The 72089-nt window shown below is 40.4% G+C and overlaps 1 protein-coding gene across 1 annotated transcript; it reads right to left on the reverse strand.

Annotated features, from left to right (window-relative positions):
• Positions 1–4482: 4482 nt before the first annotated feature.
• LOC140906753 (desmoglein-4) lies at positions 4483–39060 on the reverse strand. Its single transcript, XM_073331328.1, has 16 exons — positions 38954–39060; positions 29675–29710; positions 29116–29244; positions 28167–28322; positions 27838–27985; positions 25521–25684; positions 25090–25224; positions 22763–22948; positions 20888–21159; positions 17571–17713; positions 15764–15985; positions 13885–14244; positions 9638–9786; positions 9244–9307; positions 7067–7284; positions 4483–5451 (listed from the first exon to the last, which is right to left on the reverse strand). Exons 1-16 carry the CDS (start codon positions 38999–39001, stop codon positions 4483–4485), a joined length of 3399 nt encoding a protein of 1132 aa, XP_073187429.1. The 5' UTR covers positions 39002–39060.
• Between the last annotated feature and the right edge of the window lie 33029 nt (positions 39061–72089).

A 72089-nucleotide genomic window follows, 5' to 3' on the forward strand; every position in this document is an offset into this window, starting at 1 on the left:
CAGAAAATGATTGATTCAGAAATGTCAGAATGTTTTGTTTCCATTTGTCGAACTGAATTGTTTTATTTTATTTTGACTTGATTCAACACTAAACTGTGTCTTTCTGAGTTGCTGCAGTGTCTCATGGGAGTTGTAGTGTAGGTGTCTGATGCCCCTATTCTTTTGTATGGGCTGGCCTACGTGGCTGGCCTATATTTCCCAAGATGCACTCCAATAGTTCCCCTAAAAGGGAGACTGTGGGATATCATAGGAAATATCATCCAGAAAGGGAGCTTGGCTCATAAAGGCAAATGAGGGCATGTGAGGCACTGTATCAACACAGACATACACAGATTAATGCTGAACTGACACAAACCAAAATGTTTTGATTCAGGTTGATCTGACCGCAAATAAAATATGTCATTTCAATTTTTCTGACTGAAAATCCAAACATTTTGGCATAATTGAAATTTTCTTGCAGAAAATTTTGCAGATACTGTGTTTTTTGTCAAAAGACATTTTGGCCAAAAATTCCTGACCAGCACGTCTTAAAAAAGCATGACATATTGTAAATAGATATTTGTCTCAATCTTATTATTTCTGTGCCATTAACTGACTATTAACAAGTAAAATTTAGTTTAAACATATAAAAGAAATTATGCTATTTGGGAATTCATTAGCAGAAAATATTTCAAGGGTATGGTTATACTATCTCAGACAAAACAGGAAGACTCTCTAATGATATGCTTCATGTTTAAACTGTAAGCATGAGTCTTCTTGAGTTACAAATAATGGGCCCGATTCTACTCCCAATATTAAAAATTCTATTTATTCCAAAAGAAGCAGGAATGAGACCAAAGAGTTAAATCCTGCAGTTCCAAGGCAGGTAGTGCTCCAGTCGAAGTAACCAGGCCAGATCCTCTGCTGGTGTAAATTTACATACCTCCAGTGACTTTAATGGCATTACATTGTTTATACCAGTTGAGGATTTAGCTCATCCTGTGTAAAATTGCAGGATCAGGCTCAAATATAAAAGCTGTGGACCTGCTTCTCCAAGCCCTTCACACTTTAGCAGGAATACTTTGTGGGAAAGGCTTGCAGCAGGATTGAAATCTACATATTCGCATTCAGTTTCGCCCTTCTAACTTGAACAGCCCTTAGGTTGCATTATAAAACAACATTATTAAACAACCGAGGCAGAAACCACACTTTTATACAATAATTGAAGGAAAGCAAAATTAAACTAAATATCTCTTAATGAGGATTAAACTATATGCCATTTCCAGCAATAATAAGTCTAGCAAAAGTGTTTGTACAGAATTTTTAATAAACTGAATAATTTCTCACATTTCCAAATACATTTTTGTTCAACAATTTGTAGTAAGCTAAAAACTTCCGTATCTTACTAACAAAACTTTTTTTAAAAGCTGAAATTACACAGCAAGAGAAATTAATATTCAGAAATGCATTGGTAGTGCAGTTTGAAAGGGAATAATGTTGTTGCTGCTTGATCCATGGGAAATCAAGTGTTAAAAAACTACACTAGCATATTCTTTCATGACACTTCACTAAACATCAAACTACTGTTCTTTAAAAAGAGTTGGCAGAAATTATTACTAACAAAGAAAGGCAACTACTGTATAATCAAACAGATCCAGGTTTTTTAACATTTTTTCCTGTTTTTAAAACCATTTCTATTCCTAGACATGCAAGAGACTATAGCTAGTTCAAACACTGATACATCATACAACATTCCTGTTCAACAGGGTAAAGAAAGAATGCAGCAAGTGTTTCTGAAGCCTAATTTTACAACTAGTGAATATCATGGGGGGAAGAATATTTTTGATTTGCATAACATGATTAGAGAAATACTTAGACAACACTGATATTTTGGAAAAAATCCTTTTTTACATCAAAGTCATTTTTGTTAATAATAGCTTTTTGGTTAGTGAAAAAGGCAACATTTGATTTTTGTACTGAACTTTATAGTTTGCAATACTCAGTCATGAAACCATAAGCCTGTGTACAGTAGCAACCTGTTTTCCTTCTTCAATGAACAATCCTGCAATCCTTACTCACACTACATAGGACTTACTGGGGAGAAAATTTTCATTTAAGTCAATAAAACCAAAGTGATACCCAACTTGAGTGAGGATTGCAGAATCAGGTCCTAAGAGACTTACACCAGCATTAATGTGTAGAATATGTAGCACAACAAGTGGCTTTATAAGAGGTTTGAAGCTGGATACAATACCATGGGAGAACCCTTTTGTGAGGCAGCCTTGGGCTTTATGATAAACTTCAGGAAGCCACTGGAATCTGTGGCTGTAATGTCACTGCAGAAGGCACTTCACACTGTCTTTGACAGTGGGCCAATTTGCATTTCAGCAAGCATAATTTAGAAAAGCCTTTAAACGACATCAGGCTCAGAAACTCTTTGTCCAGATCTTATGAGATAAATCAATCTAGGTAGGTGACTAAGTCTCCTTCTCCCTTTTAACCCATGGGAAGTGATGTCAGAGAGCAAGTGATTATCCTAATAAAACTCTCGTAAACTCCTCAATAACTTACCCATCAGCATTGAAGGAGCAAAGCAAGAGGGAAAAGAAATACAGATTTTATAGTTTAGTGACAAAACAAGCCCCATGAATAATTTTATTGTATTTACACTAAAGTATTGTTGTGTACACTAGTTACTATACTTTACATATGGTACAGAATTGAAACAAGGTAGTTACTATATTTCAGTATTTTGTTCATTCAGCTTCATGTATTCTATGATGTATATATGCAATTAGTAAGCTATCCACAGAGGCACTAAGGAATGGATAAAAGATTTCCAACTTTTTGTTAGTATCAGCTGAAATCTGAGGCCAGATTTTTACTGTTTGTATTTATTTAGTTTCAAGCAAATTGAGATTTTGGCTGAGCTGGCGTCTTGTGGAAAAATAGGAACTAAACACCCAATTTAATTTAGATGATAAAATCCATAAGGACTTCCATGTAGTTTTCCCATTTAACATATTCAAATTCACTTTCGAAATACAATGCAAAGTACAGACATGATATGAAATATCTAGTCTCTGGTACTGTGCGCTAGCAAAGCTATGTTTTCTCAAGTAGTTTTTTCTTCTCCTGAAAGACTTCTACTGCCAAAATCAGAATTATAACACTTTGACTAAACTGCAGTTGTACCCACAGAACATGAAGCTAAGATGATATTTCCTTGTGATTTGTTAGTGCAGAGAACTAGTAAGATATAATATAATACTCAGAATATACCCAGAAATTGGAGATTATCTTCTGGTTAGTAGATGGCAGCAAGCCTGACTAAGAACCTCTGAGTCACTGAGGATAGCAGTCATGGCTGATTAGCCTATGGAAGTAAGTTTAGTGGAGACACAGACATGACTAATAGTTTCATACCCTTACCAGATCAGATGGACTAGTTGTGGTGTGTTTTGCGTCAAACCCTTCAGGATGGAAGTCCTGGTATTTACTGAGAGGAGTGGTGAGTAATGAGAATATACTGTATTTATATGCTTGTAACTATTTCTATACATTCTATTAGGTTAGTGGCAAGGGAATAACTTAGGATAAGTAACTTTCTGTAAAACGTATAGTGACAACATGCAATGTAAACCCCAAGCAAATGGAAGTGATTAGTTAAACACTGTGTTGAAAAGTCACAACGATGACCCTTTCCCGAGACAGCACTGCACTACTGCCACACCACATCTGGGAGAGGGGCAGTTAATCAGTCACAGGGCCATTAATCCTAATTTAAATAAAGGCCAAAGATATCATGACAGGCCATAAATATGATAAAATATCTCAGCATGGGCGCCATATGAAATTCATGCGTGTCAGTACGATACACATACAGTGATTCCGTCTCACTGACACATTCTGATACTAAGCTCTTTCTCCTGGACCAATTTTAAGCTCATTTTAAACTTAGCTGAGTAAGTATTGGAAATGGATATCCAATATGAAATTTTTGCTCTGGATAGACTCTGCATAAATCGGTTGCTCCTGAACCAAATTAACTGTTCAAATTGGTCCTAAATATTTCAGCACAGCTCCAGTGCTGTTCCATTTTCATATTGCCTGAGAAATATGGCAGGGAAATAGAGAGCACACTGACTAATGTATATTAGGAGGGCGATGTTTTGAATGAATGATATTCTCACTCTTAACACTGACAATATGCAAAAGCCATGCTATGGAAGAGGAAGCACCATCTGTTTTTAGCACTGCATTTGTAATAATAAAAGAAAATATTTAAAGTTGCTTACCTGAACTTTCCCCCATTGACAATGTTTCTGTGTTTCACTTTGAAACTGGATAGCTTTACGAGATTCTTACTCAGACAAGAATCACAGGAATTTTAGTACTATTTGCTAGTTATAAATAATAAAAATATACTTAGGTATATTTAGTAAGAGTTAAAAATTTCAATGTAAATCATGATCTCTGCAGAAAAATATACTAATAGAAGCCTTACTGATTAGCATACTGTACCGTGCTGTATTTTGTTACCCTTCTTCGAGATGTACCAGGGGAAACGGATCCAACTGTCTGGCTAAGATGAGTGTCAGCACTAAGCATTTGACCAGTCATGCTGCTCATGCCCCCCATTCCACTGATGCCCACCATACCGCTCATGCCCCCCATGCTGCCCATGCCAGGGCCAGATACTACTCTCTCTGTAACAACCACATTATGTGCATTTGATAGCTCAGAAGGAATAGTTAAACTGCCTGGCAGACCAGAGGCAGGTCTAATCACCCGTTCTGTCACCACTACATTTGATGCATCTGCTAAATCAGGGATACTCAAAGAAGGGGGTAACCTTGAGCCAGGTGCAATTACCCTTTCTGTGACTACAACATTTGCCCCATCTGTTAGATCAGGAATATCTAGAATGCCGCGCAAATCAGAGGCGGCGGCAGGAGCAAGCACCCTTTCTGTTACAACAACATTTGATGCACGGACAGGATCGACACTAAGTGTGGGTGGTTGAAAAGTTGAGCCGGATGTGTAGGTCTCAGTCACCATTACATTACCATGGAGCGAAGGATCAGGTATAGGCCTTGCAGGCTGTAGCGTAGAACCAGATGTGTAAGTGTTTTCGGTAACAATTGTTGTACTACCAACTGTGGGAGGCATAGACGAAGATTCATTAACGATGATCGTAGTTCCAGGTGGTGGCAGCTTTAGATCACTTTCAATATTCGGAAAGGTAGCACTAACACCTGGAATGGGTTCGATGACTTTGCCTAAACAGATTTCTGCCAAGGTCTTAAATTTTGGTCCTAATGTATCTAAATAGGTGTCATCGATATCTTCTCCAATAAAACTGCAGCAGCCAATGGAACCAACAGGAGTACCTATTCCTTCGTGATCATATATTAGTAGACAATCATTTGCTGGTCGGCCTTCATCTTCATCTGCATAGGCAAATGCTTTCTGAAGGAGAAAAAGGGAAAACAGAATTAGACTGACTTTTTTCTGTAGATCAGATGAGATCAAATATTAGCAATCTTTATACTGGTGCCTTTCACAAAGAATTTAATGACTTAGGGCTTGTCTACCCTGCCAATTGAACGACAAAACTTTTGTCATTCACAGCCCCCCCCCCCCCCCCCCCCGCCCCAAAAGACAAAAGTTTTGCAGTGGCAAGTGGCAGTGTAAACGGCTCGTCAGCAGCAGCACTCTCCTGTCAACAATGTGAACTCCGCTGGTAGGGGGTGGAAGTATTTGTCTGCAAAAGTGCCAACTTTTAGCGTCATGGCCATGTGGACACGGCCATGTTGCTAAAAGCCGTGTAGTGTAGACGAAGCCTTAGTGTCAAAAACAGGAGGAAGAGATGTTGAATATCTGAGGCATAATGGGAGGGATCATTGTGATTTGCCTGTTAACAAGTAGGCCCCTGAACCTTTGTTCATGGTGCATTATCTTCCAGATATTGTGCCTCTTGCAGAAGAGCTGCAGAGCTATGCCTCTGTAATGTTTCAAGTGGGACCAGAACTGAAGCAGCTGATTTGTGCCCTGTAGGTCATCTACCAATTGTAGATTTCTGGCATGCATGAACTCCCAGGCAGAATGTGACCTACTGTAATAATACCACAGAACACAGGTGACTACAACTACAAGTGGATAAAAGCAGTGAGAAAATTTAGCCATTAATATTTGTGTGAATTTTTAATAAAATGTCTACTTCTCAGTATTTGTCACCCTTTTATGCTTGCTTTCTGACCTTTAACATTTAACCTCTCAAGCTTTTGCTAGGGCAAGTACTTATGAAGAATGAAATTTGAGTTCAAATATCCACCAGAAACAAATTTTGATAGTATATTTAGTTATAACATTTGAGACGCAAGGGTCATGTTGTTAGCTAACAACATAGTCCCATGATATTGTTTCTGTTCCACATTTAAATGACTCGTGTAACTAATCAACATTGTGCAAATTGAATTTTACATTTGAATATACAATTTGCATTTCACACCATGTTGGTTAGTTACCTTAGTCATCCATTCTGGGAACAGAGACAATAAGAAAAGAACAAGCCAGTGGGAAGTGATAATATTTACAGTTAATGAACTATGCCCTAACCAAGCATTATTTGATGAAGAAATTCATGAGCAATTTTGAATAAAAAATATATTCAAGAATTTCATGATCTAGTCATAGATAATTCACAAACAGAAAAAAGATGACATTCATCAAATACATGAGTTGCTATGAATTATCTGCCAGCTCTAATCCTAACCAAGGCAATGATAAATCATATTAATAACCAGTTTGACAATTAATGAAAATGTTCACTGTATCCCTCAACTGGGGATGCTATTGAGCATTCAGATTATTATATCAACAACACATAAAGCAATTTCATTTATCATTACCTTTTTTTCTTATCAATGTACACAATGGGCTTGATTGTCCTCTCAGTTACACCATTTACACTATGTAACTCTTTTGATTTCATTGAAGTTACTTGTCAGTTACACAGGTGTAAATCCAATTAGAATCTGACATTATCTAGACAAATATATTAAAAATCAGGTAGATAAATTACCTCCGAGAAGTAGCTGTCTAAGAAAGCCATATTCACTCCTCCTTCTCTATACTCTCTTAATGTCCCTCCAATTGACTCTTTTTTCCCCATTGTTCCATAGGCAGTTGCTGCCCCATAGCTGTTAGTTGTTCCATAAGCTACAGCTGTTCCGAGCCCTGTAGTTTCTTCAAGTCCTGAAGTTACCACTGCTCCTCCTCCATATGTATTTGTATAAATGTCTGAAAATAGAAAAAAATATTATCCTAGAATACACTGTGAGGAAAACTTTCACTGAAATTACTTGCTCACCATTTGATTACTACAAACATTAAAAAAAATCTAGTAAGCCATCAATTAAGGGCAGTTTGGGCTAGTGTCAATTACAGATTCGGACAGGCATGTGCTATAGTGCTAAATAGTGGAATTGCAATAAAAATTAAATGCATGCAAATATACACTTACAATCTTCCTGATTTTCTGTAAGATTCTGGGCCTATATTTGCATACACAATACAGAATGTGCTTGAAAAAATCCTTAATTTGCATATGCACATGATAGGTGCCTATGTAGTCATGTGTGTGCATATATCAGGGACTTGCATGAGTATGTCTGATTTTGTACTTTAATATATGGAATGCATAAGTGTGCACCTATAATCTTACTGAAAATCAGTCCCTATGTTTACTGGATGTTAAGAACAGAAAGACCCGTCTGCCTTTGCTGTGCATAATTGTTCAAAAGTAGTGTTTCTGGGGGGAAAATAAAAGGCAATAGCTAAAGTATATAAATATAGTATTCCTAATGCAGAATGAAAAATTCCTTTTTTAAAGTTCTGTATGTTGTGTGGAATTTTCTTTTCTCCAGAAGTCTTTATATGAGATCAATCAATGAATTGATTGATCGGGGGGGGGGGGGGAGGGATAGCTCAGTGGTTTGAGCATTGGCCTGCTAAACCCAGGGTTGTGAGTTCAATCCTTGAGGGGGCCATTTGGGATCTGGGGCAAAAACTGGGGGGATTGGTCCTGCTTTGAGCACAGGTGGCTGGACTAGATGACCTCCTGAGGTCCCTTCCAACCCTGGTATTCTATGATTCTATGAATTGGTCTCAAATGTCAACTTGTACTAAAACAATTAGTTGTTCGGTCACTATTGTCTTGACTATGCCGGTGGTAAGTTATACCCATAAACCAAATTTTGCTTTCATTTATACCCAGTCACCTTTGTTGATTTTAACTGATGTTAGAGTTTGGCCCATAGGCTCTTGCAAGAGGACTGAAGAGAAGGATGGGAAAGAAGTTGCAAATATCTTAATCCTGTAGTCATTATTCCGGCAAAGCTCCCCATGACATCAATGAATAAAAATTCCCATTCTCAGAACCATAAGATTTCATCTTTTGATTTATCTCGAGGGTAACACATTTTTTGTCTATAAATGGCCATCACAGAATATGATTTGTGGAAGGGAATTCCTTGCTGGCATCAACCTAGTGGAGGTGGCTGCTGTGTCCACCATCCTCACCTCATGCTTTGGCATAGGGGGCGTACTGGGGGAAGGAAGAGCCATGGTTAAACTGATTCTCCACTGGCATAAGATCTCTAAGGGACCTTATAGCAGGGGTATAAATTAGAGCATCACAAAGGCTGCTCTAGCGGATGTTGTGTCTGGGCTGACAAAGGATCAGGGAGCAGAAACTAGCTCCCTGGCAGTCCCCGCCCTCCTCTGTGCCAAACTTTGCTTAAAGTCAGGGAAGAACTGAACTCTCTAGCTATTACTGAGAATTACATTATTCCAATACTGAAAATGATTTTTGCTTATATTTCTTACACTGTATCTGAAATAGTTAATTTTGATAAGAAAAAATAATTTGCTAACTGGAATGTTAAAGCAAGATGTATTTTGGCTTGAAAGCACCAGCAAATATTTCAAAACAATTATTTCTTAAACACATAGCTAAGGCCCAAATCTACCTGTACCTAAGGCTCAAACCTTACTCACATGAGTAGCTCTTTACTCACATGACAAATCCCACTGACTTCAATGAGACTATTTGTATGAGTAAATGTTGTGGGATTGGGCCCTCGCTTGGAAAATGAAACCTTTTAAATCAGATAATGGCCTTTTATATCAAAAGGACATTCCATGCTGAAAGATGCCTCTCTGCATTACAAAATTTAGAGAAGTTCAGAGTCTACTTACCAGAGGAGTCAGCAAAGTCACCTGCAGTGGCAGCTGCTTTTGATGCACTGATGCCTTTGATATCCTGGAAAATAATATTTCAGCTGTTTAAATACGCACTAAGATCACCATTTGGTTACCTGGCTCTTTTTTAAAATTTGTGATTTACATAGAAGGAAAGGTCAGCTGTAACACTTTACAAAGTCTGAGCCTGATCCTGCACCTTTACTCAGGTATTTACTCAGGGTCTTAAAGCCTATGTAAGTCAATGAACAAACTTGCATGCATAATAGTTTGCACTATCAATTCCTTTATTTAAAAAAAGACGCAGCACCGTAATGTGTCCCAATTCTAGGCATTATGATAGAATTAATTCTATGTACAAACAACAGTGTTTTACAAACTATGAACTGACCTTGTCTTCAGGATGTGCTCCTTCAATTCCCCATGAATGAATTGCTCCTTCTGTGCATTCAGGTACTGGCTCAAATCCGGCCCCAACGCCACCTACAGGTCTAGCTCCATAACCACAACAGTCACTCATTGCCATCAAAATTGGAAACACTAATGGAGAAAGAAACACAAAAGTAAATCAATTATATTTTTAAAACGTATTTCCATCTCTGAGTATATATCTACATCTAGATCTAGTTCTTCAGATTTCTTTTTCCTCAGAGGGCTGATGATCGGCACTTTCTGAAAATCTGACTCGCTTAAGATGTTTCAAGTTGGGAACTCAAAAACTGGGACACTGAGAATCACTAGTGACTTTTTGAAAATGCACATATTATTTTGTCATCAGGAGAACTTCTGCTTCCACTTGCAATGGAGTAAATCTGGAGCAGAGTGGAGTTACTAATCCAGATTTACTCCAGTATAACTGGGAACAGATTTTGGTCCATTCAGCTATACAGGTAACACTTTAAAACCAAACAGACTCAGGTTCAGGGAAACTTGAATCTACATGTATGAGCAGACATTTTCCTCAGAAGTCATTGTCAGAGTCTAAGCAAAAAGCCCTCTTATGTATATGCATTATGAGACAATCTTTAATTACATGATCACATGCTATAGTTTCCAAAGGACCATGCCTCATTCACAGAACGGGCAGTTATCCAAAATTTGTTTTTATCCTTCTCTTTCAATATGTGGTCCAAAGTCTTATTTGCTGTACACCTGCAAACCCTGTACCAAATACCAAATAATTAATTTTCTCATGTGCGCTTCTATGGTGCTCTTACCTTATCTGTATCTGAATACACCACAAAGATTATGGAGAGGTGAAGCAGAAGTATTATCACCACTTTACAACTGGAAATACTAAGGCAGAGAGAATAAGGTCAAAATGTCCACTGTTTTTGGGTGCTCAACTTGAAGACCCCTCACGCCTGATTTTTCAGAGTACTTAAAAATTGTATATGTTCAAAGAATAGCTCCAATTGACCAGGATATAATCCACTTCTCCAGGGCAGCATTCAGCCATGAGGCCCTCTTTTCTCTTCTTGCAAGCTCCTGCGTCCTTCACTATATACCTTCCAACTTTTACAATGCAAGAGCTCTACAGATAAGAGACTCATTCATGATAGAACCCTGACAATTCTGTGCACTGAATAAGGCAGAAGTCCTGTTGATAAAATAGTATGTGAACACGTAATTAAAGATTGTATCATAATGCATATGGACAAGAGGGCCAAATTAAATGTTCACAGGCAAACTTACTTCTGGCATTTCCTAAAGTCTGAGTTTGACTTTGCAACCTTAACGTTCTTTTAAAGCAGTTTTTAAAATGTTATTGCCTACGTTTTTAAAAAAGCAAACTGAAAAATTCCATCATGTGGAACCATATGGATCCCCACATGAGATACCAATAGGGTAGAGACCTCTACCACTTTAGACCACAGCACATACCTCTACCACTTGAGATAACAAAGTCAGTGGTTGCAGTGGTAGGTTATCCTCTATGTGGACCAGCCAGTAGAAGGGGATGACACATACTTGCCAGTGGGTTTCACAGCTACTTGCTAGACACCATCTCGAGACTCAGGAATAATGGGTTCAGTTCCAGGTTCTGGAGGGGAGTGTGCTCTAGTAGTTATAAACCCTTCTGCCCCTATGGCTCCAACCTGTCCCCCCTCTTGCTCCAATTCACTTGGCACATGTCTCTGTCAATCTCTGCTCCTATATACTCCTGCCTCTCTCCTACTCTGTTCCTCTCCAGCTCCCTGGCTGCTGCCCCCTCCCTCTCTGTCATCCCTGCCTCCACGCCTCCTTCCGTCAGCCCCTTCTGAACATATCCATCTCCACCCCTCAGCTCCTACTCCCATCTACTCCAGCTCCTTCCCCTCCCACTTTTCTCTTTCCCACTGCTCCTACTCTTCTTTTCTCCCCTCCACTGCACCTCACCCCTCTACATTCCAGTCAGGTTGATTCCTCCTTTTCCTCTTTGTGGCCTGAGCACTAGCATGGGATCATTGAGAGCAGAGGAGAATTCCCGTGAAGCTGAACACAGTGGACTTCAGCTGCCAAGAAGTGCAACTGCAGGAAAAGTTCTGCTATAGCCTCTGCAGTCCTGGACTGAAACATGCCCCACAGAGATGGAATCTGAAGAATTTAGCCACCAAACTCTACTCTACAAGTCTCTACGGAGCATGTGAGAACTGTGATTTGGTCTGATTTTCATAGGGACAACAAAGCATGGAAATGCTAGAGCTTCTCAATCAAATAGTTATAAGAATATTTTAACATCTGCACAACAGTGTATTTCCCTTAACCTAATCCTCAGAAACAGCTGAATTGTTTTAGCTGAAACTTTCAATGACAACAAAAACAAATCAGCCTGAGGCAGAAACCTGGCATGGAAAATTTCAGCCTGAACAGATTAAGTTTGGCAAAATTATAAGCATGGTCTTAAAATGGAAAGTGTCAGACTACCTTAACTATAGGTGTTTCTATGGTGGTTCTTAAAATTATAAATATCCTCTTCAGTGATTTGTATGTGAAATTTAGGCATTTGGGAAGACACATGAAAATTTCAAAACCTGGGGACCAAGATACATAAGACATACTAGTCTATTTGGACCCACACTTATGACCTTCTCTTCCATTTTGGTTCCCATTGATTTGTCCTGGTGGCCTGATGTTTGAATAGGGTGGTTTTCAACGTTTTTATTGTGCTTTACTGAATTATTGTACCCCAAGAATCTTGGTGAGAGAACATTTTATAAATAAATTGATTACGCTGAAAACCACAAAAAGGAAAATACATTTCCTGGTTGGGAAATTGAATGTTTAGAGCCAAGGAACAGACAAGTTAGGGATGGGGGATTTCTTTGGCCATGACCTACAAATAAATAACCTGTCATTTCTGCTGACTTTAAGAGGAGTAGTAAAATGCAAGGGAGTGGGCTGTGGATTATACAAAGTGCCTTACAACAATGGGCCAATGCAGCAAGGTTATGCATGCATATCTGCCCACACATATCACATTACAGGATTAAGGCCATGGTTTACCCTAGCAGCTATTGATTATAGAGGTGGTTTTCAAAGGCAAAAATGGGGCATAACTTTCACTGAAAGTCAATGGGTGCCTAACAGCTACTTGTATCTTTGAAAATCTTCACCTATTTTTATTTGCCCAATTGTAATCAAAGATTTAAAAATAAAGTACTAAAATGGGAAACAAATTAGATTCCTACAGTAGATGTAACCAATATTTGTGAATCAGGTCATTTCAAAATGTTGTCAGAAGGACATTCAGAATACTAGAAAGTTTTTATGTGGTGAGAATAATTTCTTACATGACTCTGAAATACACTAGAACAAAGAGTTTTTTTATGGTTAAAGCTCTTCATTTCTGACTAGCATGTTAAGAGCGGTCATACTGCTGAAAATTGTCACCATATGTGATTCTGGCATTATGGGAGGTCATTTCTAAAGTTCATATACCATATTTGCTGCTGAAACATGACAGTGTGGATGGATTCATTCTTTTCCTCCCCAGACCACAACTTCCATTGTTTGAAAAATGAGGACATATTTAAATAAGTGATGTATTCTAATTGTTCTCACAGAAAATATTAATTTTCATCAACATAATGGTCACCAGCTCAGAAATTGACTTCAACATTAGGGCCTTCATCTTGCTACCATTGAAGTTCATGACATTTTTTGTTCTGCCTTTACTGAAACCAGGATTGGGTTCGTATTTATTATTTTTTGGTTTATTTTCAGCTTAGCATGGACCACTCTTTTTAGAAATGTTTTGAAATAAGGAGGCTCATTTATGTTACTGAGATAAATGCAAGTTGTGGTAAAGTTTGAGAGCCTGCTTTTGCCCAGATTTTACTTACTCTTGATCCTAACCTCTACACTTCTTTCCGGTCCTGCCTAAACTCCCATTGACTTCAATGGGGGCAGCATAAGATCCTTATTATGATAAGGATAGTGATCTAGGAAAAAGCGATATATAAAAGGAGAGAAATAATAATTTCTGAATAAACTACATGCAAAAATTCATATTATTTACAGGATGCTTCTTTTTGTCCACAGAGATCCTCTGTGCCTCTATATTTTAATAAAAAAATAAAAAATGATTTTGGAAGAGTAAAACAGTACTCTTTGCATCGAGAGATCATTAAATAGCATACCTTATTGAATACTTACACACAAATATTAAGCCTCCAAGAAACATCAGAGCAATAGCAGGACCACCAAGTGTAGTCGTTCCACGCACCACAGGCAGGAATGTTGTAACAGGATTAGTAACCGTAACAACAGTAGCAGATGTAACAGTACTACCAATAGTGGCCTGGCGATCATCAATCGTCACAACGTCTGTAACTTTTTCGACAACAATTCTTTTTGTAGCACCAGTAATACATACTAGGAGGGTATCACAAAGACAGGCTTGCAAAGGAATTCTCTGTGGTCGTTCACATCTTCTGCCTTGGCTGTCTATCATATGGATATAGATGTCATAAATGAAAAACTCAATATTTTGAGTTCTCAGCTCTGCAGAGTAACCTTTTGAAAAAAAAAATAAAAGAATAATTTAAATTAAGAATCCTGCTTTAAATTTACTCTTTTCTAGACCTTTTGTGGCAATTCATTATTATGGTGTTTACAGTACAGAATATAAAGATTGAGAATAAGATGATACTCTCATGCTGAACCCGCCTGTTGCTGTTGCCTAGCTCTGTTGCTGATCTGCTCTGTGATATTGGGCAAGTCACTTCACTTGTCTGTGTTTAAATGGACAAGACAGACAAAGGGTAGAAGCAAAAGTAGACTAAGTTCTTTGGGACAATGATTACTCTTACTATGTATTTGTGTAATTCCTATTACATTGAGCCCTAGATCCCAGTTGGGGTTCTGGGTGCTATTGTAATATAAATAAAATAATGTATATTCAATTCAAAATTTACACTGTGCTGTTTGGTGTAACATGGTGGCAGGTTCTCCTATGGACCCACCTTCTCGGCAGGTTTTGACTCTTTGGGAGATGCTTAGTGAACCTTCTTGACTATGTTGCGAGTGTGGTTTATTAACTCCACCCTGGATATAAAGGTGGTGGAGTTAATAACTCCACTGAATGAGAAATCTAGGGAGTTGGGGTGAGACATTCTATGAGAAGAAAAGCCAAGCCTGGAGAGTAAGCTTGGTGTGGAGATTATTTTGAAGTGACTTGTTTATAACTCCCCCCCCCAAAAAAAGGGGGTGATTTGACCCTATTCAAAATATGTGGACTTGTATTTACAGCATGGTTGGAACACCATTTGCTCACAGTCACTCTTTAAGTCATGTGATATTGTTTCCAGTCCCTGGTTGGATGTCTTACATAGCTAACTGAAAGAGTAATCTGTGACTATTACAATTTAAAATAGAATCTGAAAACCACACTATAATTTATGTAACTAATGTATTAAACTAATGTAGGGGACACTGCTTCCATTAAAGTCAGTGGCAAAAAACTTCAGGATTGTAGATTGTAATACAAATTGTATTTGCAATTCTAATATACTCACTTCATAAATCAAGTATTCTGTTGAGCAAGAAATTCATGGATAACATCATATAATTAATACATTTGGGATTTTCATGACATGTTCAGAACTCTTTGGGCAATTCACAAAACAAAATAATTACTAGATTAGCTTTAGACCCTCTTCAGCTATACACCCTATACACCATAATTGCAGTGCAGCAAAATAAAATCAAAAGCATAGCTGTCCCATGGAATCTTCATATAGGTTTATATTTTAAAGCTAATAATTTTAAATAAAATGCTAATAATGAGCCTCTTTCTCATCTTACACAGTTGAAAATCAGGAGCAACTCCAGTTAGTCAATGAACTATACCAATATAAAAACTATTCAAGTGAGTTCAGAATGAGGTCCAATAACTGTATTGTCCATCTTAATTTCTATTAGTTGCTTGATTATCATTGTCATCAATCTTACAAATAAACAAGCAAGCAAGAAAACCTTAAATGAGTTTTTATTTCTATGACTTACTATGTTATAAAAATTTAACTTTACTCACCATCTATTGGGCTAATACTCCATGAACTTCTTGCAGGCTGATTAACTATGATAAATGTAAAGGGAGGACTATATAGACCACCGTCCAGATCTTTTGCTGTGATAATAACTGTTGGAGAACTCATACATACTTTTCTCACTTCAGTATGAAGAATTGGACAGTTATAGTAGGAATCGTCAACTGTAAGCACAATGGTACCAGTGGAAGTTTTTGCAGGAACATCTGTCAACAATAATTGGTGTTAAAGAAGTATTCAAGGGGTTGTACATTTTCTTAAAATTTCTTACAGTTACAATTCAAGAATCAAATTTCTAACTGAACCCAAGCCTAACTTTATTTGTTCACACATTGATGGTGTGCTAATTAAAGTGACGGGGTTCAAATTTGCTCTCAGGTTACTCAGGTGTAAATCCAGAGTAACTCCATTGACTTCAACTGATTTAGCACCCATTAAAGTCTCTATGAAATCAATGGGGCTAGTTGCATGAATAAGTAAAGATTTGAAGGAATGGACGTCACTTTGGACTTCCATGGATGTAAGTGAAAACAGAATTTGGCTTCACAACTAAAGGTGGTTGAATAATGGAGAAAAAATTATGTGCATTTGTTTCTGATTATTTTTTTAATTATGGGAAATTTTCAAAATTTTTCCAACTCATTGTTCCCAACTGAGAAACACAGGCCACATTAATATCCCAAATCAAACTTATTTTGCAACTATTTGCTCCAGAAGCTAGAGCTTTGGACTGTTCAGTAGTATATTTGGAAGACATATCCCCATTTTTGATGGCAATGCTTTGTAATTAGAATCCTTGCTGGTTCTAAATCTTAAAATGATGGTGATTATCATTTATTATTTCAGAGCTATCAAAACACTCAAATCCTCCAGGTCTTCAAAGGTGGCAGCCATAAGAATAAATAGCACTCTAGTCTTTGGGTGCAGTACTAGCTGAGTTTAGAAGGCCTGAGCTCAGGACTACCTAAGGTTGATTGATTCATATGTGTTAGTCACACCTGATCTCAACTAACACTGGAGGGAAGGAAACTAGTTACATAATTTTTAGAACATCCTACACCTGCTAATCTTACTCATGTGTGATCCCATTGAAGATACTCCAGTGAATAATGGTTTGCAGAATCAGACCTATATTAGGGCTAGTCAAAAATTTTCCATCTAAACTGATTTTCAGTGGCTAATTTGGTTTTCATCTAAAGAGTGGCTGCTTTCTGTGCAAAAATCTCAATTTTTCATTAAATATTTCAGCCAAAAACTGAAAACTTTTGGCTGAAAATGAGAGTTGCAGTGCCTTGGGGGAGTTGTAGTTTGCTCCTCATGCCCCATTCTTCTCTATGGGAGGGAATACCGAGCTGGATGACATCTCCCACAATGCATCAGAGCCAGAGACTCCATGATGGTCAGCTTCTCATCAACAAGGAAAGTATGATGCATTTTGGGAGATGTAGTCCAGCTGGGGATCCCAGCCCATACAGGGGAATAAAGGACATAAGGAACAAACCTCAATTACCATCAAATATGAAACCTCCCATTTTTGGCTGAATTATTTTGGCTTTCCAGTTTCTGTTGAAAAATCAACATTTTTCTTGAAAATTTTTTATAAAAATTACAGTTCTTTTAATTTTTTGTTGAAGATTTCCATGTGAAAACACTTGACTTTGAGCCAGCTCCATCTTATACTTTTTGTTCAGAGAAATAGCCACTTTAATAGGATAGGAGACCAGTATTATTAGGGCCAGGACAGTTCTATAAACAAATACAAAATGACAAAGGGTAAATCTATTTTCTTACCTCTTGTAATAGCCAGCAACTCTGCTCTGTACAACCCATTGACTACATAGGATGACTCTCGATCAATAATTTTCTTCAAAGTGATTTCAGCAGTTCTGGAGTTGACGCTGAACCAGGCAGCTGGATCACGTCCCATTATATATCTGTTTTTGGTTTACAAAAACTGCTCAGGATTCTGTTTAATGTAAAGTACTACAAACATGAAAGTACCAGATACTCAGCTTGTATAAATTAGCGTAGTTTCATTGGCTTCAATGGACATACATACATCCTCAGCAATTTCCATCAGCTGAGGATGTGGCCTCAAATTTTGTTTTTATGAGAAAATTATTAATTTAACAGTTATACTGAAATAAAGTTTAATGTGTTGGAGAAATACAAATATACTAACAGGTTTTATAAACTATGATGTTGCATAAGAGTACAATGTTCATTACAGCTTTAAAATATATCTAACAGCAGCCTTCACACTACCTTTCCTTTATCCAGTATAATTAGCATGACAGAAAATCGGCCATATAATACAAGGATAATTCTATTCAGAAGATCTGGTGATATTTTAAACCTTTTAAGCAGACCTCATAAAATTTGTCACCAGAATCCCCTAGTATAAACTCATTACACTGTAATATACTGCTACGTATTTGTTAATTTTAAAATAATATTTGTCACTTTAAGATACTTCCATGTATGCTAAAGTCCGAGTTCTATAGTCCTTAATTAGGTAAATATACCATTGGCTTCAAAAGGAGATTTGCCTGAATAATACCTGGAGTATGGATTGAAGGATTTGGCCTTATATTTCCCCAGATCCATGCTGTTGTTAACATGATATCCCAGTCTAATAGTAACATAGGGCCTAATTCTGCAAACCCTTCCTAACACCAGTGAGTACCACTGAAATCATAGAATCATAGAATCATAGAATCATAGAATATCAGGGTTGGAAGGGACCCCAGAAGGTCATCTAGTCCAACCCCCTGCTCAAAGCAGGACCAATTCCCAGTTAAATCATCCCAGCCAGGGCTTTGTCAAGCCTGACCTTAAAAACCTCTAAGGAAGGAGATTCTACCACCTCCCTAGGTAACGCATTCCAGTGTTTCACCACCCTCTTAGTGAAAAAGTTTTTCCTAATATCCAATCTAAACCTCCCCCACTGCAACTTGAAATCCCATTGAACAGGCCTCTAGTAGTATGATATGACATCATATAGTTATATGACTTCGTATGTTATTTTCTGTTCTATGGAAAATTTCCAAACTCTCTCTTTCTTTCTTCCTATATATGTAATTTTCTATGTATTTAGGTAAATATATAGGCACTAGGAACTAATCCTGCTCCTATGGAAATCATCTGCAAATTATCCTGTTGATAATCTCTATGTACAGACAGACACAAAGTGAAATAAATTGCAAAATTACCACTGATTTCAACAGGAATAAATTATAGGTAGGGTGACCAGATGTCCCAATTTTAAAGGGACAGTCCTGTTTTTGAGGACTTTTCTTATATAGGCACCTATTACCCCCCATCCCCTGTCCCATTTTTTCACAGTTGCTATCTGGTCACCCTAATTATAGGATGAGCTGGTAGTGACTTCTATATTTAAGGTTTCAGAGTAGCAGCCATGTTAGTCTGTATTCGCAAAAAGGAGTACTTGTGGTACCTTAGAGACTAACAAATTTATTTGAGCATAAGCTTTCGTGAGCTACAGCTCACTTCATCGGATGCATTCCTTTCCTATATTTAAGCTACTCTTACTTTCTATTATAAAAAATGATTGTGATTTAAAAAAAATGTCGTCTTCTTACTGAGAAACGAACACCTACATTGTTTGCAGCAGACCTTTCAAATTTGGCAGGGAGAACCCCGCCCCCCCAGGCTAGATGAGAGAATTTCATTGTCTAATTAATTTCTATTCAGGTTCAGCTAAGTTATAAACTGTTAGGTGCTAGCATTTCCCCCCTCTTGCATTTAAGTCTCAGGAAAATTTGGGCAGCTTCGCAAAATAACATGTAACTAAACATGAATGTTCTAAAGAGCTGGGCCCTTGCTGCCACCAAAGCAGTGCCCTGAGAATGCCTGGCAGCCGCCAAAGAACAGGGAAGTAGGGAGAACACCTGGCATGGGCTCCCCTCCACCAAATTCCCCACGTCATGCTCCAGACCCAGCACATGTCCTAGCCGCCCTTCTCGTGGCACAGAAAGGGGAAGGTGCCCCTCACTTCTCAGGAAGTGTGAGAAAAATTTGGGCTGGGCTTCCCATTACCACTCCTCGGACCCAGGGTATATAATCAATAGTACATTCTTGGGACAAGTCTTTTCCTTCTGTAGTTTAAGTAGTAGAATTCTGTGCTGCAGAGATAAAAATCCAAGGTTCACCTGCTGATGATACTTGAGGGGATGTGGATAGTTGCAACTGTACATGGAATAGAATTTATTTTTATATTTTTCTAAAAAGGAAATTACAAAAAAGCCTCTTTTTTAAAAGAGAGTTATTTAGATTGCAAAATCAAACACTCAAAAGTTAGGAGATGCCAGATTCATGGTTGCCTGTGCAAACTTATTTGACCCCATTTGTGCATAAGTGTTATGATATAGTTTTTGAAGACATGATCTCATACTATTTTTTCCCAAAGGCTCCAGTCTCCTTCAGTGAATAGACTGGATGCACCAGGTACTAGAATTAAGGATTCCTGGGTGATCATAACACCTACATTTTCTAACTTGCGAGTGCTTGACTTCGCAGAATGTATGTTCTTTTAATGTAGTTTTTTGAATGTAATATATTATGAATCCTCAAAGGACAAACAATTGGATCAGAACAGATAATCTCATGTGACTAAAACCGATTTAGCACCATTGCTTTCCTAGCAGCTAATATTCATTAGGACCAGCCAGCTAGACATTGGCTGGGCAAGGTCCCATACTCATGAAACTATTTGAATTGTCTTTGGCAATACAGGGATGTGATGAATACTAAACTGTCTCTTTGGAATATACATTGCTGTGTAATGTCTTTTAGAAATGAAGAGACAATACTGTTGCTGACTTTCCTAAATGCTTCATTTAAAATGTATCTGTTACCATTTAGGATGAAACATTTTCAAATTATTTAAATGGTTATTTATTGCTTTATTGAGTTAGTTTTTGAAATCTTTCTTGTTTTGAAATGTGCATCCATGCCAGGCTCTGATTCTGTTCCATGGTCTGGAATAGAGGATTCCTTCCTCTCCCTGGGTATTCAGGTGCTCACATTATTATTCAGGCTGGATGCTGGGAGAGGATGTTGCTCACAGAGAGTAAAGACAGTCTTACCTGACATTTGATGCAATTTTTCCAGTTTCCTCATCAGTGGCTGTATATACTCCAACGACGTAATTAGTCATGGCAGCTGTTGATAAGCTTCTTGGCAGAAAAAAGCTCATTGAAGATGGACTAAAGCTTGGTGGTTCAATCACATTGTTTACATTTATTATTAGGGGTGTTCCACTAACTTGATACTGAGAAACAACTGAATGATGGAATGCAGCTTTGTTTCTAACACCAAAACTCAGTGGATAACTTTGCAAGTATTCATAATTCAGTGGCTAAAAATGTTAGAAACAAAGAAATAGGAACTTAGTCAAATCCATAAACACTCAGTTCATTCATTAATTTTAGATGAATGAACACCCCTCTAATCCCAGTGGATACTCTCTTACTGCCGTTAGAAAGGGATGTCCTTTGACTGGACAGCAGGGAACAAGAAATGTCCAAAACACATGCATGACAAGGATGGGGGCTGCTCCCACCTTTCGTTCTTTGCAAAGGTGGTTGGGGCCAGCTGATTCACTGCTGTGTGGCCCCTTTTGTCTATTGAAGCAAGCCCATGATTTTTGAAAGCCACTTACTCTCCAGCTGGGAAGGTATTTTGAGTCAGGGCTGTCTGGGGGAGATCTGCAAAAGGGACTACAGCTAGGAAGCCATTAAAGTTAAAGCTGAGCAGGATCCCAGGACCAGATGCCTGTCCTGCTGAACTCAAACTACACCCAGAACACAACTCCTAGTAAAGCTTAGGAATCCAACAGGGTAGACACAATCCCAGCTGCAGCACTCCAAAGATGTCAACAGCAGCCGCCAGGCTGCTTGCCTCATCGCTACCAGCTTGCCCCAGCTCCACTACAGCGGAACTCTTACACTGTGAAGGAGGGAGTTAGAGTATACCTGTCCTGTACAGATCCTAAATGTTATGAGACTGGGGGCTCTGACCCAGCAGACTTAGCAGGGGCAGGAACTCCTCTTCAAGTCTCTTTCTGCAGCTGATATTTTTCTTTGGCCTCCTTGCTATTCTAGTTCTTTCTATACTACTCCTCCAAGCCTCTGTCGGGTCTTTTATGTGCCACAGAAAAGAGATTTATGTAGCTGCCTTACAAAAGGGGAGGATTATGTGAGTATTTGCATAGTCACATAATCACATAGTACATGGGGCTTTGCTCAGAACACTGTTATTCTATGTATCACTCTAAATTTAGTTTTCTAATTCTAAAACCAAAATATTTATGCTCCTATAGAGCATAGATAAGTCATATGCTTTAAGACAAAGCACGTATAACTATTAATAGGGGGAACCTAAAGAAAAAAATCCATATGCTATGCTTAATCAAAGTTACATTAAGCTGAAAAAAGCCAAGAAATATAAAGTTAAAATTGACATCCCTTTTTTACTCTTTGTTTTTGCCACAGTGGAAGGAAAGAATGTTAGTCTTAACTTTTATTTTCTTTGCTCTTGCCAATGTGTATTGCTATATGAATAGCATACAGTGGCTATGTAAACCACAGCTCTGGTAAGGAACATGAATAGGGGCATCAAAAGCAAACTACCTGCACAGTGTAAAGACAAGGAGAATACAGTCATTGGCACTATAGGGAGTGTCCTGATGAGAGGCTCTCTCATGGAGGCATAACATGCGCATCCCTTGCCCAGGGTTGCCAGTCAGTGTGAGATAGTTGTGGGACCATAGCCCCTTCCCCAGTTAGGCTCTTTGAGGAAAATATCCAGCTCCACTCTCAGCATGGGATTCTCTTGCATCTTATACACAGGGAGTGCATGATTTGGGGTTCCCTTGCATTTATACACCCCAGCATCTGGCCCTTAATGATATAGAAATGTCATTTTAAAATCTGTGAATTATAATACTTATACATCCTTACCTTAATAACCCTCAGAATACCCTCATTAGTTGCTGGATCTGTTACGAATTCAAAGCAGTTGTCTTCATTGCCAGATATAAAGAAAAATTCTGCCAACCAGTTGTCCGAATACTGTTCATCAGCATCTATAGCTTGTATCCGTAGCAGTTCTGAACTGAGTGAATTTTCCACGATATTTGCTGAATACTAGAATGACAAATGCACACAAGCACTGAAAAGATATTTTGTAATGAAGAAGCACTATAGAGAAGCATATGTTGGTTTTACATTTCTGAAATATGTTATCTTCACAATCAATACTAGTTGTGAAAATATCATGTGCCCCACATAGGGTGTGGTTCTGATTGCTGATTCAAATGTGTGTATTGCCTCAGATGTCTCTGAAATCATCCTGGGTGAAATCAATGGGTGTTTTCCATGAGTAAGGACTGAAACAATCCTGCAGATGGACCTAATTTGTCCCCCACTTCATATGTATGAACAACCACTGTAGCTGGTTTCATGAGATGCAAAAGGAACCTGTGTATTTGTCATCAGACTTGTGTGTGTAGACCAGAGGCACTGACTTTTGTTTTTGCCAATGGGTGCTTTTGAAGACGTGTGTTGGGGGGGGCACTCTGCAAATTTTGGGGGTGAGGCTATTTTCAGAATATTTATACGCTTCTTTCATATTCTAGTTATTTAATGACAGGTTTCAGAGTAGCAGCCGTGTTAGTCTGTATTCGCAAAAAGAACAGGAGTACTTGTGGCACCTTAGAGACTAACAAATTTATTTGAGCATAAGCTTTCGTGAGCTACAGCTCACTTCATTGGATGCATTTAATTATTAGTTATTTAATGTATCTTTACATGTATTGGTATCTTTACTATTTTAATAATGATTCAATTGTTACGAAGTACATAATTACATTATCATGAATTACAGTGTATTAAGATCATTGCAATCACCTATAAGCTGTCTTCACTAACAGTTTAAAGACATTAGGTCTCACTGTAGCTTTCTGGATGAAACTGTCAGCAGTCTTATTTACATCTAGGTTCCCTGGTATTATTTTGATACAAGTTAAGGACAGCTACATTATTCGGTTGCGTCTGTCCCATTGATGACTGGAGATCATTTTTAAGTCTTCTGAAGCAGGAGAATGAGTATTCCACAGTTCAGGATGATACAGGCACAGTGAGAAGGATTCTTATGAATTTGCAGTACTCTGGAAACACACGGCTGCTACTCTGAAACAAGTGCTTCCAGAGTACTGCAAATGACTCGAAGATGCTTATGCCCAAATAAATTTCAGGTTTCAGAGTAACAGCCGTGTTTGTCTGTATTCGCAAAAAGAAAAGGAGTACTTGTGGCACCTTAGAGACTAACCAATTTATTTGAGCATGAGCTTTCGTGAGCTACAGCTCACTTCATCGGATGCAAATAAATTTGTTAGTCTCTAAGGTGCCATTAGTCCCCCTCATACAGACTAACACGGCTACCACTCTGAAACCTTTCTTGATGGGTAACAGCTAAATTAGACACCATCCTTTTGTAGGTATAGTTGGGATTATATTTTGCCATGTGTATTACTTTGCATCTATCATTGAATTTCATCTGCCATTTTGTTGCCAAGTCACCCAGTTTTGTGAGATTCCTTTGTAACTCTTTGCAGTCTGTTTTGGACTTAACTATCTTGAATAATTTTGTATCATCTGCAAACTTTGCCACCTCACTGTTTACCCCTTTTTGAAGATCATTTATGAATATGTTGAACAGCACTGATCCCAGACCAGTACAAGACCCTGGTGGGGGGGGGGGAGTGGAGGGAAGTACCTATATTTACTTCTCTCCATTCTGAAAATGGACCATTTATTCCTACCCTTTATTTCCTATCTTTTAACTGGAGTGCCTGGGAATGCTTTCAGGATCATCTAACGATCCTTAATGTAATTTAATGACAAGCCTTTTGTTATCTTAATCACTCTGCCTCTGTTTATAAACAAACTCTCTTGCTGCAAGGACAGAAGTTGTTAGCAGCACAGAACTCACCACATTCCATACTCAAGCTCTGACTCCTGGGTGCTGAGCACCCACTATTTTTTCCCCTTGGGTGCTCGACCCAGGAGCACCCATGGAGTCGGTGCCTATGCTGTAGACCATGGGCCAGGTTGTGGAATGTTTACCTATGTTCGTGAACACTTGGTCATGTGAATAGTACCTTTTTGATAGGACTATTCACAGGAGCAAGTTCTCCCCAGAAGGAGTAAGGGCTTCACTGGTCATCTCTGTGATGTTAGGGCACAGAAATGTTAGTGATGCTACTTTTGATGGGAAAAAAACTTACTGAAGTCTGTGAAAGAGTTGGGAAATTATCGTTGACATCAATAACTTTAATAGCACAATTACAAAGGGAAGAGATTCCATCTGCAGCTCCATCGCGGTCTGAGGCTTTCACAACAAGAGAGTAGCTGCTATGTTGCTAAATTGGAAAGAAAAATGAACACATTATTTACAAGTAAAAACATAAAAACATAATGAAGAGTAATTTCTTGCTGCTCTTTTCAAATACACCAATTTGTTATAGATACAAATATTTGCTATAATACAGTAAAAAACCCATAATGTATCTATGTATTATAAAAAATAAAGCCTTTTCAATCTTCTATTTCACTTTTGTAACACTAAATACATTACTCTCTCTCTCTTTCTCTCTCTCTCCCTCACACACACACACACTTTCTTTCAGACTGAATATTAACATACTGAAGTTTTTACCTCTCTGTCAAGGAAATTTGCTATATGAACTTCTCCAGTATGTTTATTTAGAATAAACATTGATGCACCTGCAGGTTCCTGACTCTCTATCTTGTAGGCAATTTTGGAATTCAAGTGATTTGGTTCATCTGCATCCGTGGCAATTATTTTCATCACCAGAGTAGCTAGGAATTAAGACAATATCACTTAAATTGGCATAACAGCCCTATTTTGTTAATTTAAACTACTCAGCAAGACAAGCAGGCATAAAAACAAGAATAAAAAAGGAATAAAAACAACATAAAAAAAGAATTATATTACCTATAAGGAGCTATGTTTAGTTTCATTTACTAAGAAAATAATAGAAAGTACTTAATTTAGTAAAAAGGTGGCTGTACTTATTCCAAGTGAAATCTATAGTTTTGTGATCATTAACATTATTTACGCTCCATGGAAGTGGTTATCATGATGTGATAAGCAGAGGTTTGGAAACTTATATCATCAGTGAATTTTTAAAAAGGTAAAATCAGGATTGTAAACGATTTATGATTTTTCCCATATTAAGTGATTTTTATTTAAAGATTAAGAGATATGTTAGCAACCCTAGTATTTTGACATGCCAGCAAATAATCTCACAATAAATTATTGTGTTGTTTGTTGCAGATGATATACTGCACATATAATCACACTATATTTTTAAAATTGCATTCTGATCTCACATATACATGTAGGCTGCATAAACATTGATGTAAGTTTAGAATAACATAGTAACAACAAATTCAAAGTTTGTTTTAATGAAATCATGAAAATCAGACTTCACCCTGGGGTTTTTTGGAGAACATCTTCATATTCAGTAGTTTATGTTGATGCCTTCCTGGAATTTTGAATATGCATTTTACTTTGTCGTATTAATTACACCAAAATATGCTTTCATATTTGAATCTATCAAATGAGTTAATTTTATTCACAAGGCTTTAAACTGGACAGCTGGGTTTTAAGTTTCCTTAGGATAAAATTTTGCCTTTACTTTCAATGGTTAAAGTAGATGAATTTTGAAATTCTACGACCTGAGTTATACAGGAAGTCAGACTAAATGATCACAATGGTTCATTCGGGCCTTTAAAAAACTTATGAATACATGACAGGAAGTAGGGGGAGTTCACTGATTTTGTGGCTGTATGTTATCATGGTTGTTGATATCATATGGTTAAACAAATTGCATCATTTTGTGCAATGGGACATGGTAAGAGGAAAAGAATGGGGGCATTTGAAAGGAATCCATGTCCCTAAGCAGGCCTATAGCACATAGTGTGGAGCTGTGAAGGGGAACAACCACTTTGCTCTCAACCATCCTCTCCACCCACTCAAGGATTGCCAGGAGGGGAAACGGAACTGACAGAGCCATTAAGTGTCCCTTAGTTTCCTGCTTGGTGCATGGTACAGATATGGCAATATGTCCCTTTTTCATAAGAGGGAAGAGAATGCTGGAAGAAGCAGACTCTCCCCCTTTCATTTATTGACTTCCAGGGCTTGACTTCACTGCCTTGTGTTAGAATATGACTTGTGAAGAGTTGAGCTAAGTAAATGATGTTTCCCATAACATTGGGATCAATATAGACAAGGACAAGTTGTGGTCAGCATTGAATCAGCTACTTATGCTAAACCAGGTCACAGTAATCAATTACTTTTAAAAAAATGTTTTCTTAAAAAAGCATTACAAATTAAGACCACGTGGAGTAACTTGCAGGATTAGGGCCTAACAGAAAAAAGTTTCTGAATTCTTCTAATATAAAAGTTGGATATATAATATAAGTGTCCATAATTTAAAAAGCAGTAAGTGGTTTTCATCAGATTGGTTTTAAGACACAGTATGGGCTATCACAAAGTTAGGGCTTTGAACTTTCACATGTATAGTCATGTGAGTAATCTTTATAGTCCCATTCAGTTCAATGATACTAATGATGTGTGCAAAGATTATTCATGTAAGTAAGGTCAGTAGGAATTCTCTTGGTAGTAAGCCCTGTGCTTAGGAGGAAGGGTTTGCTGTATTAGGACTTTACTTTGCAGTTGCCAATGTCAGCCACATTTTTAGTTATACAAATACATTTTCAGATTAAGATGTATGAGGAAAAGGGTATTATATTTACCCTCAGAAACAAGTAATCAAACTTAAAAAGAAAAAAAAGAACCCATTTCCCTAAAATTTTCTAAATGTGAAAAGAATTACTTTAAGAACATTATGAGCAGATGAAAAAAAGCACGGTAATTGTCTTGCAGTCGCCTCTATTGCAATGGCGACTGACAATTGCTGTAATATGTACCCAGAATAGTTACTTACTCTCCATAGAGCTTTCTTCAATAGATCCCATAAACGTAGCTTGTGAAAATATCGGAGCATTGTCATTTATATCCAGAACTCTGACTCGAAGTTCAAGAGGCGGTTCTAAATCGATACCAGTAAGTGCATGTTTAGCAAAGCAGCGAATCTGGATAAAGAGGGTTACAAATATATAATAATTGAAAAGAAGAAGAAACAAACTCAAATTTTGAAAATAATTATGAATTGAAACTTTTCTTCCCTCTCTGTCAGCATTCATCAAAAGAAGGCATCAAATAAAAAAGAAAGGAGAATATACTGTGGTAATAAATGGATTGTACAACACTTACAACAAATACTGGGGTCAACTCTCGATCAACTATTGATGTTATATTAATTTCTCCAGTTCTTGAATTAATAATAAAGATCCCATAAGGTGGCTGATCAATCCCTATTCCAGAGATGCTGTATACAATTGGCTGGTTTTCTTCACAATCTGATCGAATCTACAATAATAGACAAATGGAAAATATTATGTTTATTACAGTTTACTGAGAACACAAGTGATGGCTTCTCCCCTCAAAAAATCATACAGAATTCTCAGTTACTCTCCTCTTACTCTCCTCTCGGGCCCCGCAGACTGCTTTTTGCCAGTCTTCTCTTTAACATGGTTGGCTGGATGTAGCCCCTGAGAGAGCTTTCCAGTGCTGCTCTTTCAGGATATGTCTACACTGCAATTAAACACCCATGGCTGGTCTGTGTAAGCTGACTCAGACTTGTGGGGATTGGGCTGCGGGGCTATAAAAGTGCAGTGTGAACGTTTGGGCTTGGGCTGGAGCCTGGGCTCTGGGACCCTCCTGCTCTTCTGCCCCATTGCCTCCCTGCACACTAGTCAGACACCATCCCAATCCTTGATCTCAGGGATTCCTCAAAGTGGGTCGGGAAAGAGAGCGCCATTAAAATGTGATAGTGTAGCTGGCATCAGACAGAATCTGTGCTGCACCTCCCAAAAAATGGAGCAGCATTCATGCTCCACTTGTGCTCTAGGAGGCCTCCGTACTGTCCCAAGAATACTCAGTACCACAATCTAGCCCACAGCTTTCTGATCTTATGTGGGTATGGTTATCGCAGTAGAACCAGCAGCTCTAGAGCTCCTTCCCTCTCTTATTCTGCCTTTTTTCTTTTGGACATTCTAGGCAAAATCTATATTTGAAGGTCTCCACCAATTAGCTCAGTTAGGTCTCTAGCTTTATCAGTTTTTCTTTGCAACATACTTTCTAATCACTAAACAACACTTACTTTGGCAATTGGATTCCTCCTTGAATTATCTTCTCCTTCCCTACAAGCTGCAGCAAATTTAACCCATTCTCGTTTTTGTCTTCTGAAGGTTTTCCATTGCGCCACACCATTTTCATTCCATTCTTTCACCTTATGTAGAAAGAGTTCCAGTGTCACTATGACAAGCAGTCTGAATACAGTTGTAACGAATATAGACTGGTAGGATTTTAACAGTGTAAGGTACGAAAGACAGTAGATAGTAAACGGTATGAACATTAGTATAGACTAATGGTCTGTTTATAAAGCTTCTAGTCCCAGAGCCTAAGCCTGCACATCCTTACTCTTGCAAGTTCTTGCTCATGTGAGTAGTCCGCTGACTTCAATAAGACTAGGAGTTTGCAGGACCAGATCTCTTTCCTTAGCAGGTCACATTTAAGTATTTTTTTCAAGTTGTATGGTCCAAAAATATCTTCGCTTACAAAAAACTTTCAATTCTTTATTTCATTTTTAATGACAGTTACATTTTTCATTGTTCAGAAAATCTGCTCTTTAATAATAACTATTTTAATAAATATATTACCTCTACGTGAAATCCAGTACTGAAATCCAAGAATACCTGCAAATACAGTAATACAGTTAGTTGAATACAAAGGTTGGGTATCTTTCACTGACAAATCTAAGAAAAATGTACTGAGCCATATTCAGCACTCAATCTGTGTGTTCCATACAAGGAGTTCTGCGTGTGACACGAGTAGATATACCCTGAAAGGAGCTGCACAGATGATGAAATTCTTCTTGTCGATAAAAAGCCTGAGTAATCTGGCTTTAAGTGGGTAAAATGTGGGATTGAGAGAGCAAAACCCAGTCCCTACATGCCATTAGGGCCCGGGGCTGCAGCAATGCCCCCTCCCTCATGTGCTACCCTAGCACATCCATGACACTTTGTGAGGAGGCTGTAGAATTGCTATCAATGCTTGGGCATTCCCCTGACACGTGCCCCCTCTCCAGCCTGCTACCATCACTGCTTTCTGTGCCTCTTCTGTACAGCTTCTATGTGGGGCTTAAATGGTACGGAGGGCTTTGTGTTAGCCCTCACATCAGTGTGACTTTACCCAGATTTCTTTTCAAGTTTGGATTAAAGGAGCAATTTCATAATAGATAACTTATGAGCATGTGTTAAATGGTTTGATCACAACTAGTAATAATTTCAGAATGTAAACACTCCAGTTAAGAACTGTGATGTAGCCACAGAAGCTATATAACCAATGGTGTAACACTGCTCCCATTTCAGTCAATGGGAGATTTGCCATTTACTTCAGGGAACAGGTACTTCAGTGGGGCTATTTGCCTGGATAAGGTGAGCAGAATTTTGTCCTAATGCTACAAACAATGTTCTGGGCTTAGTTTTTTGTTGAAAAAAGTAATCAAAGGAACCACAAAGCAAAGAGGAACAAAGAAATTAAATTGATCAGAAGAAGGGGTGCTAGGGCCATCATTTCTTATCAGAGAATAATAAGAAAAAGAAAAAGCTAGTTTATTCCACCCTTCAAGAGGGAACTCCTCGGCAAAGGCTCTTTCTGTAAAATTAAAAATTAAGAGCCAAGTATGGCTTATTTGCTGTATGGGAAATAAGTCACTTCAATAAATCATGGTGATTTTGGGGGGGAACAGGAGGAAGATAGTTCTGATAAAAGCAAGCAAGATGTTCTGATAGAATCAAAAGCAAAGGTCAAGCATTTCACTGATTTACACCCTGTATAAAATCATTGACCTCTCTGGGTCATATGGGGGTAAATCATTATGGGACTTGCCTGATGCACTAAGACTCCCTCTTCCTGATGCATCAATTTGCATTCCCCAGCCTTAAATCCACCACACATATAAAACATACAACACAAGGGTTAACCTTTTCCATTTCTTTACATCTTTATTTCAGTCCTCTACCTAACTTAATTACTCACCAATGTTTATATATTAAAATAATTTGGGGTTATATATATGTTTATATATCAAAACAATGATTGTTCTGTCAAATACTAATCATGTCAAATATATAGCAAAATACTTTTTACACATTGTGTAGGTTAGACATAACATTTCTTCTAGAAATAGGACAATACCAGCTTTTTAGTATCTAAAATAAGAAGAGTTTTCAACATTGTAATAACTGACTTATAAATAGGCACAAATGGAGCTGCCCAGTGATCTAGACTTGGTAAAATGGGCTACTAAGAAATATGATACATAAACTTTAGTTTACAATAAAAACAAGGAGCTGACAATCTTAATGTTCTCAATAATTCATCACATAACAGGGACAGTGTGAACTATTTGTAAAAAACACAGGACTGAGTAATGGAGACCTGTGTTCCAGTCCTGACATTACTACAGTCTTGTATGACTTTGAACAAGTCACTTACGGCTCCATCTTGCATAGGTCGACATTAAGATTGTGAGAAAGAGGTGCTGAGACATCATGAGAGCTGCTAAGGATACTGGCCTGATTGCTATTGAAGTTAGCTGGGCAAGTAGTATAGAACTGGGCTGTAAGGGCCAGATCCTACCTCCACTGAAGTCAAAGACATTCACTGATTTCACTGGAAGTGAAAGTGAATCCTTTAAAGGCTGCCAACAATTTTATATTTAGAAAAAAATATGAAAATCTGTTCTTCCTCTACTTACCTTCTAAGACCCTGAGACCAGGGATCTGTGTTTTCCTTGCAAGAACTGATCACAACACAAACATCTAAAACTGAGTATTGTGTTCTGCTTTAGCATTGCTGATGTCTTCAACTCCTGATCCTGTGGCACAGACTCCTAAGCTTTATCCCTGGCAGGTAAGTGAAGGATAAACTATTTTTCAAACACTTTTTTAGAAAATGTAATTTATATTTCATAATTGTCTGTTCATAATTTAGAATCCTAATGTATTTTTTAAATTAAAAAATTGAAACATCTTCTTTAAATGTGCATAAACAAAATTAAATAAAAAATGATCTGGCCTGATCTGATTCTGTGAGAGTGGGTTTCTTAAAGAAAGGATTACAAGACAAGGTCCCAGATTTTTTTTTTAGAGAGATTTATTGGTGTAAAGGCTGCAATTGTTCTTAGTAGATTCATTCCAAAGTTCACGCCTAGACCAATATACTGGCTTGGTTTAAGTACAGGGGGATAGACTCTGCACCACTCTTCATGTGAGAAGTTCTTACTTATATGGATGTTTCCATTAAGTCAAAGACATTAAGTACTGGATGCAAAGCCCAGGGAAGTAAATGGAAAGATTCCCATGGAGTTTAGTGGGCTTTGGATCAAGCCCTAACTGAGTAAGGAAATTACTCATGTCAGTAAAGATTGCAGGATCAGATCCAATATGAAGTTGCTTTGAGATGAGAAAAAGCTCAGGAGGAAAGAGCCATTTTTTAAAATGCAACTTAGTTTAGTTAACTATACTCTTAAATATAGTATACAGGTGCAATTTGTACAGTAAAATTATCAGTTCACAGTATCAGTTATGGATTTATGCCCTGATCTTTCATCTCTTTCATGAGAAAGGAATTCTAATGCGAGTGTTACAGGATCAGGCCTGATTTCCATTTGGTATTGAAAAGGCACACCAATGGTGAGTGGCTCAATGGGGTTGTGAACTTTCTCTTTTCTCACCATCCTTGGCTATCTTTTATAGCCTTCTCTTCCCTGAAGCCCTGCTACTAAGCCCATTTCTCAGTGTACATATGTACTACTGTGCAGTAAGCCACCACAGTTTCATTTGCTCTGCATTTTAAACAAATGAATATTATTCCAAGTGTTGTGGAAGATAAATAATAGTAGTTGTCACAGAAGTTATTATGTAGCCCATGGTAATTTTAACTCATGCATCCTTCCTGTAAACATTTTTCTTCAATGATTTCCTGAATGAGTATATTGTCAGAAGCTAGTCACTTAATACCGCTTGCTTTATTTATTTTTTTTTAAAATCACTTATTTCCAATGGCAATGAGGTTCACAAATGGCAGTTTTGCCCCCTGGGCTCTAATTAGCCATATTGTGAACTGTTTATGCACGTTGGTGACCAGTTACAAAAGTAGTAATCAGTGGGACTGCCTGTGTGACCGCATACCACTGAGCAAGGTTGTACAGTCTGGCTCCAATTTATTAGTGCAAGATGAAGAGAATTGATTATTGGTCAGATTTTGCAACCTGAATTTAAGCTGAGTAGCACCTTGAAATCAAGGAGACTACTCACAGAATAAGGTACTATTCACTTTGAGGTAGGGGGGCAGAATCTGGACCTAAATAGGCAAGAAGAATATTCCTTCTGAAAGGATAACTATAAATGTGGATTGGCTCTTTAGAAAGAAAGAGCTGTGGGTATGTTGGGCTAGTAGCTTTAGCCTCACTTTTAATCTAAAAATGTACATATAGGTGACAATTTAAACATTCAGCTATGGAATGGGATTTGAGTTCAGGCACAATTATTACCCACTTAGAGAGAGAAGGAGAGGATACTCTACCTACAAAGGGCTGCAGTCAGCCTGACAGGTACAAGCCTGCTTTGATGTCAATGCAGAGCTGACCCAACTCAGGGAGAGCATGAAGCAAATTACACCCACCACCGGGAAGGGGGCATGAGGAAAAACCCTGCCAAACATTACACTGATTCAGTGCCTTTTAGCATTTGCTTCCTTTGGCAGAGCTCCTGTGCATCATCTTTGGGAATTAAAATGGAACCCTAAGAGACAGTGCTGGTAGCCTCACTGCTTCCTCTTTCTTAGGATGAAATCTGCTCTGGCATGCAAGCAACCTTTTTGGCCCAGGAACATGTACAAGAATTAGAGAATCTTGCCCAGTGTCTGTATTAATTGGTGTATATTATAAGATGCAACATTGTAACTTATGTTCCATATGTTGACATACTCTAAGATATTCATTAGAATTCCTGTCTTGAAAATGTATAATCACAAAGTTGTGTTAAGGATATAATATTACCACTGCACAATAATTGTGCTAGTAAAGAACCCTTAAGTACTAATCTTTAAGGTTATGAATATTCATAAAATCTTTATTTTCAGCCTTGCCTGACCTGGAGATAACACAGCTGGCAAGCCATGAGAGATACAAGTTTTATACTTGAGATTTTTCCTTTGCTCTTGGGCCCCCACTAGCTGGGAATGTTCTGAACGTGCACCTCAGAACTGTCGGGGGAAGAGAAGGATTTCACGCAACTACACTCCATATTTCCTGTTTGTGAATGGGAAGATTATCTTCACCACTGTCCTCTAGTGGCTGCTCTACAGAAAAAAAAGCCCTGACACTACTTGTGGCTAATGGAGGATCTCTTACTTAGGGGACACATTTGTTTTGAGTCAAGAGCCCTCATGCTACAAGTACACATTGAGCTGATGAATGTGAAGTTTGTATACAGTATAATAATAATGATGCTCTTTTATGTAGCGTTTTTCATCAGTAGATCTCAAAGCGCTTCACAGTCTTTAGTATATTAATCCTCACAGTATATTTATCTTTTAGTATATTTATCCTGGGAGGTAGGGAAGTGCTATTATTACCATTTTACAGATGGGGACCTCAGGCACAGGGAGGCTAAATGACTTGCTCAAGGTCACATGGGAAGTCTGTGGTGATATATCAATATTAAGTATGTCTATGACACCAAACACCTACATAGTTAAGTGCTGTACTATCTATGCAGCCATTGATTTGTTACATGTACAGCAATAGATGCCATTGAAAAGGTACAAGGTGTGGGGTACACTATGGGAATTTTGGGGCAGGTAGGAAGTTGATTAAAGGGGGAAACTTGATAGTTTTGCTGGAAGCTTAGGGGTTGAGCCTTGGTTCTCTTCAGTGTGCCATCAAGATTTTTGTCCTTTCACAGATCATTAGCCTGTGTGAGGCTTCCTGCTGAAGGGAAGTCCATAGAAGAGCAAGTAGGCATTGAGGGAGGTATTTGCTAGATTGGGGTGGGGGATGAGAGGCTGAAAAAAACCCCATCTTTGTTGGGACAATCTTAAACATTTTTATCTTTAGTCTGTCTCAAAGCTTTGCAATTCAGTTGAATAATATGAAAGACTTGTGCCACTGGCACTGGAGAAAAATCTGCAATAACACCATTAAAGTCACTGGAGCTACTCCAGATTTATACTGCCGTAACTGGGAGCAGAATTTGGCCCTTAGCATTTACATAGTGCTTTGCATCTTCAAAGCAATGTATAGACATTAACTAATCACTAGCTGACTGCCAAGCAATATTATAATATGCAATTATGGAATCCTCCCTGCTCCACTTGCTCACAGCCAAATGACTGAACATGCCCATAACTCCTTTTTTGCTCTGTTTCCCAACATCATTCCTAAGGGGCCTGATGCTATTCTCTTTGAAGTCAAGGGGAGTATTTGTTGATCTCGCTGGGAGGAGTATTGGGCACTCACACTCAATATATTAGTCATCCTTGTGCCACTGTGGTTATGTTTGTGTCAGCATTTTAGGTCACAGACTGCACTCCTTACTCAGCCAAAACTCTCACTGAGTAAAGGCCTGTGCGAACAAACCCTTCCTTTCATGAACGTCTAGTTCCAGAGTTCTGTAACTCAACCGTAAAAAAACCCAACCCAAACCAAGCCACTGTATGCTAAATGCTGAGATATAAGGTTGAAGCTAAAGGACTGAACTTTCCCCCTACATATTTAAACAACCCGCATAGTATCTTCTAAATAAAAACAGAAAAGCATATTTCTTATTGCTGTTAGCTTACTGGTTGTCCTTTAATTAACAACTAGTTTCATTTTTAAGGGGAAACTTTATACGATGGCTTTTCTGGTTGTTGTTGTAGATGATGTTAACTTTAAAAAGGCCAGACGCTTTCTGTGATATATTGGAGGCTGAAGGCGACACTTATACATGCTATGTTTTCCCAGTCCTGCTCCCACTGGTCTAATGGAAGTTACATTCCCCATGGTAATGAGAGAAGAATAAGGCCCAAAGATTCATTCACTTTTAAATATTTGTATTCATGAAACTAAACACCTTAACAAATTTGTCATCAGGATTTGTTCTCCTCTATCTGATAAATAATACAGGCCAAATCCTGTAGAAATTCTGTGGAGTTCCATTTCTTAACTGACATTAACAGTCCGAAAAATGAATGGAGAACTAACCTGAGTAAAGACTCTAAGGACAATTTTTTTTCAAACTTGAATTTCATAAGTTAGGTACTTAAATCCATATTTAGGCTCCTAAATAAAAATTTCCAGATTTCCAGTGGTGCTTACAACCCACAGTTTCCATTCAGCATCTTTGAAAATCAGTCCACTTTTATTTAGGAGACTAAATATAGATTTAAGTACTTAACTTTAGACACTTTGAAAAATTTGGTCTAAGTTCCTAAAACCAAAGTCTTCCCTTAGATACATGTTGCAACTTCCATTGGCTTCAGTGGGTATTCTACATGCATATCCAAGGGGAGGGTTTGGCCCCCCGCAGCATACTGTAATTATCCCACCAAGTTATGAGTGGACAATGCAACCCATATGTTTGCAATTAGAAGAGAAAGTGAAGAAAATATATGGAAAAAAGTGGCCACGCAAGAGAGGTGGTGAATTTCAGATTGTTATAAACTAACCATCACATGGTAGCTGGAAGGAAAACAGTCATACTAAATCAAACATACAATTTCCACAAAACATGCCCGTGCAAATACAACAAACAAAATCCAGTTTTACACCCTCTTCTCATGCAAGTAATGCCTTTGAAGTCATATGAGTAAGGGTTGCAGAATCAGGCCCACGAATGGGGAAACGTGTACTAAAAATTTAATAGTTGTAGAGCACAGTCTATTTCTGGTAAATTAAGGTTTTCATTTCAGAAATGAATTGAACCCTGCATTCAGAATACTACAGGGTGTACATTTCTATAGCAATTTTATATAGCTTAATTTGTTAATAATATGTTAACCCATCATCAAATATACCACTCACATAGGTGTCTTTCATTAAAAAAAGAAAAAAGAGATGGAAAACCTAACCTCTAAATCAATGTGAGTTTGGGGTGAGTTGGGAGTACAAGGTTAGGCCTTGTGTCATTTTTTAAAACTGAATTCTTTCATAATTTATTTAATCTCTCTACTTCTATATGTACAAAAAAGCCTCTTTTTCTTATCCATTTGGACTGAGACTGAATTAAAATAAGATCCCTGTAAATTCCAGCTATGAACATTTGACCAGTCCTTCTGTGACAAGAGAAAGACATATTCCAATGGCAGTACTTGATATCTCTGCATAATGACCATTCATACAGCCAAAATGTGGTTAGTGTTTACATAAGCTTTCACTTCTCCTGGTTGAAACTGAAATCCTGACTCAGTCACAAAACTATGGTAAAAAAAATTTTTTTTTTAAATTAAACTGTTGCAGTGTTGAAAGAGATTATTTTTCTACAGTAAAATGTGCACTCGAATGGATGGTAATTTATAGTACAGTTATAGTTTATTTTCACTGAAGTTCCAAACATGAAGAATACCTATTACCATGTGATTTAATAATCCTCATCTTACCTAATGCTGATAATGTTGAATAAAAGGCTAAAATTGTTATTATGACACACAGTATTTCAGACCTGGAAGAGACCTGTATGTTGCATTAAACAAGCAGAAAATAATCTGAATCATAACCTTGTCTGTTTTTTGCCAAACCTTAAAATTATTTACTTGGCCGCTGCCCATGTTGATTAGTTCTACTTTACTGAATGCAAATCTAAGAACTAAGGTTTGCTTAATCTGTCCAAAATAAGCCCTAGTATTTTTTATTCTATGTCAATAATCCTTTGGATAATTTTAGTAGTATTATTTAAAAAGGTTAATATATGTGTACACTTCATTGTATAGATTGTGTGAAACAAACTCCACAAAACAAACCATTGTACAGGGAATCTACTCTTGTTAGTTTTTAGGGCCTTATAATTGTCCTTAATTCTAGTAAAGCAAGATAAACTATGAAAAACAAATCCAAAACTTTAACAGAATATGATGCCAGAACAGAGCACCACCGAATCCTCTGTAATCCTCTTTTATATCTCTCTGGTTTTAGTTAATTTCAGCTTCCTGATGCCTACACCTTACACAACTATTCTGCCTTACGACAAGCACCATTTTCTTTTTTTGCAATAATATAAACAAACACAGTAAGAGAATAACACCCCCAATGTAAGGATTTCTTTATTCTCTACTTTTAGACACTAATGTTACTATGTTAATGTACCAAGCAGTGATGGTTCCTTGCAATATTAACTAATGGGCCAAATCCTGCAATTGTTACTCAGTCAAAACCTCCATTGAATTTAATGAAATGGGAGGTGGGAAAGGGTTGCCTGAATAAAGACTATAGGTTTGATTTATTGTGAAGTAGTCTTAGCCATTATTTTTTAAAGAATGCTGGATTGTTACCCTTGATAAACTGGACAAATGAAGACAAACATACAACCAAATAATAATAATAATTAATAATAATAAATTAATAAAGAAAGAAGCTTGTTAAGAAGTATTTATTATAAATATGTCATGCATTAATAATCAGAATGGTACAATGGGTAGAGTTATACTCAAAAGAAATAATTCTGATAACATTAAAATTAAAGATGGGCTGTTCTTGTGGAAGCTTTTTAAAAGATTCCATTGAAAATGAGCAATGGTTAGTTTCTAAGGCACAATGTTTAAAATTGCCTTATTGATTAATATGAGTTTCGATGTAGTTAAAAGTGGAGGCAGCAGTAAATGTAATCATCTTCAGAAAAGGACTTTGACAGACTTTAAAAGAGAGCTTACAAATATTGTTTTAAAATTCTACTTACCATTAAAATGAATAGAACAACAGTTGTTCTGAAGGGGAGCCAATCCATTGCATCTGATTACTCTTAGATACAAGTCCAAGTGAGTTGTGGTTACCCTGCTGTTCCCTTTCCCCCCTCACTTTGGTGTCAACGTAAAAAGACACTCACTCGATGTTCTTACACCCTAGCTCTGGAGGCGTTCTGCTTCCCTCTGAAGGAATCACTGAAGATGGTGTATAACAGTGTCTGTTTCCCCACCCAAAAATCCTGGGCTGGTCTCAACTGAAACACTTGACAACATCATTATTGCTCCTAGGTAAAAGCTCAGAGACACACCTTAATTCTTATTGAAACAAAACCCTTTGCTGGATACTAAAGAGACCATTTTAAAGAGAGAAGAAAAGCTTTACGGGGAAGATACCAAGTGCATTATAAGTTACAGCACGATGAACAATTAAAATGTTAACTGATCACCTTCAAATGCAGTTAGGAGACTTCTCCTTACTGCCAGTAGACTAAAGGCACATAATGAAATTTAGGAATATTATTGTAAAGAGTGTGAACTTTAACAAATGACTAGTTCATCTGAAAATACATATCCATTTCCTAGAGAAGAGTAAAACCAGTATCTGTCTTCTGGGCCAGACGTAGCCCAGGTCCATCTACACTGTATGTGCAATTAGGAAGAATAAACTAACTTGTCGCAAGAAAGATCATACAATATTTTGATAAAAAAAGCTTTATTTATTGGGTTATAAAAACATCAGAAGTATCTAGGTTAAGAAACCAAGCCCTTATGATCCTATTAACTGCTGTGCTTTGACACGATCTTTTTTCCTGCCATCAGTCAACTCCTCCCTTGTGCTACCAACTGGAAACAGAGATGCTGCAGAGTACATCCTCCGAAGCAGGAATCCTGCTGGCCATGATTAGAGCTCTCATGGCAGGCCAAGGAGATGTTATATGGAACTCAGTTGGGGCCAAATTCTCAATGGTCCTTGAACAAGTGTATGAGAGAAGAAGGCCTCAAGGAGCTTTCCTCTCTTTACAGCCAACTTAGGGGTGGGCCAAAATTGCACTTGAGAATACAGAGAATGAAGAGACATCACCCCCAGGTGCACAAGCCACCCCAAAATGGACAGGAAGAAGGTGGGGTAACAGCCTCACCTTCTCCCCAAACCAGCCAGTTTCCTAAAGGGTGGTGTAATGGGTGTGCCCCTGTGCACTTGGGGAATTCTAGGAGCAGTCTGCCTCCCTGAGGCACAATGGGCTTGTAACGTACTAAGAATCTCTTGAGATGAGTTCAGTGGGACCTGAGAGTGCTCAGCACTCAGGAATTGCTCAGCACCAGTAGAAGTCATTCTCAGTGCCACTGAATGCTCTTGATTGTAGCCCATAGGGCTAGCTTGCCTTTATTATATTCACTGTCTTGCCTTCATTATATTTTGGCTTTATTATATTCAGCAGTAATGCAAGGAACCTACAGGCCTGTACCCTGTAAGACATTAGCTTCAGCAGCCAGCATAAGGCTTGAAGCCTGTGAACTTTGGCACAGATAAACAGTTCAACAGAAACTTCCATGTTTTGGGGAACTGAGAATAGAAGGTATAAGGGGGATTTTTGTTGGAATTTACCATAACGACACCAGCCAACCCCAGGAACATGAATCAACACCTGCAGATCTCGGACTACAAGAGTGCTATGGCAATGAACTGATGTATATGATAATAAGTTGAGAATTCATATACTAATTCATATCGGAAAAAGGCACCCCGACATTAGTAGGGTGAGGAAATACAAATAAGGAAGGGGGGAGGGAGAGAAACCTCTACTGAATATGCATTAGACATAGCAGCATCAGAGTAACATTATAAAAGTTGCATCCCAGCCTGGCTGTGGGAGTAGAGAGATGTAGTCCCCGGCAGGTGCCAGAATGATGGCCAGTGGTGATGAGGAAGAAGGTGATGGTGATGAGGAAGACAGTGGCTAACATTTCAGGTTGTTCTGCAAGGGATGGTGTGAGTATATAGATATTCAGATGTACATTCTGTATTATCTCTATCTACCTTACTGAGTTAAAGTGTTTGTGACTTTGCTAAATGTATTAATAAACTATTGTAATATAGAAGGGTTCCTATAGTGTGAATGTTGCACATAATACTGGGCCTAATCTTGGGACAAGAACCTATCAACACTCAAAGTGATAACTGGCAAAAAGAAAAGGAGTACTTGTGGCACCTTAGAGACTAACCAATTTATTTGAGCATGAGCTTTCATGAGCTCTACAGCTCAGCTCATGAAAGCTCATGCTCAAATAAATTGGTTAGTCTCTAAGGTGCCACAAGTACTCCTTTTCTTTTTGCGAATACAGACTAACACGGCTGTTACTCTGAAACCAGTGATAACTGGGAATTCTTAAGTAATGAATATAATTACTACATAATCTATAGCAGGGGTGGACAAACTTTTTGGCCTGAGAGTCGCATCGGGTTTCCAAAATTGTATGGAGGGTCAGTTAGGGGAGGCTATGCCTCCCCAAACAGCCAGGCATGGCCTGGCCCCCGCCCCCATCCGACCCCTCCCCCGCTTCTCGCCCCCTGAGGCCCCCCCCAGAACTCCTGCCTCATCCAACCCCCCCTTTTCCCTGATGGTACCCGGGGACCCCTGCCCCATCCACCCCCCCCCCCCCGGCTCTCTGTCCCCTGACTGCCCCCGGACTCCCAGCTGCCCCCCTTCTCCCCATCCAACCCCTGCTCTCATTCCTGACTGCCCCCCCAGGACCCCTACTCCATCCACCCCTCCTGCTCCCTGTCCCCTGACCGCCCCAGGAACCCCCGCCCCTGACTGCCCCCCGCTGCCCCATCCAACCCCTCCTTTCCTTCCTGGCTGCCTCCCCAGGACCCCTGCCCCCATTCAACCCCTCTGTTCCCTGCCCTCTGACCGCCCCGACCCCTATCCACACCCCCGGTCCCGACCACCCCCAAACTCCCCTGCCCTCTATCCAAACCCCCCGTCCCCTTACCGCGCTGCCTGGAGCACCAGTGGCTGGCGGTGCAGCTGCACCAGGAGAGGCAGCCGCGCAGCATAGAGCACCGGGTCAGGCCGGGCTCTGCAGCTGCGCTGCCCAGGAGCTCAGAGTCCTGCTGCTCCTACTTGCTGTCAACCAGCATTTGCTATTGACTGCAGCATAGCTGCTAGCCACTGAGGGATAGGGACTGGGATAGACATACCCCTAATTCACTGCCCACTACCCCCCTGGGGACATGTTGCACAGGCTGATATACTTAGTCAGGCTCATCTCTTAGTGTTCTTGTTTATGCAGCCCGCAGGCCGCTTCCCGCAGCTCCCATTGGCCGGAAACGGTGAGCCGAGGCCACTGGGAGCTGTGGGCAGCCATGCCTGTGGATAGTCAATGTAAACACTGTCTCGCAGTCCACCAGCAGATTACCCTGACGGGCCATGTGCAGCCCACAGGCCCCAGATTGCCCACCACTGCTATAGAGGGATTTAATCCTGTCCAATGCATAGGGAATAAAGGCTTCGTATGCTTCCTGCCTCAGTCATTTGTGCACCAGCACAGGAATGGCCCCAATATAACACTATACAAATACTTTTGTATAAACTAACTTGCTGTTAAAAAAAAAAAAAAAGTCCTTCCTTTCTCTTTGTGGAGTGTTTTCACTAAAGAGAAACTTGAATGGGGTTCCTTGTTGGGTATATTTCTAATTGAAGAAAACATTAATCAATCCATTGTTTTACTAGCCATATATATTTTTATACCAATAGCAACTCAGCATATTTGCTGATGAGTGAATTATATCCATTGGTTCAAATTTTAATAGTGTCTTAGAAGCCTAAGTCTCATTTTAAAAGTGACTTAGGGCCAGATTTATAAAGATATTCAGGTGTCTAAAAAAGCAGATAGGCACCTAGTGAGCTTTACAAGGAAGTACTGAAGAAAGGGATCTGCGGGTCATAGTTGATCACAAGCTAAATATGAGTCAACAGTGTAACACTGCAAAAAAAAGCGAACATAATTCTGGGATATATGAGCAGGAGTGTTGTAAGCAAGACACGAGCAGTAATTCTTTCACTGTACTCCACCCTGATTAGGCCTCAGCTGGAGTATTGTGTCCATTTCTGGACATCACATTTCAAGAAAGTTGTGGACAAATTGTAGAAAGTCCAGAGAAGAACAACAAAAATGATTAAAGGTCTGAGAAAACATGACCTCTGATAATAGAATAAGAAGCAATAGACATAAATTGCAGCAAGGGCAGTTTAGGTTGGACAGTAGGAAAAACTTCCTAACTGTCGGGTTGGTTAAGCAGTAGAATAAATTGCCTAAGGAGGCTGTGGAATCTGCATCATTGGAGATTTTAAAGAACAGATTAGACAAACACCTGTCAGGGATGGTCTAGATAATACTTATTCCTGCCATGAGTTCAGGGGACTGGCCTAGACAATCTCTTGAGGTCCCTTCCAGTCCTATGATTCTATGCAGCCTAAGTCCTATTGATTTCAAGGAGAGTTTGATGCCTAACCTGCTCAGGTGCTTTTTAAAGTCCCAATAGGTATCTATCTGCCTCTTTAGGTGCCTTAATCTGATCTAAATCACTTTTGAAAATGAAATTTCGTGTCCTCAGCCACTTAGATGCTTTTGAAAATTTTACCTATTATACTCACTTTAAAGATAACAACTGATTTCATACAGCAAGAAGTTGGGAGAAGTACCAAATGTCATGAACAACTAACCTATCTCTAGTAGTGGCTAGTTTTCACATTTCAGCAATCTTTTTTTTTTTAAAGGACTTGTTCCAACTAAGAGCCAATTTAGTGCTTACTAAAAATTTTTTGGCATTCAAAGTAAAGGAGCTGGTTCTGTAGATGGAAGAGGAAATTAACTCATAGATTTTCTTACATGATTTATTATAATACTTAAAGAGATAGAAGAATATATTCTTTTTCAGATCTCTATGTTATATACCAGTGTATAGTACCATACTTGTAGGACAACAAAGTGCTACAAAGGGACCCAAAAATGCTAGAAATATGAGCAAGGAATATCAAAATGAGATTATATTCAACATGGAAAAGTTAGTGACTACATTTCAATTTTGGGGAAAATATTGAAACATTGGGTCAAGTCAGCCCTGGTCTAAGGAGGTACAACTCTACTGGAGCAGAATCTATGGTACAGAAATGCAATGACAGGAAGACACTTGGAAAACATTAATGCTGAAAGACACATATGGCTGTTAATAATAATACTATAATAAAACATTGCACTTATGTGGCTCTTTTCAACCCATGTTCTGAAAGCACTTTATAGGTGGGTAAGTGTAATTGTCCATATCTCACATGGAAGGGAAAAGGAGATGCAGATTAAGGGGCCAGTTGTGGGTAAGGACTGGTCTTCCTAGCTGTGGCATCCCCAAAGTTTGTGCCTGCATATTTGTGGCAGCACACTGCAGGCAGAAATCTGAGTGCTTGACCTTCTCACTACCTGACTTGTACCATCAATCATGTAATTAGAGGCCCAGATACTTAGATTTGCATCTTCATGTCAATAGCAGGTGCAAAACTTCAGGCAAAATTTTGTGGCCAATTGCACCTGCAAAACAGAGGCTGGCCCTTTGAAAATGCAATCCTAAGCAAATTGACCCAAATCACAAGGGTACTTTGTGACAGAAATGTGATAAGCCCGTCCTTCTCCTTACAGATTGGACAGCAAACTCAAAAATTACCCTGTAATGGGATATATGACTTAAAAAAAAGGCAGAAGTGTGATTTTTGTTCAAACACACAGTGGCATCACAACACAGACCAGGAAGACAGTCACTGTTTGGGGAGAGCTGACTGAAAAGTATTAGACTATTGCCACTAGCAATCCTACCCTAGCATCCACTGTTGTGCTTAGGGGGCTGATAAGTACAGGGAGGCCCCGCTGCTGCAAAAGGAATAAGCAGGTTACAAGGACTCCCTTAACCCAGGCTAATTGACTGGGCAGGGAAGAAACAGAAGGCCGAGTGGGAGCCAGGAGTAGAGGGCCAGGATGAGGTGGAAGAAAGATGCTAAATTTCCATTTCAAAGCAGGAAACTCCTGCTTCTGCCAAGGAGTGAAGATAACCAGATGGCAGCGCTTTTCAAGTCACACCTTCATCTGTCTGCCTGCTGAGCCCTGTGTCTCAGTAGCATCCAGATGTGAGAGGCGTGGGGAGAAAGCCACCTGCTCAGCAAGGACAGTAGTGGGCAGCAGCTGCCTCGTTTTCCAGCCACCATCTGATGCAGTAACTGGGGGACTCAGTAACGGTGTTTGTACTTGTGGGTTTACCCAAATATTCTTGTGCCCTTAAATACAGTTGTGGTTAGACTCATTTAAGAGGAGAAATTAAAGGAACTAAATATGAATAAATGATGAAGATGGGGGTGGGGTATGAAAACCATCTGCCGGGAGGTAGAGGAATTGTGTAAGGTGTTCCAAGAGGAACAGCATAACCAGAAGTAATGGACTAAACTTAGGAACAGGAAGATGTGTGCTGAATATCAGGAGACAATTCCTGATCATGAGGACTATTAAAAACTGCAGTGAGGCTCCAAGGGAGATTATGGAATTCCCCCAACACCAGAGAAATTTAACACTAGACTGGAAAAAGCACTAGAGAAAAAAATGTAGGGAAGCCCAGTTGAGGTTGGCAGACTGGGTAACCTGCTACTGTGGTTCAGTGAATCTCTATGTTTCTTTGTTTTGCAGAGCATTTAATAAGGAAAGGCTGTACAGTTCTCAGGGAGCACATCTCTTCCAAACCCCACCCTGGAATCTCAAAGTATGTATTTCTGTTTATCACCAGAAAGGGCTATGCAGACCACTGTGGTTTATGGCCCACACTTTGAGAACCCGTGCTGTAGGTCTTTCCCATCACTAAGGTTAATGTTTCGATGTTCCTAAGTCATGTTGACTTCCAATAGGATTTTAAACTCTTAAATTTTTAGGCTTGGATTACATTTTAAAATTATATTGGCATAGCTACATCAATCAAGGGTGTGAAAGAACCCATTCCTCAGATTGACATAGCCATGCCAAACTCACCCCCCACTGCAGACTGAAGAGTGCTTCTGCTGACATAGCTAGCACCATTCGGGAAGGTGGTGTTCCTATCCTATCAGAGAAACTCCTTCTATTGGTGTAGGCTGTGTCTATACTAGGGAGCTATGCCAGCATAGGCTCTGTAGTATAGACATAAAATTTTTGAAAGCACCAAAGGCTATCTGCTAGCACAATATAAATTAGCATTATATAATCTGTTTAATATAATTGGATTTTAGAATGAGACCCAATTCACAGCCTTCTGAAACTAAATATTCTGAACACTTGTACTTAAAGAGTCTTGATGTCCAGATTTGCAGCCTGGATTCAGCCTGGCACAATTTTGCACTCACAATTCTTTGCATCCACAATTTAGGCTCTGTAGACATCTAAATACCAGATTTGTGAGTACAGTGAGGCACTTAGACATCTAAATGATCTAACTCACTCTGAAAATGTTAGGTAGGAAAAAACGAGTTCAGTGTTTGAAAAACTAGCCCAGTATATCACCATATCACTTTCAGGCTTTATTTTAGGTTAGTATTTTTATTGCTATCAGAGATAAATATGGTCTCATCTTTAATTATTCTAGTAGGCTATAGATGTAGTGAACTCTGTGACACCCTTCAGTGGTGACTTATTCCTCTGGCCAGCTGGACATACTATGAATTCTTCAGCCTTAGGGCTATCACCTTGCAAGAAATCTTCTGAGTGGGTGTGATTAGAGCAGCAGACTTATTGTGATTGCAATGCAGAATCATGGTTTCTCCATGGGCTTCGGTCTCCAGATGGGCAATTCTGTAATCTGTGTAACAATCCAAATGCCCTCAATGTGTCTCTAGGAAGGGCATATGGGATGGATGAAGAGGCGCATCTGTAGCTCAACGCAAAATGAATACATTACAAGATCTCCAAATTTGTAAAAATGACTCCCAGGTCTTATTGAAAACAAATTCTTCACACTTTAGCTGGATTAACTGTTCTCAGAAAGCTCAGGGGATGTAGACATACTAGGAAGTTGATTGGCCATATCTACAGCCTGCTCATGTATTTTTCTATCATTGTAAAGGTCAAACCAACAGTACTGATGAAAAATTTCAAACAGATTGTGGGTCCTCCATGGAGGACATGTCTTATATGACACCATAAAATCAGGCTTTCCACTTGTGAAAGATGTATATCAGCTCACATGTCTCATTCTAGATGACAGGAAATGTCTCATACCAGCACTTAGGGCCTGGTTCTCCTCTCACTCACTCAAGTCAATGGGAATGCTTAGTGGTGCAAGATCCCACTCTTAGAAATTCCTAAAGCATCATCTTTCAGCAGGGAGGTACCCAGAAACACAGATGAAAGTAACTTAATCACTGCTTGATGAGAGTACCTCAGAGGGAAGTGTCTGTACCCATGGTGAATGCCATGTCTCAGGGAACCCTACATATGGTAAATGACAAATACCATAACTATATGACAGTTTAATAATAACAGTAATGCCACCTAGCTCTTAGAAAGCACTTTTCATCAGTAGTTCTCAAAGCACTTTACAAAGATCAGCATCTGTATCCCCACTTTGCAGATGGGGAAACGGAGGCACAGGGAGCTGACGTGACTTGCCTAAGGGCACCAAGCAAACCAGTGGCAGAGCTAGGGAATAGAACCCAGCCTCTTGAGTCCCAATCCCATGCTCTAACTACTAGGCAATACCACCACACCATAGTTTTCTGTTGCATTTAAGGATATGGCAAGTATCACATCTGCCATTAAAGTGGCCTCTGCTACACTCTTTTACATCTATGGAGTTAGAGGTCTATTCAGTATTACTTAACCTTTATGGCATATGACGTTTGCAGTGCTTGAGGTGCATGGTTCATGGTATGTTTTGCCTTGTTGTTGTGAATCTCACTTTTGTTTCAATAAAGCGGCTGCTGTGCCCAATAATCTCTCTCTTGGGTGAACACTTAGCCCAACTGACAATAGTTCAGGCTGTCAAGTGCCCATTGCGTTGTCAGTCTTTTCAACCATAGCACAATTTACTGCCCACCAAAACAGCTTCAAGCAAAAGAAGGTTTTTCTTCATAACCCCTGGGGTTAAAAACACCTTATAACCTACTGTTGATGGAGTTCTTCAAGACTGGACCATCACACAGGCAGTTTTTCAATTTCTAGACATTCTTTACAAGCCTCATTCCATTTCAGCTGATTATTATTATTATTACTAATAATTTTTCAGCTCCTAAAGGTGTGTTAGGAGTTTCTGAGTAGACAATGAAAGGCACAGTTCCCGCCCCAAAGAGCTTGCAGAAATCAAACATGACATAATGTGTGGGAGGTGATGAACAAAAGGGAGGGGTGAGGCATTAGAAGGGTTACAGCAATATGATCGCACAGTTACTCACTTTAGGACGCCTACTTCACTGTCAGATCTCTGAAGTAAGCTGTGATGGAGGAAAAATAAGTAAGATATGTTTGATATCAGCTCACAAGTCCCCAGGAAGCTATGGTCTGCTACTTCTTCCTCTGGGACAGTGTCTCCTGAATGTCCTTGACCTTTTCTACACACATTATAACTTTCCCTTTCCCTATTTATAGTTAAGGTACTTTACCCTTTGGGGAAGCCTCACTTGCTAACTCAAGGCTTTACCATCTAGCCAGCTGTTCAGATTTTCTCCAGTTTAGGGTACAGATATATTAGATTCTCCTGCCATGACTCACTGTAGATAATGTCCAGGTGTGAAATCCTGGCCCTACTGAAGTAAATGACAAAGCTCTCATTAACTTCCATAGCCAGGACTTCTTCCATATCCACAGTTACAAAACAGCTGCTGCTAACACATGTGGGGAAGACCTTGGAACTCCCCCATGGTGGCAGCAGCAGGGGAGTGGCATCAGAGGGCAGATCAAGTGCTGAAATGCTGAAGTTCTGCAAAGAGCAGCAAGATCTGTAGGGGAGAGACAGCTGGAGCCCCAAATTCTAACAGCAGGTGAAGCTGGGATTTGAACCATGATCCCCATAACAAGAGATGGACATAGAAAGAGTGGTTGTGTCCCCCTTAAATCCAGTGGCACAGGGTGCTTGAGACATACTCCCCAAAATAACTGTCAGGGGTTGGTCAGTTTATGAGTGGGGCGGGTGGGGGGGTAGGGGAGGAACCTAGGCAGATTTGCAGGCACTGTCATTATCTATTAAACCAGGCATCTGAACTCAGATCTCCTCAATTCAGAATGGCCTGTCTGTTTCCACTCTGTCTGGTTGGTATCCAGGAATGACATTCCTGACTCACATCCACTCATAAAAACTTGGAGTTTGGGAATCTTGATCCTGGGCATCCCCAGCTATCTGGGGGCTATAGGTGTTTGTCTGCACTCCTCTTTAATCCTATTGCTTTTGCAGCGGGTGAAATAACTTTTGTCTTTAGCAAGATGGACTGTCTCTTGTTAGGTTTCAGAGGGGTAGCCGTGTTAGTCTGTATCAGTAAAAACAACTAGGAGTCCCTGTGGCACCTTAGAGAGTAATAAATTTATTTGGGCATAAGCTTTCGTGGGCTATAACCCACTTCATCAGATGCATGGAGTGAAAAATACAGTAAGCAGGTTTAAATATACAGCTTATGAAAAGAGGGGAGTTGCCTTACCAAGTGGGGGGGTTAGTGCTAACGAGGCCAATTCAATCAGGGTGGATGTGGCCCATTTCCAACAGTTGACAAGAAGGTGTGAGTATCAACAGAGGGAAAAATATTTTTTGTAGTGACCCAGCCCCTCCCAGTCTTTATTCAGGCCTAATTTGATGGTGTCAAGTTTGCAAATTAATTCCAGTTCTGCAGTTTTTGAAGTTTTTTTGTTGAAGAATGGCCACTTTTAAATCTGTTATTGAATGTCCAGGGAGATTGAAGTGCTCTTCTACTGGATTTTGAATGTTACCATTCTTGATGTCTGATTTGTGTCCATTTATTCTTTTGCATGGAGACTGTCCGGTTTGGCCAATGTATATGGCAGAGGGGCACTGCTTGCACATGATGGCATATATCACATTGGTAGATGTGCAGGTGAACAAGCCCCTGATGGAGTGGCAGATGTGGTTAGCTCCTTTGATGGTGTCCCTTGAATAGATATGTGGACAGAGTTGGCAACAGAGTTTGTTGCAGGGATTGGTTCCTGGGTTAGTGTTTCTGTTGTGTGGTGTGTAGCTACAGTCCATTGGTGTTCTTCCAGAAAACACCATCTTAGCCAGTATGGATGAAGTGTTTGCCGTGACATTATCGGGGATACTGTTCCTGATGGCTTGTAGTCCATCTTTGTGTGGAATGTTGGTGTAGAGGGCTTCTACATCCATCGCTGGGGAATAACTGGCAGAACTAGTATGCCTATTAGTGCGTGCAGAGCGAAGAAGTGGATGTGGGGCAGATGAGAGTTGGGCCAGTGGGAGGAGCTACAGAGGCAGGTGAAGAGAGCCAGCTTTATGAAAACATGCCTTCTGAAATATGCCTTTGATCTCTAGAGTGGCGCTTTGCCTCTAAAAAGTTAACTATGTAAGAGTGGGACGCACACACAATTTAGAGCACAAAGGAGCTCTTGGGATGATTGGCCCTGGATACAACTTTAATTTCTAGCCCTAATGGATCCCAATACAAATTGGCCTTTACAATTGTTACTTGTACAGGATTAAATATAACAAAACCCAGAGCACAGTTCCTGTTTCATTCCATGCTGTTACGGATCTAGGCTGCTGCGCATGAGAGGAAAATAACTGGTTTTTGTGGTTTTCCTTTCTATTAAAAAAAGAGTAGCTGTTCCGATGGAATCTGAAAAACAGACATGGTACGTTTAGTCTAGTGGCCAGAAGACATATGAGTGCAAAATAAATGCAGGTTTTTTTCATGGTTTTGCAGTGTATACCCTGGTTATTCAGATAATATATGTTAGCCAGCTATACCGATTCCGGTATTATGCTGCAGGATCAAGACATTTGATAAACTGTCATAACTTACCTGACTGGTTCTGGGGTGTGGTGAGGTAGGTATGTTGTATTATCTCAGCAGCCTCTGTCAGTACTTTGAAATCTTCTGGATGTGATCCAGCCAGGGCTACTACTCTTACCTGTAGCTGGAGACAAAGGGCCAAATCAATCCCTGCCATATGTAAGGGGACTGTTGCCCCTTACTAACATTCAGTGGGGGTGTTTGAGTGGCTAACGCCCAGTACTAAAAGGGGAAGGGTCTATGGGAAATCAGGACCCTGAGACTGACAGTCCCCAGGAACAATAGGGAGAGGCCAATGCTCCAGGTCAGCCTGAATGACAGGGCGGGCAGGCTAATCAGGGAGTCAGGAGGCCAGGGAGGTCCCGTCCTCCCTGTGAGCTGGAATTGCCTGGGTCAGACAGAGTGGGGCCGAGCTAAGGAGAAAGAAGGGGCCCAAGCTAAGCTGGGGAGCAGAGCTGTGCCAGATCCAGAGAGAGCAGACCCTGTCCTGGGAGCAGAGCTGCAGCCCCAAAGCTAGAGGCCCAGCCCAGAGAGAGCAGACTTGCCCTGAGAGCGGAGCTGCAGCAACGAGAGCCAGAGGGGCCAGAAAAGCAGCCCACGAAGCAGGTCAGTGCTGGGAGCAGAGTCACAGAAGCAGCCTGCGGAGCAGACCTGGCCTGGGAGCAGAACTGCAGCAACCAGAGCCAGAGGGGCCAAAGAAGCAGCACAGGGAGCTGGAGGCAGAGCAGCAGCAGCAGTGCAGAGACAGAGTGGTGGAGCTGGGGCTGGAGCAGTCCGGAGCTGGGTGCGGTGAGCAGCTGGGGAGAGCGAGGGGAACGCTGGGCAGCAGGCCCAGCACAGGGAGACGCCTCAGCCAAGAGGCTCTGTAGGCCAGGCTTGGATCGTAACCCCGACAGAGCGGGGGCGACACTGGAAAGAAGGGTCCTACCACCTAGACCCTGAGAGCGTGTGGCCACCACCAGAGCGACTGTCCAACCAACTCACAGCATCTCTGCAGCACAGTCAGGGCCTGAGAAGGAGGCCTGGGACTTAAAAGGAACAGACTGTGAACTGCCCTGACATTCCAGAGACATTGTTTGTGATGTTCCCTGCCACAGAGTGGGGTGATGTGTTTCCTTTAACATTCCCATTTTTCCTTATTCTTTTTAAAATTAATTGTTGATTAAATAACTTGCATTTGCTTTAACTTGTATGTAATGGTCAGTGGGTCAGAGAAGTGCCCAGTGCAGAGAGAGTACCCCGGAGCGGGGACACCCTAGCCCCTGTCCTAGGTGACCACAGCAGGGTTGGGGGTTGAGCCCCCCAGGAATCCTGGGCCTAGCCTTGTTGGGGTTATGAGGACTCTGCCAGACAGGAGAGTGGAAGGGGAGTCCTCAAGGGCAGGGAGGCCACTAGGTAAAGGAAGTGGGAGCGAGGACTCAGATTCTTTCGCTAGCCCACTTCACCGGGGTAGTGCAGAAGCCAGGAAAGTTCCCCACAATAGCAGGACTATTCCCCCGCTTACACATAAACCCCTCAAAAGACAGAGTCATACCAGGGATGCAGCTGAGCCATTATATTGCATACTAGTGAGTAGGTTTGTGGTTTAAGGACCTGTCCCATTTGTCTAACTTCAACAGGAGTTGAGAAAACTCAGCATCTCATAAGATTAGACCCTAAAATTTGAGTAAAGATGGAAAGGAGTTTATGTGAAAATAAAGACAATGGTATTAGAAGAACTAGTCACCCTTGACAGTATTATATGAACGATTGCTTTTAGCAGAGGCTTTCAGAGAGTTAGTCTTTGTAATGTTTATGCCCAATATATAAGAGCTAAGGTGCAGATTAATAGTGACAGGATTACCTAGGCAAAATTGTCAGTGGGAGCATCAGGAGCTCTGAAAGCTGCTTTGTAATAAATACTTCTATTGTTTTAGTATTATAATAAATTATATTATTCTTTTAATGTTATAATGAGCATCAAAAGCAAATTGCAGTTGTTGTTATTATTATTCATACACATTTACGTTGTAATAGCACCTGGAGGCCACCATCAGAATCAGGCCCATTATGCTGAAAAATCATGTATTAACAAACAGTCCCTGCCCTGAGGAGTTTACAGTGGAGAAAAGGAATTTACAGTTTTAGAAAGGCTTTTACAATCTAAAGTCAACATTTTTTCATGCAAAATAAAGCCAAAGAAACAAAAAACAAAATAAAACAAACAAACAAACAGAGAGTTTCCAAACATGTCTTCCCTTTTTGCTCCCACAGTTTGTGGACACACTTTATGTCATCTGTATATCTCTGGATAATACCGCTATGTGCCTAGAAATCAGGTACACAGATATATTAATAATCTAAACCATATCCACAATTACTTGGTCAAGATTATGGTTGTGAAATCTCCATCAGTGGAGATTTTTAAGAGTAGGTTAGGCAAACACCTGTCAGGGATGATCTAGATAATATTTAGTCCTGCCATGAGTACAGGGGACTGGACTAGATGATTTCCCAAGGTCCCTTCCAGTCCTACGATTCTATGATTATGTCCCAGGGATTTAATCCATACTTAGGAACTGTGTATCATGAAGCCATAACTCCTTTCCTGCTACCACTGCTGCAGGGCGATAATATATTACCCAAGGCTTTTAAAAGTGATTTGACCTATCTCTAAAATGAAGTTCCTTCCATCTAGCACATAGAAGAGAAACACACACACACACAAAGACACACGTATATTACACTGTCTAGGCAGAACAATGTCCTAACACAGGAGACAATGGTGAATCCCTCTCCACGAGCAGGAACCCCGGCTATGCGCAAAGCTATCCAGTTCCCTTCCATTTCTGGACCATTGCCTCCCTCAGCTCACTCTCTAAGCTTTGCAAATGGAGAAGAAAACTCTTTCTAGGCTTCTGGAAAGAGGTTACTGCCTTTCTGTTTTCTTCAGACTTTTGTGGCAGCTGTAGAAGCTTTGGAGCTCTGTTTAAAATATAAATTAAAAAAAAAAATCAACAAAAAACCCAAAAGCTTCAAGCCTACAATGCTTACGGCAACAACAGTAACCTCTGTGGACCAAAGAATATACATTTTCCTTCCAACATCAATTATAACTTAAATTCACTATACTGGCTCAGACCAAATTCTACCTCTTTCCGTGGTAATGTATGATTATCTTAAGGTTTTGCTACTTCACACACCCCTCTGGAGTTCTGCCACAATAGGCAGAGGACAAGCAGACATATATACTGCCCTATGTCTATACATGTAAGCAGCAAGATCTAGGGCAGGATCTGTCTTGCAGATCTGAACATTCACAACTTTATGAGAATAGCAAAGTATATTATTGGATCACTTCTTTTACATGGGAGCCCATAATAAATCTCAAATGTTTAACTTGCTGGACTTTCCACAGATCTTAAAGGGAAAATGTGGCCAGTGAATGCATGTCTAAACTCACAGAAGTTCAAGGGAACAACTTCACTGTATTTGTATGACTATAGATTTTTAATTGAAATGATTGCAGTGCCTAAATATGCAGGTGTGGTAGGTGATCACAGTTGTTAGCCAGACTTATTAAATTCACTGCACAAATGTATATAAGCATTCAGAGCATGGAACACAAATCCCCATTTGTTTTAAAACAATTTTCTGCTCCTTTTGAAAAGAATGCAGTTAAAAGCCCTGAGAGAGCCAGTTAACCTGCACTCTGTGAACAAGGATGGGTGGATGGGCAGGTGTTCAGTGCAGGAATGGTAATCAGCTGCATTTTCAGAAGGCACCTGATCTGAGAAGGGTTGCACCTTCGATGTGGCACTGATTCCAGGCAGCCAGGATGGCTGACTTACTCCATGCTTTGGGCAATAGCTGAGGGAAGATGTCATCTCCCTTTATGTTGATGATTTAAAGAAGCAAGGCACTTTTGCGATTGGGTTCTGTTTACATATGCTCTGCCCATTAGCACATATGTACTGTATCAGTAATAAATGTAAGTGTTACTATGGTACTTCATACATGTGCACTGAGCCATTTGTGAGATTACCAGTAAGCAATTAGCAAGGCTGGTTTCCATGATATGTCCCCCTCCTCCACCTGTCTGTACATCTGTTTTGGAGGAGACTGCCTAGCCCCTCCTCTGAGCCTGACTGGCTCTCTGGCTTCCCACCTCTCACTGCCTGTCTGGTGAAAGAGGGGCACACCTTCTTCCTAACTGTCTCTGTGGGATTGGGCAGAACTCTAACTACAGGTTTAGTCCAGAAGAGGACATGTCTCCACAAATGCCTCCTGAGTTGGTGGGAAAGGTTACTAGTCCCCTAACTGCCTCTCTTGTTTTGGGGAGAAAGAAAGAAACACCCAGCTCATTCCATTTGAATCCACTGTACTGCAGCACCAAGATGGCTCCTACGGCTCAGACTATGTCATTGCTTGGAGGGGGTTAGTATTAGAGCACTGGCGCAAACAGTTGTGTTAATCTGTTATCCTCACCGCGGCTCAGTGAGCACGAGTAGAGTACCATGGCGGCAGCAATGAGCCTTGATGTCCGTGTACTACCAGGAATAAAATCCCTTCTTTTAAATGTAGTGCCTGCTAGGTAATTGGACAGCAACCAAGGCATTGCATGCAGTTTCTTGCCTAATCTGGCGGTGCTCGCTCAGTTACTGTTGTGTGAATTGTTGGACTAAAACCACAAAAATATTCTAAGTTTTTATAAAAGGCCTCTCCCAATCTAATTTCTTTTGTGCCATCAAACTGAAGTCACAAAGAAAGAGTGTGAGAGTAGTTTCAAAGCACTACATATTTTACCATCTTCAGACAGACTCTTCCCATCTCTCCCTCTTTCTCTCTCTCACACACACACCTTTTCATTTCTCTATGATATTTAGCACTCTTTATATATCAAACCCACCCATCAGGTAGTAGGTGGGTGACAGGGACTCTGTTTTGCTTTAAGTTCCCAGTAGATTAATATGACATATTATAGGCTAATCCTCCAGGGATAACTGCTTTCAAATGCCCCCACCCCGCAACCCTCACATCTGGAGAATAGCCAAGGACAGGTTTCCTGTGCTATGCATCTACGAGAGAAGAAAAGTAAATGCTTTTCTTTAGTTTTGTCTGTTTCTGTGCTCTCTTTTTTAAATGAAGAGTATGCTGTTTAAATGCAGCTATAACCAATATCTGTCTGTTGATCTGAGGATAAAAGCTGCTGCTTACATACTCCTAGGATTGAATAACCCACCCTTAGGAAGTATGATGAGACAGGCCAGGATAACTGGCATTCAGAGAACCAAAGTCAGTAGAAACATACTCAAGTGGAGCTGCATTCTCTATCCAGAAGAATGAGCTGCCATAAAGTGAACCCTCCAAACTTAGGGATGTCAAGGCACAGTGACCCCACCTGCTGCAGGGGCAAGTGAAAGAATCCATGCTAAACAGAGGCGTTAGGAGTAGACACCAAGATAAGACCCCAGAAGCTACTGTAAACCAACATTGATGCTTTGGAGGATCAGCAAAACCCTGCCCACAAGTTCTCAGATGACCAGCCTGATTACCTGCTGGCAGAAATGTTATTGTAATGAAAAGTTTCTAAAACCAGAGAGCTCAAAAATCTTTTCATTTATATTTTTATTTACTTTCCTACTGCTGGCCAATTAGTTGAGCTTGTCTAACACTTGTTCTGTCAGTGATAGATATGTTATGTCATTCAATTGGATAGTCAATACTCATATTTCAATTTACATGTGTATTATTTGACTAGGTAAAATGAATAGTCTAAAATGAGACTAAAATGAAGCAGAATATTTTACATTGATGAAGTCTGACAAAACACAGTTGTCTCTTCTATAATGCAGGCTGCTGAAGATCACATTGGCCTCCCACAGAATGGTGGTGTTTCCTCACTGACTTACACAGCAAGATGGAGCAGCTGCCTGGTATGGATGGCTACTGTGCATCTCTTTTGTCCAAGACTCCACCTTCCTCTGGAAGGACAGTTCCATGATGGATAAATATGGAGTACTACTAGAGGCAGAGATTACTGCTGCTTCATAGGATATCTGACCTTCTTCCATTCCCTCTGGGTCCAGTTGGTTTTCCTCCATTCCCTTGGGTATGAGTACTTTTTCTAGTCTATCCTCCTAGACTTTCTCAGATCTACCTGAACATCCTGCCAGCATCCCAGAAGGAATCATCCTTTCAGAGACTTCCAGACTCCCTGATGCAGCTGAAGTTCTTTTCACTGAATAATTGACTGTGGGATTTCTTACACTCCTAAATGTACCAGGCCAATATTGGTCACTTAACCACTGGCTGGAGTAGTTACAGGGTTACAGTGGTCTTTTGGAATGATGCACCCTGTCCTCCCTCCTGCAGAAGGGCCCCTCTGTGGGCCAGTATGAAGATGAGATGGGGCTCACCTCTTCCTTGTTCTGCTCCATTCCATTTGGTGTATGGTGCACTGTTGCGGTGCCCTGAGGAAGCAGACGGTAAGTTCCCAGGTGTGCATGGACTGCAAATGTGATAGGTCCTTGCATTGGTCGCAAAGAGGAGGAGGCTCACCATGTGTTGCCCCAGTGCACCTGTGTAAGCATCTGCCACAGTCTGGCCCAGAGACATCAGAGACAAGCTCTTGGAGAATACTTAGATTGGGTTGGGTGCTTATTTCAAGCCTATTTAGTAGGAAGCAATTACTGGGACTACATATGGAAACCAAGAATTTGTGCAAGCAAATGGCCATTTTAGGTATTTAATTACACTTCTACAAACATACAATTTGTACTTACAATTGTTCACACATCATTATGCACATAATTGTGTTCACATTATTTATGTATGATCATAACCTTTTGAAAATCAAGCCATTTGTGTTTGGGTCTTTGTACTTTGAATTTTCAAGATTCTAATAATCTTCTAATTACACTTGATTGTGGTGGAGAGAAACTTATCTTCTCCCTGCAAAGTTTCTATTTCTATTACTATTCATTTTATTTAAAGCTTCTTCTGACATCTGTCTTAAAATCTTTGTTCCTTGTGGTGTATATGAAAATATATTTATATTTTCTAGGGACTTAAGTCCTTTTCATCATTACATCTGGATCAAAGTTGGTTGGACATCTTCAAAGGTCTTGAGATAAGACCTTTTTTATAGACAAGAGACCTGGGAACTTTTTGGAATAAAGACCTTAGTGACATTACCTCATGTCAATTTACAAAGACTGTTGATTATTCACAAAACAATTGTCACTATTCCTTTCAAATAAAATATTTCATATTTAATTATTATATAATGTATTGCTAATTTATTAATTAATTGAAAAATTACCTGTCCTTAAAATAAAAGATAACCATATGTATTCTCTCTTGCCACTTCTTCTCCATCCCAGGAGTTGAATAAATTTACTAGTATAGTGGAGACACTTCAACATAACAGTTTGATTAATGGGTCTTTTTCTGTTATGGGTTGTCCCATGTAACACTGAATCACAGAAGAAAAATAGAGAAAGAAAAGACACATTGCGGCATCTAGGCCATTCCCTACCAGAAAAGGCTGGTTCTAAATGCTATGGCAAGATCCTCAGCAAGTGTAAAATGTCATAGCTCTACAGAAGTCAATGGAACTACAAAAATGTATGCCAGATGAGTGGCTTGTCCTGTATATTTTAATCAAGAAGAAATGTTCTAAAAACAGTGTACTGCATTTAATGTACATTATGTATTATACTATTTCTGTAATTTATTTGCATGTCATATGACAAGTATAAAAATCTAAAGTAATTTTCACTTTATTCAAAGTATATATTATTCCATTTATTATGCTCTCACTTATTGTTCTTGTTCTTGATGTATTTTAACTAAGGAAACTGCCTTTGGGAAAACGTTTTCTTAAACCACTAGTCTCATATTATTTTCTTTATGTTTGTGTGATATTTTGGACAAAATAGCTTCACTCCTCAGCCAGAAGAAAGCTAAAAATGAGCCCTTTCCTGTCACCTATGTGCCTTTAATATACTGGACAAAGTAGGGGCAACACAGAGTGAGAAGGTGCCAGCAGAAGCTTAGGAAAGCACAATCCCTCCCTAGTTGCCTTCCGCATGTCTCCCCTCTCATTTGGTGCAATGTGTGTATCACAAACCCACACTCTCACAAGCTATTGTTGTGTCTGGTGGCTAGACACTAAGACTTAGACAACTCGCAGTTACCCACCACTTGACTGAATTTACATGATATTTGGGCTTGGCAGAATTTAATTTTTTTTTATAATTTTGACAGATTATATCAATGTTTATTTTTAAGATTTTTTCTATTTTTATCTATTAAAATTGTCATAGTTTTGGGAAATTATGAGGGGATTAGACAATAATAATTTAATGACAGACATTGAGATTCAAAAACTTAAAGCTTTATAACCATTAAGGTAGAAAATGTTAACATCAAAAGTCAAAAATATACAAATTAAATATCCCCAAATCCAACTTTAAAGTTATCAAGGAGCCATTTTTAAAAAACGTTGCCTATCTATAAATTTCAATTGTTATTGATGGAAATATTTTAGTCTGTTTCTGTTTATATGGTGAAATCAACATTTACCAATAAAAATCTAATCCTTCCCAGCCTAATTATATTCATCTCCCTCTCTTTCTCATGCTTCCCAACTCCCATTGCTGTCAAACATTGAAATTGGACTTTGAGAATGAGTTAGTTGCTTTTCTGCTAATAATAAACAGAAAAAACTGGCACCAGCCCAAATATCCATCTTCCAATGTGTGTGAAACAAACCCAAACATTTTGAAAGGTCAAGATAAGTTCAGACAGAGATGGGGATAAATGCCCAAATTTTATTATCAAAATTTATTGGTAATTTAGAAAATCCTCACCTAGACTCCCTTTGACTCAGTGACTATAATATACACAATGAAGCTGTATAAAAACAAACAAAGACTAGAAAACAGAAAATGTCCTTTTTATTGTTAAATATAAATGGATGAATCAAGAGAAAGAATTGTCAGTTCATTAGTTAGTTACCAGCTGCCAATTTCTCAAGGATATGATAGCATGCATACAATTATTCTGCAAACAGCATAAATGAATGAAAGCAATGAGAACTCAGAGGTGTAGCTTTACAGTACACTGAGTATTGAGTCACACCCAAGAAAACATGCAGCTGCCTTGGAAACCAATAAACAGTTTCTGTACTTCACACACACAAAGTGATAACCCAGGGTAGCCGCCAGGACGCTTCTCTGACTGTTGCAGTAGCATGCGTGGAAACCGAAAATCTGACAAAGTGATTTCAAAATTACCTTGTACAAACCATAAGAACATTTCTGTCAAGCACTAAGATTCATTTGGTAGTTCAGTAAAATTACACATCTAGTTAGGAACCCATCCCCACTGGTCCTCCATGCAGTCCCCCATTAAGTCTAAGAATACGCAGATCAATAATCGCTTTACCCTAACTCCTCTGAACTGTGGTTCTGTGCTTAATATTGTGCTTATCTTTCATTAGTCAGAGGAAAGCTGTTGGGGCAGAGAACCTCTCATTATATAGACTTCATAGATTTATAGATTCTATGGCCAGAAGGGACCATTGTGATCATCTACTCTGACCTCTTGCATAATACAGGCCATAGAACTTCCCTCAACTAATTCCTCCTTGACATTCTTGATAAACATCTCATCTTGATTTAAAAATTGCCAGTGGAAGAGAATCCTGCCTTTGATGCTGACATTTCCTAGGTGATAGCACTCACTTGGTATCAGTTGACTGCTCAGAACATAGATTGTAAAGCACTGTGTAAAGAATAATGACGAACAACATATAATAAAACTTTCAGGGGAAGCATTAGTAAAGGGTGTCCCAGAAGAGAATACATCTGTTTTCTTCAAGTTAGACACTTTTCTGCCATAAAATTAATGCAGGCGCAACTGGCAAAAATAGAGGTTGAATTATTCTGATGGTCAAGAAGTGTTCAAAGAAAAAATAAAGAAGATGCTGAATATAGTTAGGGGTCAAGCCTGGGAATGAGGGTATTTTGAAATAAGATTAAAAGACAGATGTGAACTACCATTGCTAGTAATATTATTGCTTCTTGTGTAGAACAGAAGTTCTCAAGCTGGGGGGCGTGGAATACCTTCTGGGGGAGAGCATGAGAAGCAGCTGCCCAGCTCTGAAGGCAGAGTGGCAACTGCTGGCCAGGTGCCCAGCTCTAAAGGCAGTGCTGTCACCACCACCAGCGTAGAAGTAAGGGTGACACGGTATGATACAGCCACCCTTATTTCTGCGCTGCTGATGGTGCTGCTTTCAGAGCTGGGCACTCGGCCAGCAGCTGCTGTTCTCCAACCACCCAGCTTTGAAGGCAAAGTGGTATACATACCAGTATATGTACTTGGATGGCAGAATGAGAGGGGGTTTAAACTACTTCATATTCAAAGAAGGGGGGTGTGATCAAATAAGTTTGAGAACCACTAGTAGAGAAAACATACAGTTTATAAAATAATCAAATCTCCCTTTTCTAAACAGCTGCCAGAAAAGCTAAAAGAAAGGTAGTGTCTCAAACTGACACTACTGGTATAACAGGATTTAGGAAACAGCCGAGGGAGAAAGTGACATATCTATATGGTAGTAGTGAGCATAGTTCTCCTCCCTGTATGGAGAGAGTTAAGAAAGCAAAAGGAAGCCAGTCAACTTTTCAAATGCCTACATTTGCAATCATATTTCTCTTAGCTGTATTAAGCATATTCCAAACACATGGATTTACAGTTGAAGTAGCTCTTTTATTTGTCCTCATCAGCTGGGAAGATGGATATATCGTGTACAAAGGATCAGTTTCCTTTTTTAAAAAAACACCTGAAAAAGGAAACCATTTCCATCCCATCCCACTGAATACAAAGGGGCGGGGATGGAGGGCTCCTGACCTAGTCTTTAGAAATGATGGAGGAGCATCTTACCCTCATAAAATGTATACAGGTGAGAGCATGTGCACAGCAAGTGCTTGTAAGGCCATTTTGAAAGCTTTCCACAATTTGGAAGGGGAGGAGGAAAGAGTTTTGGGCAGAGGAACAAGAAGAACTAAAAACCATCCAAACAACCAAAAAAAGAAAACAAAATCATCATCAGGAACGAGGACATGGATAGCTGCACAGCAGCAACAGTGAGTGTCCAGCCACCACCGTGAGTGGTTCCTGAAGCGTGGTATGTTCTTGGTCATTCAGCTGTGTGCTTGGAACTCCATCACGCAGTGAGAAGGGGAATGAATGATCAGTTCAAGCAGGTGCATACTGCTACCCAAAGGTCAGGTGGCACCCAAAGGTATACACTGTTAAAGAGAGGGTATCTTGGGTCACCAGAGAATGGCAACACAAAGTGAAGGGGGGCAAGCAGTAATTGTGGCAACAGAGGAAGAATGAGGGGGGTCACAGTAGAAGGTAGATGGAGTGGATGAGGACCTATATCCTGCCTTTGATGCCAACATCTCCCATGTGACAGCAGTACTTGGCTCTAATAGATTGCTCAGACCATAAGGGAGCAGGAATTTGAGCATAGAGAGAAGGTAACTGAGGAGGACATATGGGTGTTGGTGGTGTAGAAACAAATGCTAGAAGTAGGCCAGAATGTGCTGTGACAGCATTGGGACACCATGCAGGAGGACACTGCAGTGGCTGTGGTGAGGATACGCTGATCCTGCAACCTTCTTCTGCACTTGTTGCTTTGCTAGATCCAACTGGTGCTCTTGCCTCAGCACAGGCATATCAGGTAAGTTACACAGGGTTGATCAGTGGTATCCTGAAAAATTCTCTCAAATCCCGTGATTTCATTCTCACCTTCTATTTACCACATGCTGTACCCTGGTCTTCCACTGCTCGTGGTTGTTTGCATGCACCAGTACAGGCAGCAATATGGATATGTCCAGTATTCGTATTAGTCACTGCCACCTTTTATTAATCTAATAGTACCAACTTCTTCCCCTCAATCCGCTTTTCTTTGCAATGCTCTGGGAGTCTGATGTCAGCAACATACTATGGTAAACACCTCTTCTCTGCTCACTATCACCACTGCCCTAGATTGCTATACAGGACTTTAAAGCCACAAGGGACCATTATAATCATCTAGTCTGACTTCCTGCATAAAACAGGCCATAGCTTCTGTTTCAGCTACAGTTATCTTTTAGAAAGACATCCAGTCTTGATGTAAAAGACTTCAACTGATGTCAGCTTGAACACATCCTCTGGTAAGTTGTTTAATATGAGTTACCCTCCCTGTTAAAAATTTGCATCATGGTTCCCATTTGAATTTGTCTAGCTTCCTCTTCCAATCATTGCCTCTTGTTATGTCTTCATCTGCGAGATTAAAGAGCCTGTAATATCAAATACTTTCTATTTGTGTGTCATAAATATAAAGGGAAGGGTAAACACCTTTAAAATCCCTCCTGGCCAAAGGAAAAACCCTTTCACCTGTAAAGGGTTAAGAAGCTAGGATAACCTCGCTGGCACCTGACCAAAATGACCAAAGAGGAGACAAGATACTTTCAAAGCTGGAGGGGGGGAGAAACAAAGGTTCTCTCTGTCTGTGTGATGCTTTTGCTGGGAACAGAAAAGGAATGGAGTCTTAGAACTTAGTCAGCAATCTAGTTAGATATGCGTTAGATTCTGTTTTGTTTAAATGGCTGATAAAATAAGTTGTGCTGAATGGAATGTATATTCCTGTTTTTGTGTCCTTTTGTAACTTAAGGTTTTGCCTAGAGAGATTCTCTATGTTTTGAATTTGATTACCCGGTAAGGTATTTACCATCCTGATTTTACAGAGGTGATTCTTTTACTTTTTCTTCAATTAAAATTCTTCTTTTAAGAACCTGATTGCTTTTTCATTGTTCTTAAGATCCAAGGGTTTCGGTCTTTGTTCACCTATGCAAATTGGTGAGGATTTTTATCAAGCCTTCCCCAGAAAAGGGGGTGTAGGGTTTGGGAGGATTTTGCGGGGGGGGGGGGGGAGACGTTTCCAAGCGGACTCTTTCCCTGTTATATATTTGTTAGATGCTTGGTGGTGGCAGCAATAAAGTCCAAGGGCAAAAGGTAAAATAGTTTGTACCTTGGGGAAGTTTTAACCTAAGCTGGTAAAAATAAGCTGAGGGGGTTTTTCATGCAGGTCCCCACATCTGTACCCTAGAGTTCAGAGTGGGGAAGGAACCTTGACATGGTGGCAAAGCGGTAGGATTAACTTGAAATCATTTTGAGATCAAGTTGAGATTTTTTGAACAAGAAGCACAGATTTTAAAAAGGAAATTTTTTTTCCTTTGGGCTGCTGGAAAGCCGGTTTTCAGCTGAAAGCAGTTAGAGGTTTTTTTTGTCTCTGCTTGGGGGCCAGAGCAGAGACAAAAGGGAATTGTCTTTTGTGAGCTGGAGTTTTCTCTACCTAAAGGCAGGGTAGTTAACCTCCTGCAGGGAAATTCACAAGTCTTCACAGACCTGAAGAAGTTTTTTTTTTTTTTACCTAAGAGCAACTAGATGGGTTTTCTGTCTATTTGCCTGGAGACAAAGGTGTTAGCGTTTTTTTTTAAGGATTTTTCTGTAGGCTGACAATCACTATCAGAGAACATAGATATCCGGTTACAGCACAGCAAAATTTTACAAGCCAAGTTCTTTGTTTGTTTTATTTCTAACTCTCAGGTGTAAAGTTAGTTAAAAACAGAGAGGCAAACATAACAGAGCCCAAAGCACAAACAGCCAAAGAGGCTGCCCACAGGAGAGCTATGGACGCAAAGGAAAAAGAAATGGAGGAAAAGGAAAAACCCAAGAGGCTGCCCACAGGACAGCTATGGAGACAAAGGAAAAAGAATGGAAGCATGCTGAGGAGGAAAGGGAGGCTGCCCACAGGAGAGCTATGGTGGAAAGGGAAAAAGAAATGAAGCATACACTGGAGATGGAGAAGGCAAAGGCTCAGCAGAATAGCAATCCTTCTCCAGGTACTGCTTCACATCCCAGGAAGTTCCCCACCTACAAGGCAGGCGATGATACCGAGGCCTTCTTAGAAAACTTCGAAAGGGCCTGCCTTGGGTACAGCATCTCTAGAGACCAATACATGGTAGAGCTGAGGCCGCAGCTCAGTGGACCCTTAGCTGAGGTGGCGGCTGAAATGCCTAAGGAACACATGAACAAGTATGAACTGTTTAAAACCAAGGCAAGAGTCAGAATGGGGCTAACACCCGAGCATTCCCGTCTGTGGTTCAGAGCCCTAAAGTGGAAACCAGACATGTCATTTACCCGACATGCCTACCACATTGTGAAACTTTGGGATGCCTGGATATGAGGAGCAAGTGTTAAATCTCCAGAAGATTTGCCCTTCCTAATGCAAATGGAGCAGTTCTTAGAGAGTGTTCCTGAGGAAATAGAAAGATACATCCTAGATGGGAAGCCCAAAACTGTAATTGAGGTGGGGGAGATTGGAGCCAAATGGGTGGAGGTGGCAGAAAAGAAAAAAACTGGTCGCAGTTGGAGCGGATACCAGAAGGGACAACCTCAGACCACACCCTACTACCAGGGGCAGCCCAAGGCCCCAACTACCCCCCAAGGAACCCTCCAGACACCATTGTCCCGCCACACCGTTCTCCAGCAACCCACCTCGCCCCAGTGACCCGTCAGCTGGATGATGTTTTAAATGTAACAAGCCGGAGCATGTAAACGCCAATTGCCCCAAGAACCCCAACAGATTACAGTTCATTGCACTGGAATCACACCAGAGATCCTCAGGCCCAGATGCCTCCCAGATACTCTCAAAGCGGAGGGAAACTGTGAGTGTGGGCAGGAAGAAGGTCACTGCGTGGAGGGACACCGGAGCACAAGTGTCGGCTATCCATGCTTCCTTAGTGGACCCAAATTTAATCGACCCAGAGATCCAAGTGACAATTCAACCCTTCAAGTCCAACTCTTTCAATTTGCCTACAGCCAAGTTGCCTGTCCAGTACAAGGGCTAGTCAGGAACGTGGACTTTTGCAGTATATGATGATTATCCTATTCCCATGCTGTTGGGGGAAGACTTGGCCAATCATGTGAAGCTAGCCAAGAGGGTGGGAAGGGTCACCCACAGCCAGGCTAAACAAGCTGTCACGCCTAGCTCTGTTCCAGAAACTTCTACCAGGATCTGGTCAGAGGTGATGGACCCGGACCCCAGACCAATGTCTGCAACAGCAGTAGTGGATCCAGTCCCAGAGACCCAGACAGAGCCAGTCCCAGAACTGGAACCGGCAGAACAACCAGCACCAGACCCATTGCCAGCACTGAATCCAGTACTTGCAACCCCAACACCAGAGGGCCCCACCAAACCTGAACTGGCAGCAGCCAATAACCCTACACCAGAGTCTCAGCAGGAGCCTGAACCCCAACATAGTGCACCAGCGGAGAGCGGTTCACAGTCAACAGAAACAGCCCCATCCCCTACATCGCTCCCAGAGGGACCAAGCCTCAGTCCACAATCCAATGAGGAACTGATGTCTCCAGCATCAAGGGAACAGTTCCAGACCGAACAGGAAGCAGATGAAAGCCTCCAGAGAGCTTGGACGGCGGCACGGAGCAACCCACCGCCTCTCAGCTCTTCTAATTGATCCAGGTTTGTTGTAGAAAGAGGACTTTTATACAAGGAAACTCTTTCTGGTGGACACCAGAAAGACTGGCATCCTCAGAGACAGTTGGCAGTTCCAACTAAGTACCGGGCCAAGCTCTTGAGCTTAGCCCACGATCATCCTAGTGGCCATGCTGGGGTGAACAGGACCAAAGACCGTTTGGGGAGGTCATTCCACTGTGAGGGAATGGGCAAGGATATTTCTACCTATGTCCGGTCTTGTGAGGTATGCCAAAAAGTGGGAAAACCCCAAGACCAGGTCAAAGCCCCTCTCCAGTCACTCCCCATCACTGAAGTTCCATTTCAGTGAGTAGCTGTGGATATACTGGGTCCTCTTCCGAAAAAGACACCCAGAGGAAAGCAGTACAAACTGACTTTCATGGATTTTGCCACCCGATGGCTGGAAGCAGTAGCTCTAAGCAACACCAGGGCTAAAAGTATGTGCCAGGCACTAGCAGACATTTTTGCCAGGGTAGGTTGGCCTTCTGACATCCTCACAGATGCAGGAACTAATTTCCTGGCAGGAACTATGGAAAGCCTTTGGGAAGCTCATGGGGTGAATCACTTGGTTGCCACCCCTTACCATCGTCAAACAAATGGCCTGGTGGAGAAATTTAATGGGACTTTGGGGGCCATGATATGCAAATTCGTTAATGAGCACTCCAATAACTGGGACCTAGTGTTGCAGCGGTTGCTCTTTGCCTACAGAGCTGTACCACATCCCAGTTTAGGGTTTTCACCATTTGAACTTGTATATGACCGTGAGGTTAAGGGGCCATTACAGTTGGTGAAGCAGCAATGGGAGGGGTTTACACCTTGACCAGGAACTAACATTCTGGACTTTGTAACCAACCTACAAAACACCCTCCGAACCTCTTTAGCCCTTGCTAAAGAAAACCTAAAAGATGCTCAAAAAGAGCAAAAAGCCTGGTATGACAAACATGCCAGAGAGTGTTCCTTCAAAGTAGGAGACCAGGTCATAGTCTTAAAGGCGCTCCAGGCCCATAAAATGGAAACGTCATTGGAAGGGCCATTCACGGTTCAGGAGTACCTGTGAGCTATTACTTATCTCATAGCATTCCCCACTTCCAACCGAAAGCCTAAGGTGTACCATATTAATTCTCTAAAGCCCTTTTATTCCAGAGAATTAAAGGTTTGTCAGTTTACAGCCCAGGGAGGAGATGATGCTGAGTGGCCTGAAGGTGTCTACTACGAAGGGAAAAGTGCTGGTGGCGTGGAAGAGGTGAACCTCTCCATGACCGTTGGGCATATGCAGCGACAGCAGATCAAGGAGCTGTGCACTAGCTATGCACCAACGTTCTCAGCCACTTCAGGACTGACTGAATGGGCATACCACTCCATTGACACAGGTAATGCTCACCCAATTAAAGTCCAACCTTACCGGGTGTCGCCTCAAGCTAAACCTGCTATAGAACGGGAGATCCAGGATATGCTACAGATGGGGGTAATCTGCCCCTCTGGCAGTGCATAGGCATCTTCAGTGCTTCTAGTTACCAAACCAGATGGGGAGATACGTTTTTGCGTGGACTACCGTAAGCTAAATGCTGTAACTCGCCCAGACAACTATCCAATGCCATGCACAGATGAACTATTAGAGAAACTGGGACGGGCCCAGTTCATCTCTACCTTGGACTTAACCAAGGGGTACTGGCAGGTACCGCTAGATGAATCCACCAAGGAAAGGTCAGCCTTCACCACACATAGACTCATAGATATTTAGGTCAGAAGGGACCATTATGATCATCTAGTCTGACCTCCTGCACAAAGCAGGCCACAGAATTTCACCCACCACTCCTGCAAAAAACCTCACACCTATATCTGTGCTATTGAAGTCCTCAAATTGTAGTTTAAAGACTTCAAAGAGCAGAGAATCCTCCAGCAAGTGACCCGTGCTCCATGCTACAGAGGAAGGCAAAAAACCTCCAGGGCCTCTTCCAATCTGCCCTGGAGGAAAATTCCTTCCCGACCCCAAATATGGCAATCAGCTAAACCCTGAGCATATGAGCAAGACTCATCAGCCAGATACTACAGAAAATTCTTTCCTGGGTAACTCAGATCCCACCCCATCTAATATCCCATCACAGGCCATGACTATATATATATATTACCATGAATATTTAATTACCAAAACCATGTTATCCCATCATACCATCTCTTCCATAAACTTATCGAGTTTAATCTTAAAGCCAGATAGATCTTTTGCCCCCACTGCTTCCCTTTGAAGGCTATTCCAAAACTTCACTCCTCTGATGGTTAGAAACCTTTGTCTAATTTCTAGTCTAAATTTCCTGGTGGCCAGTTTATATCCATTTGTTCTTGTGTCCACATTGGTACTGAGCTTAAATAATTCCTTTCCCTCTCCGGTATTTATCCCTCTGATATATTTATAGAGAGCAATCATATCTCCCCTCAACCTTCTTTTAGTTAAGCTAAACAAGCCAAGCTCCTTGAGTCTCCTTTCATAAGACATGTCGGGCTGTATGAATTTAATGTACTCCCTTTCGGGCTGCGGAATGCACCCGCCACCTTCCAAAGACTTGTAGATGGTCTCCTAGCGGGATTAGGAGAATATGCAGTCGCCTACCTTGACGATGTGGCCATATTTTCGGATTCCTGGGCAGAACACCTGGAACATCTACAAAAAGTCTTTGAGCACATAAGGGAGGCAGGACTAACTGTTAAGGCTAAGAAGTGTCAAATAGGCGTAAACTGAGTGACTTATCTTGGACACCAGGTGGGTCAAGGAACTATCAAACCCCTACAGGCCAAAGCGGATGCTATCCAAAAGTGGCCTGTCCCAAAGTCAAAGAAACAGGTCCAATCCTTTTTAGGCTTGGCCGGATATTACAAGCAATTTGTACCGCAATACAGCCAAATCGCCGCCCCACTGACAGACCTAACCAAAAAGAAACAGCCAAATGCCATTCAGTGGACCAAAGAGTCTCAGAAGGCCTTTAACCAGCTTAAAGCGACACTCATGTCTGACCCTGTACTAAGGGCCACAGACTTTGACAAACCATTCCTAGTAACCACAGATGCGTCCGACCGTGGTGTGGGAGCAGTTTTAATGCAGGAAGGACCAGATCAAGAATTCCACCCTGTAGTGTTTCTCAGCAAGAAGCTGTCTGAAAGGGAAAGCAACTGGTCAGTCAGTGAAAAAGAATGTTACGCCATTGTCTAAGCTCTGGAAAAGCTATGCCCATATGTTTGGGGACGGCGTTTCCACCTGCAAACCGACCATGCTGCGCTACAGTGGCTTCATACCACCACGGGAAATAACAAAAAACTTATTTGGTGGAGTTTAGCTCTCCAAGATTTTGATTTCGACATCCAACACATCTCAGGAGCTTCTAACAAAGTGGCTGATACACTCTCCCATAAAAGTTTCCCAGAATCAACTGGTTAAAATCATCCTTGAGGTGTGGAAAATATTGTTAGTCTTTATATACTTGGTAGTATACTCAGAGGTGCATGTGTCTTATTAACTCTGTTTTCTCCTAGAGCTCCAGGAAGAAATCACAGCCAGCGTTTCACTCTATCTGTGATTTGGGGGGCATGTCATCCCGCCTGGCCAGAGGAAAAACCCTTTCACCTGTAAAGGGTTAAGAAGCTAGGATAACCTTGCTGGCACCTGACCAACATGACCAATGAGGAGACAAGATACTTTCAAAGCTGGACGGGGGGAGAAACAAAGGTTCTCTCTGTCTGTGTGATGCTTTTGCCGGGAACAGAAAAGGAATGGAGTCTTAGAACTTAGTAAGTAATCTAGCTAGATATGTGTTAGATTCTGTTTTGTTTAAATGGCTGATAAAATAAGTTGTGCTGAATGGAATGTATATTCCTGTTTTTGTGTCTTTTTGTAACTTAAGGTTTTGCCTAGAGGGATTCTCTATGTTTTGAATTTGATTACCCGGTAAGGTATTTACCATCCTGATTTTACAGAGGTGATTCTTTTACTTTTTCTTCAATTAAAATTCTTCTTTTAAGAACCTGATTGCTTTTTCATTGTTCTTAAGATCCAAGGGTTTCAGTCTGTGTTCACCTATGTAAATTGGTGAGGATTTTTATCAAGCCTTCCCCAGAAAAAGGGGTGTAGGGTTTGGGAGGATTTTGCGGGGGGGGGGGAGACGTTTCCAAGCGGACTCTTTCCCTGTTATATATTTGTTAGATGCTTGGTGGTGGCAGCAATAAAGTCCAAGGGCAAAAGGTAAAATAGTTTGTACCTTGGGGAAGTTTTAACCTAAGCTGGTAAAAATAAGCTGAGGGGGTTTTTCATGCAGGTCCCCACATCTGTACCCTAGAGTTCAGAGTGGGGAAGGAACCTTGACATCGTGTAACTTACAGACTATGAAAAATACTTAGGCTCTCCTGCTCTTCAGGAACAACTGTCACCAGGGCAACACCATCGCTAATCAATCATCAAGATTTCTCTCAGAAGAAGAAAACCCCCAGCCACAAATCCTCTGCAAATGAATCCTTTTTTGCTACCAGTGACCTTCATAGTCTAGTGAACAGACAAGAGTGGTCACTGTCCCTCATAATCAAAAGATCCCTCGCTAAGTAACAATGTTTCTTCTTTTCACATAAACTGAGTGCTAGACTGAAATTTCTGCATAGCTGATCACTATGTACGCATAGCAGGAGTGAAAGACTGTGTAATGATTAACTGTGCTGGTGGCACTCATGTTAGAAGGGTTCCTGTTCCCCTAGCATCAGCTGGAGCCTAAGCATGACTTGCTGGTAGGCGCTAACCTCTGTAAAGCTCCACTTCCTGTGACTACGTTGGCTATTCACTATGTGTGCTGCTGATACTCATCAGATCAGAGTGATTAATGTTGGCACAACAGGGGGATCTGTTAATCCATTAATCAAAGAGGAGACAAAGATAGGTGCCCACAAGTACATGCAACTACAATTACTTTTTGTGACTGTGACATGAAAAAGGGAGACCAGATTGTGAGAGGTCCTAAGAGGAGAGGAGGGGGCCGGAAGCCATGCAAAATGCCCTTATCCCCACAAAAGTAGTTGTTGGGAATGCTCACTCTTATTCCCCTTAGAAGGAAGTAACCAAAAAGGGAGCAAGGACAGGTGGGGAGGAGGTAGGGCCTTGACCCCACCACCCCTCTGTTCTGGTGCTTGGATTGGGGCTGGCACCCTGGGAAGAGCAATCTGTTCTGACTATCTATGCAGTGAGCAGAATGAGGAAAGATACCACCTACTGAGGCACAATCTGTCTGGTGTTTCTCATGGGGCAGTGTGGTTGTGCACCAGCCCCTATGAAGGGCAGATAATAAATCTGGTGTGAAATCCTGGCCTTGTTGAAATGAATAGCAAAACTCCCATTGACTTCAATGGGACCAAGATTTCATCCCTAGTTCATAGCTTTCTCTCTTCCTCTGATTCAGGAAGCAACTCAGGTATTTTAAATACAGGTCCCTACACACAACCCAATACAACCTACTTTCTAGGGGGAAAGAAGAA

Source organism: Lepidochelys kempii, chromosome 2, assembly GCF_965140285.1.
Source record: "Lepidochelys kempii isolate rLepKem1 chromosome 2, rLepKem1.hap1, whole genome shotgun sequence".
In the NCBI taxonomy this organism is placed as follows: Eukaryota; Metazoa; Chordata; order Testudines; family Cheloniidae; genus Lepidochelys; species Lepidochelys kempii.

Coding starts and splice junctions, on each gene's coding strand:
- LOC140906753 (XM_073331328.1), bottom strand. CDS start 39,001: ATGGATTGGCTCCCCTTCAGAACAACTGTTGTTCTATTCATTTTAATG. Junction 22,949..25,089: donor CAACTCTTTCACAGACTTCA/GTAAGTTTTTTT, acceptor TTGTCATTCTAG/TATTCAGCAAATATCGTGGA. Junction 21,160..22,762: donor GTATTCTGAGGGTTATTAAG/GTAAGGATGTAT, acceptor TAACATTTTTAG/CCACTGAATTATGAATACTT.